This window comes from Nesoenas mayeri, assembly GCF_963082525.1.
Source record: "Nesoenas mayeri genome assembly, chromosome: 6".
Taxonomy (NCBI): domain Eukaryota; kingdom Metazoa; phylum Chordata; class Aves; order Columbiformes; family Columbidae; genus Nesoenas; species Nesoenas mayeri.
In genome coordinates this window covers 29518306-29590394 of record NC_137545.1, presented here as the reverse complement: position 1 = coordinate 29590394, position 72089 = coordinate 29518306, and the positions used below count along the sequence as shown (strand labels likewise).

The following is a 72089-nucleotide window of genomic DNA, read 5'->3' as shown; positions in this document are numbered from 1 at the left end:
GAGGACATCCCAACGTGAACACAGAGGGAACCTGCGTGGGTTAGTCTGGGTGATCAGGAGACCGGGACTGACCAGGCTGCAGTGTAGACATAGCCATGGTGCCCACGTAACTGCCCTCTCAGTTCCCTTACCTGAGTACTAGCACCAATGAAGCATTGCCACATGGCTCTGGCATGACAGTGTGCCATGAAAGCACCTCAGAAATCAATTTATGCAGGCAATAAGCTCCCAATAGGCTTTATTCTAACCAGAACTGTTTAGCGGAGAACCAACTAGAAACAGGGTCTATGTAAATTATTCAGCACTCTGGCAATGTTTAATAAACTGCAAGTTTGATATACCAATTGAGGATATTAACATACAACCACACATGAATAATGATCTGCAGCATGCACGTGCTCACAAAAGCATGAGGCCTCTTCATCTCAAGGGTACGCAGAAGACAAAGTTGTTTGTTTAGGGTGGGCAAGGACTCAAACAAGGACATATCCAGAAGAAAATCACTCATCAAGGAGAAAGTGAGGGCTCTCAGTCCCATGAAGCCTCTTTAAATAGCATTCCTGATCTATGGGGAGGGCCCCAATCACAGTCCTACTGCTCCGAGAAGACCACTAAAAGGGCGTCTTTGGCGTAGGCCCCATTTTATAGCCTGGTTGGATCTGGCAGTGGGCATTATGAGCAACGTCCAGAAGCTTCTCTGTACCTGGGCACCTCCTTGGTTGAAGACCCTGTCTGTTGACTGAGAGTCCCATCCCTCCTGCTTCCCCAGTGAGGGTGTGGGGAGGTGTATGTGAGGAGTCACCGTGCCCTGGGGTTGGGGGGAGATGTGACTGTGAGGTGAGGACAGGCACAGAGGGGCACAGAAGGTGCTAAAGGGCCATCAGCTGCCCTATTGAAAGCTCCCGATCTCATCCCAGGGCAGGAGGGTGGTGATAGGGGGGTAGGGGTGTGCAACTGCCACAAGGTGGGGTGCATCTTTGCCATCCTGAAATATCATCTAGTAAACCTTGTCAGTATAAACATGACCAAAACATCCATGACCTTGGGAGGAAGTTCATGTGGGCACGATCTTCTCCCTGTGACTTTATACTTCATAGAGACCACAGGATCAGGTTTGAAAACTTCGTTTATGTTGCTCAATGTGCAGTTCAAGTGTTCAGCACTTACCAGGAATGCTCTCTGCAAGCAGCTCTGGAGCCTTCACATTGTGACTTTCTAAACTTTCTTCTGTATTTCCCTTAATTTTAATTTGAAGTGCAATTTACATCACAGGCAGCAGTGGGGAGCTGAGAATTCACAGATCCCACAGATTTAATGTTAGTTTTCTTGGGAAAAAGATGGAACAAAAATTGCCTAAAAACTAAATAAGTACTTTCAGATTAATAAATATTAATAGCAAAGCTTTGCACTTACAGAGCAGCTTCCATCTGGAGGTCTTGCCTGGCTTCATAAATATTAACAATCCAGTTCCATCAAAATCTAGCAGAATATTTCCACTGGGAGTCTATGAAAATGGGTCTTGATTTTTACCCCTTCTTCTGGCTCATAGCAATACAGTTCCTCCTTGGATTTTGTCAAGCATTGGAGGACCTGCTCTAAACAGGCCTCTGTCTGTATGTCTGTCCCTGATTTGTGAGCTTAATTAGCCCTGAAGTGATTCTTTTTTTTCAAGAGGTGGTGACTTCCTATGTGTTTGTTTTTCCTCTCCTCTACAAACATGAGGGAGAGCTGGTCAGAAAAGTGTTATAGTCAGAAACAAGTGTATCTGCTTCATCTGGAAGTGTATGCTATTCCTGAGAGCAGGATTCCAAGACCTTCTTTTATTTCCTGAACCCCTCACCTGCAAACTATTTCCCTGTTGCTAGCGGTCCCCTGTGTCACAGAAGAGTTCTTGTCAGAAGCAGCATTAGCATAAACATTAATAAGATCGTCATTAAAAAAGTGCTTAAAATGAGAAGGTAGAAGGTTATGGCATACCTTGAAAAGAATCATCCCTGTGAAAATTTTTTTGACTTAACCTGATGACAGCACTTCTGTGAAGATTTGAAACCCTGCTGCACTGCAATTTGGCTGAATGTGCAACTCTGGGAGAGTCACAGGATCCCAAATAGTTCCAAGGCATCACCAGAGGCAGAGATGCTGCTTCCCTTGACACAAGGTGACATTTGATCTGTGAAGTCAGCAGGAACCCTAAACTGCCACCTTACATAGAAGCCAAATTTGGTCAGTTGAATAAAATTAGTTTTCCCATTAGGGTACTTTTTTTGTTTGCTCATGCAGGTGATTTGCTTGCTTTACTCTCTCTTGCCTTTTTTCTTGCTTCTTCAAATATTAATTCATTGAATAATTTCTCTCAGGATATCCACAGTGCCAAAACAAAGACTAGCAGAAGTCTGTGGAGAGGGAATTTTCTGCAACCTGGTTTGCTGTTGATGAAGGTTTTGATTTGTTTTCATTTCATGGATGCAACCACTGCTCTAGACTGTGACACACTGCTAGACACTTTTCTGGATTTGCAGTTTCCAACGTATCTGGTTTTAAAATATGCTTTCAAAGAGTTTTGACTTTTTTTGTATTAATTTTTAAAAAATTGTTCTTTTCATGCTTGATTTACTTTATAGAAAAATAAGTATTTGAGACTGGATGTTAGTAGGGAAGGTTGTTTTCCCTTCTCACACTTCCTTCATCTCTAAATGAACAAACACATGGTCAAGTAACAAGTTCAGAGGATGACTTGACAGTTATTTTTGAAAACAGGAAAATAATGAAGAAAGGAGTACATTTCTTTAAAAGTGAAACAAATAATGACTTACGCATTCAGACAGGAATCTAAGATTCAACCTTGCTTTGACAAAATACACACAAAACAACATTGTGGAGTAGTCTGATTTATCATGCTTATAAAACAGAAAAATTCAAAAAAAATTTAATTAAGGTCTTTAAAAATCAGTTCTACACCACAAAAGCCAGAATGCTAACACTATCTGCAAGGTATGCAACCCTATAATGCGGATCAGAAGCCAATATCCTTGCTAATAGGGAGAGAGTGGGAGGATCATTTCATTTGCCTTGTCCTCGATGCTTTGTGTTATTGTTTTGACTTGAATAAATGCTTTCACAAGTGAGCTGTAGAAGTAAATTGCCTTAAAATCACATAAAAATGAATTGTAAACAACAGCAGCTTCATAGTTTAAAGGAGAAATGTTAGGTTCAGTTCTTTCCTTCTTGTATCTGAAAGCCCTGAATATCTTGTAAAACAACACACATGCAATATAAACGCTGCAGCATCTTTGTTTGCTTATAGAATTTGCAGATTGGCTCAGTATAAAGTCAATCCAACCTCAGCTAATACTCCAGCTGAGTTTATGAGGGGAATTATGTGATGACTTTCTATGGTACCACCGTGTCTGAGGTTTACCTTTAAAATCTGAGCATTTTACCATCAGTTGTCTATCAAAAGTAATTCTTATATTTTGTGAAGTGGTAGCTAAATCCAAGCCACTCATGATTACCAGAGCAGCACAGAACCTCCAAAGAGTGGTGAAAGAATCTATGTTTATTTAGCCTAGCAAAAAGGATGCTAAAAGGTTTGCTGGCAGTGGTCACTATATGCTCTTATTACAATACTGGTGTCATCATTTTTGAACCTGGGGAAAAGCAACACAAACATACTGGGACATTTATGCTCAGATTTATCCCTGGACTTCCTTTTCCTGCAACTCTGCAAGCTCATTTTAGCCACAACAACCATCTTCTGTCACTAAGTATGCATTTTCAGCCCTTTTGCTGAAGCAGCACCAGCATCAGCCACTGGGACTTGGGATATTCCTTCTTCCTAGTCAGGGTTATGAAGAGCAGGAGTGCTGTGACCTTGATTAATTGTGATAGAAAATGCTCCCCAGCAAGGGAAAGAGCAAAAGAGAGGTTGTCAGGATCAAGCCTTTGCTGGAATGTATTTTACTTCCTGTAACACAATCCCTTGAGAGCAGGTATGTATGGTATCCTCTTTCCCCAGTGTGTTTATGCAGGGCTCACTCAGCCCCATGGACACCAAAACTAAATTCTCCCCTTGCAAGCCTTTGTGGTGAGTCACCCACCTACCTGTGTTTAGATGTGTATTGCAGGCTACCCAAAAGTCTCCCATGTGATAGAGGCAACTTAATCTTTCTGGTCCTGTCCTTTAGGCCGTTGAAAGGTATCTTGTGCTACAATACAGTGTCTGAGGGACATACTTCTCCCAGGGCACTTCTGATTCGTGAGAAGACACTCTTTGTGACAGAAGCTGAAGGCTTAAGCAATCTCTTTTCCCCTGCTGACAACCAGAGCTCTTGTTCTTAATGCTGCTTACAGATATTAATCTCTTGCACAAAACTGTTGTATCTTGCTCCTGTAAAGGAGACTATCTGAGATGCATCTGGGACTGCTGGAGATGAATACATGTTTATCTGAACCTGCCTCTTTCAGGATGCCTTAGCTCAGAGATGGGGGAGGATGCTAGACCTTTTGTTTTCTGCCATGAAGAAAGCTCCAGGATCTGGGAGGGGCTGAGAGACTTTAAACAAGAAATAAGGAAGCTTAAGGGAGTACAAAGAGTTCTCACTTCTTTCTTGAGAATAAGAAAACAGGAATAGAAAGAAGTGGAACTGAGCAAAAAGGAAAAGGGTAAACAAGTATGATGGGCAATGGAGAGAGATCATAAAATAAGACCAAATCTAGGAATGGAGAAAATTAACAAGATATAGTTTTCCAGAGAGAAAGTGCAGGTCTAAATTCTGCAAGCCGTTATCTCTCTGAAGGAAAATATTTAAACAGCAAACAAAAAACAAAGACACTGTGATATCCCACTCAGGATGTCTTCCAGCGGAAGGCTGTATGTGCCTGCATCAGTAAAGGGGCTTCTGTCCTGTGCCAGCAGGGATGTGGTTGTGCAGGAAGCCCAGTGCATCCCTAGAAAGATAGGATGGATGACTGCCCTTCGTTAACCCTGATGCTTTGGCCCTGATGTTGGCCAAGTGCCAGAGCTGCACAGGGAACAAATTGGGATGACAAAATGGCAAGGACATTTTTGGCTGTCTGTCTAGCTGGTCATCCAGGCACTGCTGTCTACTTCCCCTTGCTCTTCCTGGAAATGAGGAGCCAAGCAGTGGCTGCTGAGGATTCCTTCCTGCCCCAGCAATTACAAAGTTCGTATTGGTGGAGTACAAGGGGAGAGGAAGAAGCCGGTGCAAGTCTTAGGGATCCCAGGACATCACCCTGACCCCTGCCTTTCCTTTCCCATGCAGATGATTCCAGCTGCTGTTCTTACTCTTCTTTTAGCTTCAGGCTCCATGTATTTGGGCCTCACCATGATATATGTTAGAGCTTCCAGTTCAAATATTAAGAGAAGAAACAAGCAGTAATACTACTAATAATAGCAATAGTAATAATATTAATAATTTGGAAGATGTTATATGATGCAGAATGATTCAGAGATAAGAGAGCAGGGGATGAAAAAGGGGCAGGAAAATATTCTGATGTGCTTTTAAATACCAAGGCCTAAGATAATCAGGCTTTTTTCCAGGGATTTTTGCTATCTCTCTGCTTTAGTTGCATTGTGTTTTCTTTTCAATGCAAATACAAAACCCAGAGCTCCTGCTGACATGGAGAGATTCTTCAATATAAATGCTAATATGATATAACTCAGCTCCCAGAGACAGGTTCTCATTTTGAACACAGTTTGTGATAGTTTCCACTCTCATCCTCCAAACCACAGAGCTAACTAATGCAAGCTACAGCCTGGAAAGAGAAATGTCCACTTCTAAATGAAAGCTTTAAAATACTCTCTACAAGTACTTAAAAAAGACCACAAGATTTGCATTATTGTCATTATTATTGCCTAATACATATTTGGGAAATCTAATCTAAGATGCCACCCCGCCTTGCAATGTTGAAGTCCATCAAATCAAATTAATTAACCAAGTGGAATTAATTAATTCCTTTGATAATACCCGGATTGTGAGGCGAGCATTTGGGGTTTTTTAAACCTTCAAACTGGCAGCTGGGAGAAATTAGTTCTTTTAAACAAGTATGCAAATGAAAAAATGTTCATGTGGAAAGGAGTATTATTTCTGTCTTGATCTAAGTTTATTTAGGCTTCCTCCTCATATTGCAATTTTTCCCATTATTATCTGTTTCTCTCCCTACAATTCTAGATGTTAGGGTAGAATATAAATCCTATTTCAGGCCAAAATTAAGCCAAGGCAATAAAATGTTTAGAACAGAACCCAGGTATGGAATTAGTAGCAGACTAAGCCCTTTTCTTCTCCATTAACACTGACGGGTATAATATGGTTTCTCACATCGCATAATGATGTGAGCAGCGTTATAAGTATTTGTGTATTTGTGATCATTTCTCAAGCATTTTTCTTTAGGCCAAGGGCCTAAGCCACCATTTTTTTTCTCCCAACATTTTATCATAGGTCATGTTTACTAGAGCAGTGATCATTTGCTCAGTCTCCCCTGAACTCTTTTCAATTGCTTTGTATCTTTTCTGCACTATAGTGCACCGCTATGCATGGTACTTCATCTAAAGCCTTGTCAATGCTCAAAAAACTTTCTGTATTTTACAGTTGATACTCCTGCTCATATGTTTGCTTCTCCCATGATATCATGAACATGGCATGACTTATTCAACTGATGTAACTCTTCAACTGTCTGAAGAACAGCAGCGTATTCCCTATGTTTTGTTTGTGCACTTGATTTTCCCTTTCTCACTCTGGTGTCTTGAGCTTTCTATTTTTGTATTATGTCATCCCAGATTTTTCCCAGCCATCTCTCCAGTATACCAGAATTAGTTTGAATTCTTATCCTCTCTGCTGCCTTTCTAAGTCCCTCCCAGGTTATGCTCTACAGTTTTAATAAACATAGTTTATATTGCATCAGGGAGGTTATTAATGAAAAAGTTACGATATCTGGGCTGTAGGCCTGCAGAATTGCGTGCAAAATATTATTCTGTTTGAAGATGAAATCATTGTATCACTGCTTTGTCTTTCAGTTGACACCCACTGGATATCAGTTTCATCATATCAGCTTCCTTCTCTCAATGTTCTTTTGGTGTCTCACAGAGTCCCCATGTATCCCTTCCATGTATCCACACTAGCATGTTTTTTCACAGCTGAGAACAGAAGACAGGAACAGGAAAATGCCCTGTGATGTTTGACCATTCAGTGTTCCTCAGTGCCTCCCCATCAGTCTGCTAGACCAGATTTCTACTGTTTCTTCACTTTGTTCCTAGGCTGATACAAAGTGCAGAAAGCATCACCTCATTTTTCCACAAGGCCTGGGAAAATACATCTTCCTATTAAAGAATATAAATAACTTCCTAGTATTGTCCCACCAATGATGAACCCAGTCATTTCCTTCTTCCTGGATGTACAGACATGTTTATCCAGCCATGCCAGATTCCTCCTGTCTTGTTATTCATGGATTATATGGACGTGCTACTTGGGGAGGGAAACAAATCAAAACTAAAATCTAGTCCAGATATATCAATAAAACTGAGCAGAATAAATAATAGAAGTCTAGACTATTCAAGGACACCTAATCCAGTAGAATTGTTTTTATATTGTAAGGTGACAGTCACTGTGGTTTTATTGTGCCTATTATATTTGTGTATGAATACTCGTGAATCCTAGCTAACATTTCCAGATCACATTCAGACCACCTACTGCAGCATCTAATACAGATTTAGTCTATATTATTATATCCATTGCAAAAAAAGCCATGACAAATATAGACACAGATGGTGAGATTCACGTCACAGATGGTGGGAAGCACGTCACCTAACTTGCAAAGTCTTCAGGGTTAGCATCCATATCTAAATAGGTAGTCTAGACTCTGTTATGCAGAGTTGACAGAAATAGGAATTTCTCAGTTGCAATTTGTCACAGCATAAGTTACATATTTTAAAAGGATTAGATGAATCATGGCCTGGAAACACTTATTTCTTCCTTTAGCCATAAAAGGAATCAACATGATCTGTATGTCTGTCGATAATGCACATATTTGAACTTGGAAAAGAAGAATCTCAGCAGAAAGCTTGGAGCTGACATATCCCAGGCAATCCACAGACAAAAACAGAAGTTATATCCACATTATTGTCATGTCTTGTCCTACTTTTCTTTGGTGACCTGAAGGGAATAAACATGGCCCCTGGAAGTGCCACCATTCCCTGGGACCTTGCAGCTATACTAAGGTCTCAGCCCCCTCCCTTTGTGCTAAATGTCAGCAGAGAGGTGAGACCTAGCTGGATAATGCAGCTATTCCAACTTTTGAAACTGGATCAAGAGGACAAAACATTAGTTATAAGTTCATATGATTAACTTTTCTCTAAGAAGCAACCTTCTGAGTCGCTAACTTAAGTTGAAGTGATGTGGTAACAGGGAAGTGAAGGTGTTTATCAGGCAAGGATCTTGAAGAGTACATCACTTCGAAATAATGTGTGGCTTTGAAAGCATAATGCAGCATCCTTGGAAGTGCAGGGAAGTAGACGTGACTTACATGGATTTCAGCAGGATCTTTAATACATCAATATGCATAGGCCAGTGGCAAAGAAGAACAGTGGAGGCAGGAAAAAGGACCAGGGGCTTAGTATGCAGAAGGTTCAAAGATGTAACATTTAAGAGTTGCAAGTACACAGAAATCATTGCTGGTAAACAGCATATAAGTATCTAGGAAAAGTAAGGGGTCTGTCACTATTTATCCATGCTCTTCTTAGGCTTCATATTGGATCAGTACAATTAATGACATCTCTTTGAAAAGAACGAATTCGGTTAGCATATACAGGATCAGACTCTCAGTTTGGAGAAGTCAAACCTTAAGTGTAATAGTTGAAGCAATTAAAGTATCAGAAAATTGCAAGGGGTCCTTGCTAGCAGGGGAACAACAAGCTGATAAAAAGACGAATTTCCAAGGTTTCAGAAAGCATACAGCAATACCTTAGAAGAAAATGGACAAACAAGCCCTCAATTAAGCAAAAGCCCTCCATTTTTTTTTTAAAGGAACTGGTGAAACTACGAACAACCAATACGATAACTGTATCCTAGTCAATATTTTTGTGTTACATATATACAGAACAATTAACAGCATCCAACACAGAGCTAGGCTTTAATAAATAACACAGTGATAGATGAATAGATAGAAGATCAGGCTTATGGTCTGAGACAGGGAAAGGCTCCAAAAAGCTCAGAACAATAAACATGTTGAATTTAGGAAGGAAACGGCTAGGTGATTTCACGATCATTTTGCTTACCTTAAGGGAAAGTGCAGCAATCTCGAGTGACACAGCTGTTTTTCTCTGGGTATCCACTTAAATATTGGTCCTTCCTTTTAGGGATCATCTCCAAAAAAAGTATCGGAAGCAAAGATCTGTTTTTTTTAAAGTTTGTCTGCCTCCACAGGAAAAAAAACCAAACAATGAGATGGTCTCTCATTTCCAAGGACATCCTGAAAGCAGACAGCAAGCACTCGGCTTCAACAAATGGAAAATGCATTAGAGAATCCAGAAGAAACATAAAAAGCTTCAGCACTCCTTTTGTTTTGGGACATTTCCTTTGTGCATCTTTATGACTGGATATTTAACATTGTTCCACATCAGCTGGCTGCATATTCTACTGTACTAAAGGGCACTAAGCGGAGCCTTCAGATTTCATAAATGTTGATGACTATTAGAGTAATGCTAAACTACCACAGTGCAAATGTGTACGTATGGACATGACTGATTTGCAGCCAATCAGGTGAGATACAAGTAGTCAGATTACATGTCAGTTTTCAGCACTTAAAAGGGTCGAACTGTATAATACATGCTAAGAGATGCTGGCTGGTCTTCTGTCTTCTGGATTATGATAGCACAAGAACTGGAACTTGGTCCCACAGTGAATGTGATGTGATGTGATGTGATGGACCTACCTAGGTAGAAAAGTAGGTGAAATACTTGGGTGACTGATGTGCATATGCAACTATTATTTTGCTCACATAAAGTATGTAATTACAATCACTTAATCTGCATATTTTATCCTAATTGACTATTGTATATCAGCAAACCTCACAGATGAGATTATGACTTTATGCCTTTTTTACAGACATGATCTTACCACCAAAGTTTTTAGTGATTTGGGGTCTTGTTATTTATTTCTTTTGTCTTAATCTATTTCCACACAGACAGGAATTACAGGAATTTCTAACTGTTTGGTATAGAATTATCTAGATGCAACAGTTTCAAAACCATGAAAAATATTAATCATAGGAAAAGGAGGAATCAGAGACATTTCAAAAGGCAAATAATGATTCAAGCTTTTTGCCAAGACAGTTTTTATTCGTACACTTAGAGAAGCAATGGCATAACTGTATACAAAAAGCTATAAGAGGTTCCTCTACATAAAGGAATAATAAAATGTTTGCCATGACATTGACAAAGCAACCTTTTTCTAGTGAAGGCATCCACTGGTAGCAGTCTGGATTCATCATTGATACTGATGTTTTGGAAGCCTCTTTTCTGCCAAAATGCTCTCAATGAGAGTTCATCTTCATTGGTCTCCATATTTTTCTTCATTGTCTCCCCAAGATATATTCCCTTTTTGGTGAAATGCATATGTACAACTCAGATCTTTGAAGCCTACTGGTAAATCATCACTTGTGCTATTTTACAAAGAGTTTTCCAGGAGGGTGGCATTTGGTTCCAGAGTCTGCAGCCTTGTCCTGGGCACACAGCACTGCTTTGATACAAGCTCCTTCCATAAACTTCAGTAGAATTGCACATCATGTAATTCAAACTGAGTGAATTTAGTAACAGGTGCCCTCAGCTTTGAAAACAGATGCCTCATAAATAGCATCCAGACGTTAGAAAACCTGAAGACTCCTGAGGACTTCACAAAGCGTAAAAGAAAGTAATATTAGTACATGGTTTGGAGAAATCTGGTGCCAAAAGAAGAGCAGATATTAAAAGCAAACATCAAAAAGAAATAACAGCTGTTTTGAATAGTTGCTATAGTGTTAGGTATTGGGGAGCCATAAAACTTTCTCAGCCATTCTTATTGCTATCATTTTCCTGCATTGTCACTAATACCCAAGCTACTGTAGTAATTTAATTTTACTTTATTGCACTACTTTTCCAGCCTTTCTAATGAGATAAATATTTCTGACAATGTTAAAACTTAAGGTGACAGGAAGACAGACCAGAAACAGAGTATGAACTGCATAAGTTAGAAACAAAAAAGAGGAGGGGAAAAAAAGTATATTTTGCATTCCTTGGAGTCAGATCAGAGAAGAAGGACCCCAGTTCTCACTGCTGAGAGGTACTTGAGATAGTGAGGAGCTGGCTCAGCACACGACTATCCATAAAGTTTGGCTCCAAGACAAAACGGGCTTTCTGGTTACATTAAACAAAAGGATGGCTGCCTTTGTGATTCACGTACTTGGACCATGCTCAGGAGGATAACCAGTTTGAACCATATGGGTGACCTTTTACAAGGGACATAGAAAATACTATTTTGTGCAAGGAGGGTATGTCATGAAAAGCTAGTTTTCATAGTTATATGCAGAAGCAATCCAGCTATGGAAGTACAGAGCTTTCCAGGGCTGCTTTCCTTCCTAGAAGAGCTCCTTGCAGTATTGGCACACCATCCCTGCTTCCTAAAACCCTGAATGACAGAGCCAGACAGACTGTCTCATTCAGAGGTAGCTTGGTTTACTTTATTGCACCCTTACTCCAGACAGAATAGCCATAGTCTGTCTCTGCTCCTCCTTTGCCTGTTACTAAAAGAAAGGAGAATTTCTTTCCCACTCCTTTTTCTGGAGCTCTTCCCCACTTCATCTTTGCTCTGCAATATTACCTAATTTCCTATTGTTTACTGCAATACTACATACTACAATACTTCATCAATGATTATTTTTTATCTTGTTACCTTTAACCAAATGATGACTACCTTCTATTTCTCACTTGTATGCACTAAACCATCCTTGACCTCTTTGTTTGCCATAAGTTTTGTCAGCATAACATTTGTTGGTAACACCACATCCTTTTGAGAGTATTTTGGGAAGGTAACAAAAAACAGGTTATTTTTGATAGAGCACATTTGGTCACACCAGGGAAGAAGAGGTTACACCACAAAGGCAAATGTGTCATGACTTCCAGGGGACATCAATCTGTTGAGAAGCTGCAACTGCAGGTGCAAGAGAGCTTGTGGCATTGCGCTGACATCCACAGCAGGAGAGCAGAGAAAGCCTGTAGTGAATGACTCTACAGTGAGAAACTTTGATGACTTGGGCTCACGCTGAGAGTAGTTGTGCTGAAGTCATGGAATAAAGCAGAAAACAACATATCCTCCTACTCAATTGTTCTCTCTGGGTAGTTTTAAAGTATTCTGAACCCCAGGTCAGAATCTCTTTTATATCTAACTGAGGGCTATTGTTTTATATCAGTGGAGAATTTGGTCCTCTCTATTTTGTGCAGGGAAGGGTTATATTGAATTTAACACCTAATATCACTCTCAGTTACATAGTGATAAATCTGAAGTTACTGTACTCTTTTTGAGCTAAAAATGCTGAGCACAAATCCAGTAGGTTTATCCCACATTTACAGTGAGATAACAGAAAATAAGCTGTGCTTCAAGACATTAACACCAGAAGTAACATACAGTAAAATGACTAATCTTGGAAATAAATTATTGGGATTGTACAAATACATGAAATAAAATTCTCCATAGGCAAGGAGAGAAGAGTTAAGACACTCTGCCTGGAACTGCAATATATTATCTTCTCCTGGTAAAGCTGTCCTGGACCCGATATGCCAGCTGCTGTCTCTGATATGTGTCTCCTGCCTTCCCATATGCTTCATCTATATACTTGCATATCACTCTGCAGTCAGCCAGCAGCTTCAAAATGTCACACGGATAGCTCACTTGGTGACACTCCCCACCCTCTGTGCTCATGACTTAATTTGTAGTTCTTGAGTTTACTTATTTACACATAAAGGCAGAACCAAGCAGGGGGTTTACAGTGAATTTCTTGAGCAGTGCTGTAACAGTGAATGCTGGAGTGAGCTAATACAGATGGTTTCATTGGCCTGTGGGTTGTAGGGACAGAAGCAACAACACGATCATGTCATCAGACACTCTGCTCTTTACAGGCCACAGATTTTCATTGACTGATTCACAGATTAATACCTTCAACGTCACTCAGGCCACAGAATGATGTTGAACAAATTACTTCTGTTTGAATCATAAATGTTCTGGCAAGGTGTCTATAAGATTTCAAGAAATAGAAAAATTCATACTTTTTCTCAGTAATTTGTTCCAAATCTTGATTGTTTTTCTCATTTGCATCATTACAAAGTAAATGCACAATTGTTCACTCTCATCAAACTTTACTCCACTAGATTCAAAACTCCTTTTGCTACCCAGTTTTTCCTTCCCTTGGAGACACTTGCAAGCAATAATCAAATGGCCTCTTGATCTTCTTTTGGATAAGCTAAACAGATGTATTACTGCAGCAAGGCCTTGGCTTTGTATGAATCATAAACCCAATATACTTAAAATATCTACCTTCCATGCTTTCAAAATGGAAAATAAAAAGCTCCTCCATTATGCTGATTCTTGTTTTCCAAAATGTTGACAAGACCACAGAAGTTAGCTCAGGCCACCACAGTTTCCAGAAGAGGTGAGGTCAGCCACTGGTTGTTCATGACAGACTTTTTGCAAAGATTTGCAGCTGATGAGATATTTTTAGAAGTGAAAGGACACATTTAGTTTCAAGCAACCAAATAGCCTTCCCAGGGAATTCAGACAGTCTGTGTAAGGATGCAAAAGTCCCTGTACAGTCAATGGAGGAAAATGAAATGACACAAAAAGGCAATTTAGCATGCCTAAGAGAGGTAATCCCTCTTCTGTGCTTCAATTGGTAGCCTCCATTTCTTCATGGGGTGGTCAGATCTTCTCACACTGAGTGGGTTTCCATGTGGACTTCACATCATAGAAATGGTGGGGCACAGGGGAAGTCCAAATACGAACCCAAATGAGTCCTGTATAGCAACCATTCTGGATTCAGAGTGACAAATTCACTATTCAAAGCAGTCACATGATAGTGAAAAAAACAAGGAAAAAGCTAAATCATTCAGTGGCCAGATAGCCTACCCAGAAACCTGGAGCGCTCCCTAAGGGCTTTTCACCCTGGGAGCAAGAAATCGATTATCTCAGTTGTCCACAAATAGCTCTAACAACAGCACTATGCACTGACCCCAGAGGAAGATAATCTCTCGGCAGACAGATTTACCTCGAGAGAGGTAAAAAAAAGTCAAGAGTTATCAATGTCTTTCTGTGGCAAAGACATCAGTTAAGAGCAAAGTGGACATGCAGTGACTTCTTGTTTTGCTTGCATATGTTTTACAAGGAAAGACTATGTTGATATAATTTTTAGTCTGACAGATTTGTCCACATCTATACTTTCAGACTGAAAAATATTTTTACCTAATTTAGATTAAACTAATGTGTCTTTTAAATGGAGAAAAGGCCATCATATCTCAATATTATAGGTGTGTTTCTCTTTCTAGATAATATTTGAAGTACAGGATGCCTTTAAACCTTTTTTTTTTTTTCCCCAGTGATCAAAACCTCAACATTTCCAATCTTTTCTGTCAGTACATTGTAGGTGATCTTCTGTTCCTCTAAGGAATCCAAATAATTTTTAGCTGTCTGCCAGCAAACTGCAATTTTGCGATATCAGCTCACTAGCAGAGTATGGAGAATTGCTAGAAACATTCAGTCTTCCTTCTGCTATTAGGATAAACCTGTGAATAGAATTACTGAATCTCCCCACATACCTTCCAAAACTTGAAAGACACTGACTTGACACTGTTGAAAAGCTGACTATAAACATAAATACTCCTTTTTTGTGTGTGCATGTGTGGAATTAATGTTTAGGTATTGCCCACAGCCATTCAATTTGCCATTGCCTTGACTACTAAGTCAATGCTGACTTTAGTGGATAATGTAAAAGTGTTAACTGATATGATTACAGCAGGGTTAGATTATCCATATACATGCACAGCTAATTTGTTATGAGGTACAGCTAACTGGATGCAGCTGTTAGCACACTCCGTGTCTGTGCTGGGCTGACCACAGGGTAGTTGTGCTGGACCACCCATGGTTTAGGAGGAGTTAGATGGGAAGATTAATAGGTCAGGGCTAGAAGTAAAGAAGCACGTGGTAACACTAGGGAAAAGCAACAGCGTTATTTGGTGGAGACATTTCTGATTTTTTTCATGTGAATTCCATGTTTTGAATACCTTAGAAGGACAAATCATCATCATAACCATTGTGAACAACATGACTTTATACATAGATGATATCTGGGTACTCTATTCAGTAAGATCAGATACCAGCGAGACACTACCATTTTATTTTTCATTTTATTTTTTAGCTGAGATACTCTAAGGTAGATTTTTTTTTTACATGGGAACTGGGCCCAGACTCCCTAGATATCTTTGAGCACTTCTTTTTCTCCTTTGTTTCTGCACCTAAAAAAACCCACAGAACTATTTGCACAGATATCAACTGTGTGATCTCACAGCCCAAAGATTAGTTATTTTAGGGCATTAGGTACCACAAAATCATGAAACTTTGAAGGCACTACAGGGAAAAAAAAAAAAGAAAAAAAAGGTAGCTAGCAGAATTCAATTTCCTAGGGGTTATTCCCAGTTCTAAACTCAGAAGATGATGATCTTATAGCCAACATATTATAAACAGAGGGAAAACTTATTAAGTATTTGCAATTACTCTTCTCTATTTGAAGCTACCTGCTTCATTTGAAAAAATTCCATTCTTTTATTAGAACTTGTATACCTCCATTTCACTATCAAAAAACATATCTAAAGTTGCATCCTAAATATCTACTAACACAGTACTAATATAATATTGTTGAGTAAATTTCTGAATGCATTAAGCTGAGAGCAACCATTCTCACTTATTAACAAGGACTGGAGTGACTAGGGAAAAGTAGATGTTTTCAGAGAAAGCTCAGGATTCAAATTAATGTAAAAAAAAAAAGCAACAGTAAAAGAAACAAAATAAGTCAAAATTTATTTGGCTGTAATTACTGTATCTTTCAAGCAATTAAACCTTTTATGGCATTATGTCTTACATGCAATAACCCCACTTTATTTAAAATTATTTAACCTATAAGTAGGACATTTCAGAGGATGTTTGACAATTGTTTTTTGAAGTTAAAAGAAGAAAACAACAGAAGATGATAGCAGGTGAAATTTCAAATGATGGAATATGAATATAGAGTGTTAATTAACAAGGTGTTTATTCATGCTACGTGGTGCATATAAACAGTTACATTTACTAAATGAGGACTTGATTACTCAATATTCCAAATCATACCAGCACTTTTACATGGTAAAGACAGCGACTCTGGCCATTTGTATTTGCTGAGTGTAAGAGGGATACTCTTTGTGAGGAACATGACATGGCACCAGAATGCAAATAGCAAATCTAAATATTCTTGGAAATGTTGCAACATCTTTTATGTCTGGATCTCAGCAAAGAAGGGTGTTGTCTTTTTCCTCAGAGAGGAAACAAAATTATTGGACATGATGTGGTTCATCACACCTAATTTTAGCCATAGAATGAATTACCTTCTGGAAACCTCTATCTCCGCTTTTGACTCCAAGGGGAATACAGAACACTAGAATAGATTATGTGACCAATATATCAATCACTGAAGTTACATAAAATGACACTAGCCCCTTATCTTTAAAAATCTTCTTCAATAGACTGCTTTATCACAGAGTCTAATTAGGAAATTTAATTTGGATGATGTGCTAAGAGTAAGTGTCCATGTACGAATATTTATGTAAAGCCTTCAGTAATCAGGAAAACCTTTAAGCATGCTTTCAACTTGGAAAGAAACCTAAGAATATGTTTAAAATTAAGAGCCTGCTTTGGGTTTTCTTAAATCAAGGTAGCCATAAGGACATTCTTCAGTGCTCTCCTAATAACAGAATTGAGCTCCCAGAGATGAATCAGCAGTGTAGCACTGGTGCTACACAGAATTTCCCCAGCTCTCATTTCAGTGTTTGAAAATAACTGAAAAGATCTAGTGATCCTAGAATTTTATGAACCTAGATCTTTCCCAAAACTTCCTGATATAAACCAATTACATTCCTGAATTCTCCCTGTCAAATCTAGATCTCATTTCAGCCTGACTTCACAACCCAAAATACATATTAATCTACTTGGTAGAGAAAATATATGTTTAGATTATTAAGATTTTTTTTTCCTGTGGTTATATTTATTGTGCTGACTTATAACTTCCTTGGCAGCTCTTTGATTTAATAAGGAAGAAAACATAGCATTGCACATTTCACAGTATGTATATACAGTAGAGTTTGCTTGCAGCTCATTACAAGAAGAGAGTAATCTCTACGTATTCTCTTTCAGCATTTCACCTTTTCTTTTCAGTGTAATGCCTACCATGTCCAACAGGAAGAAAAGGACAATAAAAAGTAGATCTGCAGGAGTGTTGCAAAATTTGCAGCTAAAATTTTCAACTATGATAATGCATGTCATTTAACTATATTGCAAGAAAATCTGTAACATTGTATCCAGAGTCTGCATTTGGGCTCTGCATTAAAACAAAACAAACTTGTTATAATTTAGTCAGCAAAAGCATTCATTGTGTGTCCCAGTGCCTGATTAGTAGTGAGTGGGTCTGGTGAGCTATTGCAGTTGGGCTTGTTGCCATTCCAGCATGTGCAGTTTGAGAGGTTTTTTTTGCTTTGTTTTGGTTTTTGCAGCTGTATATTCTTCTCCTGCTGAACTTCAAAAATCTTGAAGTGGTGCCAATCAGTTACAGCTGAATTGCCTTTTCTGCAGTAAAAGAAAAAAAAAGAAAAAAAAACCTGATCAGCATGCAATTTATTATTAGAATAGACCCTTCTAAATTTTTACTCCCATCACAGCAGACAACTATATCAATTTTTGTATAAAAAACTACTTAGCATAAGTAAAAGGAACAGCAGATTAGCTGGTTTTAAGACCATATCCTATTTTAGCTGGATTCACTGGGAAGTGGACCTCCAGGATAGCCACATCCAGTGCCTTTACTTGCACTTTGGGAACTCTTTCTCTCTCACTCCCTGTACAAAGCTTGTAAAACAAATTTATTCTCAGTGGCTTAGGTACCTCAGTTAAATGAGAGAACTACAAAACATCCATTAAGCAGGGATGGGTGAATTTCCTTTAAAATTAAAAGGAAAAATGAGGCACCCACTTGTGTCTTGCTGAAAGACAGTGGGGAATCACATGTCTAATGTTTGGTTTTGGCTTTGAAATTCCTCCCTAGGGCTCTGATTTTATAGACACTTTCTCATCTGCTTAATTCCTGTGAATAGTCTTTTGAAAGCAAAGGGTGGAACTGACTGCAGGATGTTAGTAAATCCAGTCACGTGATTGCCTTGGGAAGACATACGTGTTCATATGACAGGGGTCAAAAAACACGTAGGTTTTTTTTCCTTAGGGTACACCAGTGAGAAGATTAGGTAAATTTATTTCTACACTGTAGCTGTACTTTTATACCAGGATTTCAGCCAAGGATCTCCAGATCCTAGGTCTATTAATTTAGGAATTGTTTTGAATAAGACTTAATTAAAAAAAAAAAAAAAAAAAAGTGCCACCCAGGGTAAAAAAAAAAAAACCAAAAAACACCACAAGCATAAAAGTGTTTATTGCTTTGGGAGCTTCCAAATTTCATCTCTGAGGTCCTAAGGGATGCCCAGCATGCAGGATATGGTAACCACTTGCCACTTTGGGAACGATCTCCAAGAGGCTAAGGATTTGCAAACACTACAACTACAGTTCAGAGGAGAACACACCCTGAGGGAGCTTGGGAGGACCCAGATCTCTGCTAACTGCTTGTAAGCCTTTTCTTCTTGCTGCAGTACTGAGTTATTGGTGCGATTCTAATGAACTCCACAAGGATTGCTAACTATGTATTCTAATTATTTATTTAATCAATTAACAAAGGAAGCAACTTGACTGAGTAAGTACAAACATCTTCATGATTGCTCAGACAAGTTGCAGAATAAGAGAAAAAAACTATGCAAGTCTAAGGCTGTTTTAAAAGAAATAGCACTAAAATCACATGACTCATGAGAAAAATGGATTTCAAGCCTCCCTTGGGACAGGAATTTTGTGTAGTTATTTTTAAAGCAATGATAGGAGCAGTGTTAAGCAACAGGGTCTCAGGATCATCAGACACGTCCTCATGGTGCTTTCATTTCATTCACTGTAACTATGCCTTTATCACATGCCAGCTTTGTGCTCATTGTGGGTTGAAACACTAAACCCTGCACTGAAGTATCTCTGTTTTATAATAAATCCAAGGCTATGGAAAGCAGTCTGATAATCAAAGTGAAGACTGCTTCAACATCAATATGATGAGGAGGATATCTAGCACAGTTATTATAAAGTGTGCTTGTAAAAATTACCAGGACAGCATTAATTTGATAGGATAAGTACCTTTGAGTAAATTTAGCCTGCGATCCTGCACAAATTGCCAGTTATGGATTGTCCAGAGGTGCAGACAAAAAAGCAAGAGCTTTCTGCTCATGCACATACAGAAGAAACTATTCTTAATCTGATGCCCTTTTATCCAGAGAGGATAGTACACACAAGCTAAAATGAGAGCAAATGCCTCAGTGTTATGTTTCAAGAAAAATCATCTGCCAGTCCAAGTGTGTCTGTTTGGCTCCATGTCGCTGCAACATGGGAAGCAGACACAGGAATGCATTTAAAGCACACACACTTATCCAACACCTTTGTTGGATGCAACCCAGCTACTGCTTTGGTCAAAGCGGTCACACTGTGATTAGAAAGGTCTCAATTTTGGATGTGTCCTATTTGAGCCTGATCTATCGAGACTAGAAAGGGACGAAAAGAGGCTGAAGCCCTTGCTAAAGTACCAAAGAGTTTATGATCCAGCCTCTCAGAAAGCTCAGGCTGAGACAAGGCCATAGTTCATGTTACACAAAGACAGTCCAGGTGATGGACAAGCAAGCACTGAGAGGATTAAGATCTACACTTAATTGGCAGTGAAAGCATAATTTAACTCTTGGGTAACAAAACACACCAGGCTTTATAGGCATGAGGACTCTTGACTTTCCAGTCATTTTGGAGTTATGCAATGACTCAGAAAAAACAACAACAAAACTTATTGAAATTATGCTATAGATAATACAGTTACAACTATGCAAACAAGAATGAAGGTTTTCAGTCAAACTTAAAGTCTAATGACACCAGATCCCCTAGGAACAATGACTTCCAGTGTTTAATTCTGTTTCCACAGAATCGCAGAATCACAGAATGTTAGGGATTTGAAGGAACCTCAAAAGATCATCTAGTCCAATCCCCCTGCCGGAGCGGGAGGATTGGATTTTGTGTGAGCAAGTCTTCCCTGATGTTTGTTCTAAAGTTGAGCATGATTATTTTATTTATCTTTTAGTCCTTTTGTTATGAGAAACCCATGTACCAAAGCCTGCTCTCAGATTTCTTGAACTCAGCAAGAGTCGATAGCGTGATTCACCCCTTCCATGTCTACCCAGCTTACGTTACCACTGTACCAAACGTGCACTATCAAACTGCATGTCAACATCCTGTTGACTGATTTAGAGTATGAGCAGATGATGTGAATTTCAGTGGTATCAGGTATTAGATTGGAGAGGAGGCAGGATTCAGTGGCTCTAAGGCATCCTGTCTAATCTTTGGACATGATAACATTATAGATAGTCACAAAGAATTTGTAACACTTTGTCCACTTATACCTTGACCTTATCTGTTTTCCCTCCATGGTGTCATTAAATGAACTACATTTCATGGAAAGCCTAGAACAGGGCTTTAGAGAAGATGTTGAGTCTCCTCATATTTCCATTTCACAGAGTGATGGCATATTTTGAGAAGGATTTGTATTGTAGTGACACTGGAGGTTCCCCTGAGAACACCGATACTTTAGACACAAATGGAAAAGAACTTTCCCAAATAAACTAACAGCCTAGGTGGTGATGCCCTAAACACAAACAGGCACACTACATACTTTAACAGCAAACTGTTGTGAAATAGGTCAAAGCAGTCGACACGCTGTGTTCCAGGGACAGGAATATATCCCAAAGGTTCAAGTAGAAGTCAGAGTGGTGATAAAAATGAAGACATATGCCTGAGATACAAAATAAGAAGGAGAGCTGATCTCTTATCTCCAGAGTAAATACTTCGCTTTTGGCCTTATGCGAGGGTCAATAACTTGTTCAGTAGCAATTACTGTTACGACTACAGACAAAATTCCTCCTCTGTGCCCCAAGGTTTTCACAAGCTAGTTGCACTTACCGTCACTGGCAGCAAAGGCACCACATAAAACATGAGTTATACTAGCATCATAGTCCATCCCGGGTAATAAATCTACTTTGACCCCTTTTGCATGGTCACAAAGGTTTTGTTCTCAATGACATTCTCCAGAGATGAGTTGGCCCACTAGGGGGATGGGTAGTCTTTGGCCCGTAATCCCCGCTCTCTTAGCACAAAAATAAATGGGAAACAGGAAGGAAACAAGAGGACTGAAGTCAGGGGGCAGACCCTCTTGCGCAAGGTAACAAACAAATAGGGTATTATCCCTTTCAGAGATAGAGAGGAAGATTATTGGTAGAAAATAGTTTTTCACAGAGCCAAATATGTTCCTGAAGCATCTTTCTTACGAAGTATCCCTCCTTCAGGATTTTGCCTAGCTTCTGCTGCACCATAGCTATATCTCTCCTTGACATGCAGAAAGTATCCAAAGTTTGGGATCCATTCCATCCACACATAGCTCACCTAGCTTACCATCCTGGCATGTTTAAGATACCCTGAAGTGTGTAACCAGTAGAGGAGAGAAGAAAGCCAACACCATCTCTCATGCAAGCTGACCAGGTGACAATAGCACATGGCCTGGTAAGACACATCTCTGGCTCATGCAAATGTGTCCATCAGTACCATAGGGTGGACAATGAAGGGTATTACTGAGAGCTTTCCATTCAGCATCTTTCAATCTTGTCACTGTTTTTACAGGCTGAGATTAAGGATTTTGCATTATGTTTTGTCATGAAAATCCAGAGAAGACAGGTATTTCTAGTCTGATGTCCTATTGTTGTCAGGCCTAACTTCCTGAAGAGACATTTCTTCCTTTGGCTTGTTTATTTTCCTTCGAGTGCAGCCTTAACCCTCCCTTCCTGTTGGGAACAACAGTTGTAGCACACAGCATTAGCTTGCCAGGCCTGAGTGTGAAATATCATTTATCCTGGAGCAAGATGGTATCAAAGAGATCATGTGGGCCTGACTATGAATTCATCACATAGCCGTGCTTCAGAGGAGGAGCACTATCAGAGGTAATAGAGGTCCCTGTTCTGAGCTGACATTCTTGGACCTGAAAGGACTGCCATATCTGAAAGCACTACTGAGACAAAAAGGTATTTTTGGTTTCCTTGCTCAGAAAAACACTCTTGAGTTTTCAAAGACTGGAGATAAAAAGTATACATCAGGGCAGGAAACCAGTACTTTTTCTGTATAACCTACAGAACCTATTAACCATAGGAACATGGTGGCCCCAGAAGATTAAGTAATTGGCTGTTGAAGGCCACATGGCTGACACACACACTTCCCAGCATACCTGCATGATCTCACAGATACGGTGGATCCTGCACGAACCCTACAGCCCTCAGGTAAAAAATTCTTTCAGCTACCCTTATGTTATCTTCACCCTTTCACCTTTTTGAGGGTCTTTTTTTACCAGAAACAACCATTGTATTTAAAGTTTAGGAGAGAGTTCAGGCAATCTGGATATTAGCAACTAATTTTCCCCACCACCACCCCACTCCTATTTTTCCTCTGGATTCCTTTGGTGCCTCCTGTCCCCTCGGGGCAGTCAGCTGAGGGTCGGGGCAGGCAGTGAGCACTGTGCTGCTCTTTGTTTTGCAACCTGGTCTCAGACTCCTCTGGAAGCGTGCTGAGCTGCATGGAGCTGTCATCCTCACTTGCCTTTTCAACCTAACATATTTCCCATTAATGAGTGGGAAAGGTCAAGGAGGGTCTCTATAATGACTTGCTTGAGGACATGAAACAGCCCTGGGAAATGTGTCCCAGGCTTTCTTATTTCCTGGCAATCCCAGTCTTTTCAATAAGCAAAGAAAGTCCTAAGAAAATTGAAGATATCAAGGTGCTAAAGGGGATTTCCCCATGCGGGCTTGGTTCTCCTGGAATCCTCTTCTGTGAGCTTGGGTATAGCTCTCCCAGTGATTTTGGTGGTAGGACAGTAGCCTTAATAAGAACAAAGAAGTCAGATGCAGGGAGTGTTGCATAGATGCAAGGAGGTTAAGCATTAGGAGATCACCAGGATCAGTTTAGAGCAGCCCACTTGGAGGTGTGTATACCATTTTGAGTAGTCTGCCACAAAACTCCTGTGAAGTATCTAGACCACTGGCACTAACATAATGAAGGCATCAGTACCTTCCATCCTTCAATTCAGCTATAATGGCTGAGGGGTCTTTTCTCGACAGCAGTTCTGAAATTCTCAGGGATGAGGATGATGAAAAATTTAAATGTAATAACTTTTCATGACAATAATTCTCATACCCCAGGGCAGAAAGCCCAAATTTTAACCATACACACTGTGCTTCAAATATAGAAGAACAGATAGATACTATGCCTATTAGTATTTTCATAAAGAAGTTATCTGGTGTGAATCAATGTTACACTATACAGTTGAAGCCAGTGGAGCAACGTCAGGAGTTTTTGCTATTATTTTTCCCTCTTTGTTTTGTGCCTTGCTTTGCTCTGTCTATCACTAAATGTTCCAGGGCTCTCTATCATGAGCCAAGAGCATGGAAAAAGCTGACCGATGCTGTTTACAAGCTGTTACTTGTCATTGGCATATAAAGAAGTCACTGTTTTTTTTGTACTATAGCTGTTAAATAAATAGTGTGAACCAAGTTCACAGCATTGATTTCTTATAGGAGGCCACTGAGATAATTTCACAGAAATATCCTGCAACAGTTTCGCAAAACAGGATGAGTCTCAGCCTGAATTTCATGACTTTGTTTTTTTCCACTTCCATTCCAATGGTTACTGTGTTTTTGCTGTCACAGGCAGGCAGTTAATTCATCGTGAGTCACAAAGACCAGGGAGATGAAAACTTTGTCCACTATTCTTAGTGTTGAAGATGTACGTGTTATAAACTACTTGGATTTTGGTGTGACCTAGAAGTCCTAGCCCATGTAAACCACAGGCTGATTGTGTATACACACAACAACTACATACTGCTGATTGCAGTATAGCACGCAGATAGCCAAAGAGAGAGCTTTAAATGGTAGCACTATAAATGCTATAACAGCTGGTAGCCTAGTCCAGGCTGAAGAACTTGCCGCAAAGTATGAGTAAATTAACCCACGCAGACGCAGAAGTATCTTATTTATAAACAACATCTGCCTGCAGATTAAAATAAAAATACCAAGACTGGAAGGAAATCAGTTGTATCATCTTAGTTCTACAAATGACAAACTGGGGCAGAGATTAAGTGCTTTGCCCAAGGTGCCATGAGAAGCCTATGCCAGAGTGAGGACTGGAGTCACCTGTGCCTCAGCCTGCGCCGCAGCCACAGATTCCTCCTTGTTCTGAGCACAGTGTAGGTTCATGCCACACGCTGACGTAACTGCTCTGACCCAGTAAAAGTCATTCTCAGTTTTCACCTATTAAAATAACAGGATCAGTTAGACTGTGAGTGTAAGGATGCTGCTGGGCAATGAAAATCGAAAGCTGTACTTTTAATCTCACCCATTGTTGATAGGCGTTTTGGGAAGGGATTCAGCAGCAAGTTTTTTACTTAAATAATATCAACAGTGGGTGAGTAGGGGTTTGGGAACAAATCTAATAGGTGTGTCTAGATTTGGCTAAGAATGAAAAGAGCGTTTTCTTTCCCCTGGTTGCTGGTTAGTAAAAGCAAAGGGGTGGAATACATCCAACTTGCAAAACTCGAATACAGTTACTGCTATCTGCAAATGGGTGCCCCTCCCCGCTCATGTGAGCTACACAGGCAAAAGAGAATGACACATGTGCTGTTTCCTTTTCCAGTTGTAAAAGGGTCAGGAGCCAGGCAAGGAGAGCCCGAACAAGAGAAGCATTTTCCTGGGCTCTTCCAGCTGTTCTGTTCAATCCCGCCGTCGGTTCTGAGCAGGCAAGAGAGACTGTCAACACAAATAAGGCATTTTTCAAAGGCGTAAATTATGAGTAACCAAAACAATACGACAACTCAACCACGTGAGTACCCGTATCCCCCTCCTCCTTACAATAAGAGTGGATTTACCATTCTGCTGCTTAAGGAAAAGATTGTCTAATGCATTTCATGTGGAAAAAAAAAAAAAAAAGGAAAAAAAAAAAGAAAAAAAGAACGCCTGAGACTAACCCTGAAGAAAATAAGTTGTGATGAAACTGTTTTCCTTTTTTATTCTTTGTGTTCGTGTGCACGAGTGTGTGTGAAGAGCCGAGACGAGCTCTGCAAACGCCAGCTCCTAAACAGGACCTAGCAAAGTTAGTAATGTTTCCGCTTAAACCATAGCTTAGAAAAGTTTCGTTTGAATGTTTTCCCTCCCCCCCCCCTTTCAGGAATGAAAATATAGAGCATTTTGAAACTGTACTGACACTTTTCTAAGATATTAATGGTCCTGCCCAACTTGTGTTTAGAGTCTCAAGCTGTCTGTGTGTAATATGAGACTCAAGCCACAAACTGACGGTCTATATTTAAAGCCACAACGCGTTACAGCTCCTGGAAACTTAGAACTGTGGTCTTAAGGACAAGTAAATTAGTTTCTTAGCAAGTGAGAGTACAGGATGGTAAGTCTTCTGCTGGCATAACTCTGCATATTTCAGTAAATCTGAAAAGAGAGAATTTGGCCCAAACAGTCAAGTGAGCAAGAGGTTTAGCTGCTGCTTGGTAGCACTCATTTTAGGACAGTACTAAAAACGAAGTGGAGGGGAAGGAGGTGGATTCTAATTTGATAAGCTGTGAAGAGTCAATGGGAAAACTCTTGAGATTTTGGCACTGCGATAGCAACTCCATATCTCTTTTATGGTTTTAGTACAATCTTTCCTGCTTTAAGTTAAGACAGTAGTTTTGTATTATTTTTAATAAACTTCAGATAACAGAATTGTTTATCATACTGTGGTATCAGTAATGAATACAGCCAGCATTGCTGGGAGCTGCCTGTGAGTCAGGCTTTCATCCAGTGATTGCTGTAAGAGTATTTGGTCTGTAAGGATGTTGACACTGACAATGTTTCTCAAGCTCTGAATGAGGCAGGCTGATCCAGCATGACACAGTGAGCAGCATTTCTGGAATCCTACACAGCAATTTCTATTTACCTTTGTGTCCTTTTTCAAGTTCTAACTAACAAGAAAGATTAGATGCTAGCTTTATAGTACATTTTATTCTATTTTATTCAGGAGTTTTGATGTTTATAGCTTGTTTTCTTTTGTTTCTATTACAGCTTATTTTCTATGATTGATATGGAAGAAACATGTAGGCTAATTCAAGATTCTGAGTGTTTGGGTTTGGAAAAGCTTGAGTAAATTACTGCCATTGGTCTTCTTCAAGTGTGTGCAGGGGGGTGGTCGTGACTCACTGATGTGCATTTTGCTCATTGTGCAATATCTACAAGGGTACAGACCTGATCTTGTACCTTTAGTGACAGGCTTGGTCAGGTGACAAGTCCAGGACCAGCTCTACAGTCCTGAACACATTATGAATCACTTCTCTGACAGACCCAGGCTGTCAAAAGATCCCACAGAAGCCCCAGGGTGGATCTGGATGAGGAATTAGTACTCCATAGGGCCTTTTGTCTGTTCATAATGGAAACAGGCTGATGCATCAGGTTCTCCTGTTTTTTTCCAAAATCTAGACGTGAGTTCTCAGCTTGCATCATTTTAAGATCATCTGATTGCCAGTGAAAATAAATGGCTTGCAATCCAGCTAGAAGAAGTATTATGACTGAAAAATAGTGACTATCTATTGTTTATTTGCCCTTATAATTTCCCTTACTTATTCAAACAGGATGTTACTGGATTTTGTTTCAGTCTGCCTCTCTTTGTTTTTTGTTTGTGTTTGGTTTTTTTAATGACATGGATCAAATTTACAGAACAAAATTAAATTAGAGGGACGTTTGATAGTACTATAATCCTGTATAATGCAAGTATGGTGCATTTTTTAAATAATGATTGAGGTTTTCAGGGTAGGTCTTATTTCTTTGTAAAATTCCAGGAATTTTTGCAAGAAACAAGATATTGAAAGATCATTGTATTGAAAGGCACTGCACAGCATGGACAGTGGATGTTTGCCAGAGAGGCAGAGTAATTGGGAAAACAAATTTGCTTCATAACTATAGTGAAAATCTCTGAAATGGGTGTGAAAATGCATAAAGAATCAGCAAAAACCTTTGACTATACTGAACTTATTAATTCTTTGCTAAGTACCTGCAGGTGAAACCACAGAGCAGCTGCCTGCTGATGTAAAGTGAACAACCTTAAGTAATCTAATTACTCATGTTCTTTGCTTATCTCCTTGTATTCACTTGCAGCTGATAACGAATTTTTATTCATTTCATAAATACAGTATTATCCTGGCAATCCAGGTAGGAGCAGACTACCATTTCAGATTCAAAATATTCAGTTCTGTGAACCCTACAAATGTATTCTGCCTCTATATGGGGATGCCACACAGTCTAACCTCGAGCACTTCCCATGCCTGGCTCAGATATCCCATTGCTCTGAGGGGGTTCTCTCTGTACTCAATGGCAGACGAGCCAGTAATTCAGCCTGCTGATGTTAGGTGGTGTGTGTATATTTACTCCATCATAGTTAATGGCCATTTGTCTGTAGCTGGATCAAAATGGAATACCTAAATATAGAAGTCTGCTACCAAATCCAAAAATGGAGTTGGGCTTCAATTTTGTTGGCTGGGATTCAATACAATGTTGTGTTGTGAATGTATCTCCAGTTTCTTTTTTTTTTCTTCTTTCTCTTGTGACATAAATGTGATCTAGCCTGATAGCAGGAATGTAAACTTCCCAATTTTTAAATGTGTCTTTTTCAAATGTGCTATTACCAGAAGGTGATGCATTTTCTTCCTCCCACCTCTGCTCAAATGTACAGGCAGTAGCTGCCTCACTTATTACAAAATCTAAGGAATTCCACAGTTTTGGCAACCTCTGTTCAGACTGCAGCTTTTGCCCTCTTGCTTTTAGGCTGAAATGACCCAGTTCCAAGGTAATGTACAGGTCAAATGAGGTGAAGGACTTACACAAACATCACTGGGTCAAAGAGTCAATCTGAGGAAGCAGTGATCTATCTTTGGGGGTCAGAGGTGTTCATTCCCTTGGAGAAGGTGTTCTGCACCTTACAGGATTTAATCTGTACTTAGCATGCTGGGAATGTTTTATTGGGGACCTCTTATACTCCAAATGCCAGAATTAGTGGTTAAGGACAGCAGCTTGTGGAGGCTTCTCTTCTTCATAATCTACTAGCAGATAACATCTTCCTTCTGAGTGGGTAGGGAAGCAATGCAGTCTCCGCTATGTAGAAGAACTGGCCCAAAAGGAAATCAGGAGGCAAGAATGGACCTCAGGCCATGGCTCAGCTACAGAGAGGGGAAGAGGGTCAAGAACAGTGTGAAGCCCAGCAAGCCTTATGAGCTGCATGCTTTCCTTCTGCATGGCCGGCTGTAGTTCAGCAATAGCCCAGGTGCAAGCCCTGCCCTGCTTAGGAGGAGCAGACTCTGGTGCTAACTCTGTCCTGTGAGCAGGAGACCTTAGGTCCATCATGCTCAGCATCTCCACCTGCAACAGCTTGAGCTTCTGGCAAAAAGAGTCAAGTATGCGTGGGCTATCTCCTCCAGAGAGGCTGAGAGCTTGGCAAAAGCGGCACCTGATAAAGGCAAAGTGAGTTATAGCTGTGCACAGTGAGTCTGGTTCTGAGAACAGTCTTGACCTGTCTTTAACTCATTCTGAGATATATTTTGGGGCTACAAACTGTTCCTTTAAATGTTCCTGTAGCAATACCGCTACTTTTCACACAAGGCCTGTGAAAAGCTGCAAGTGATCCCCATAGACTTTTAACCACGTTGTTCACTGCCTTGGCAACAGATTTGATTTCATTGCCATTAATCAACAGAAGCACTTGTCTGTGGCGGTGACTAATAAACAAAAATAGAGACTATCGATTATGAAAATTTTGGTCTTAACTGGTAAACCTGTGAGCATTTATAAACAAGGAAACCTATAGATTATAACCTCTCATTTTTAGCACAGAAGTCTCAAAATATATCCCACAAGCATTTATGTAAATTGTATGTCTCTGCTTGTATATTTGTCTCCCACCACTGTGCATGTGAGTTGGAAAATTTGCTCTCCCTGACATCCTCATTGCCTGAGATGTTGATATGAATGTCTGCAAACTGAAAGGCTCAGAATGCACCTGAAATTTTGATAATTAAGAGCAGAAATTTTGGCAAACTGCTGTGCTGGAGGGAATAGGAGGGATGTCCACCCACATAGGAGTCTGCTTTTTGAAAGTACACAGTTCTCAGCATTTCTGGGCACTGCTTTTCACACACACACACACACAAAAGACAATTATTTACTCAGTAGAGGTTAAAGATTTAAAGATTCAGGTCATGGCTGACTACATACTTAAGCATATTATAATAGTATTACAGAATTGTGCAGTGTCTGCATCCCATTGCTGATACTGCTGCACCTTTCTTTCTAGGCTGTTGTAGAACATACTCCATACCCATGACTGTTCAAATGACTGAGTCCAATCAGCAAAGCCTTTTGTGAAACAGGCTTTTAGGACTGCATTCTGTAATGAAAGTCTGTTTGTGTGTCTGCTCTGTGGTGTGCCTGTCTCTATTGTTGGGGAGGGATTAGTATTCCTATAGCATAGAGAAATTTAAGCCAACAGAGGAATGTGATCGTGCTAGGTGCTGTACAAAAGGGTGGTAGAGAGGACAGATTACAGGTAGGAGAGAAATGACTGCTTTCCAGAGGCACTGCTGGAGAGGCAGCTTTTGGCTATGGGAAAGAATTTATAGCAACCAGGAGGCAGGAATTAGTATTGATTCCAGTAGATCCACTGGGGCAACATCTCTTTGTTTCACACCCTCTAATTTTGTAATACATACTTAGGAAAAAACATAGATGTCGGTTGCAATTGGCCGATTTGTTTGCCATAGAAAGATCAGAAACCTTTTAGACATGGTGTTTGACACTAGGAAGATCTTTATTTACTTTTTTTCTTTTTGCTTTACATCCAAGTTCTGATAGGAAATGTAGGAAAAACTGGGGGACACTCAGGTGCTGCAGTGACAAGAATACATGAACACCCTAGTTGGGCAAGCAGACAGACTGTGTTTTACTTATTTTTTAAATACTTAAGTTCTTAATTCAAATGAATTTGGCAGTGTTTCCCCAGTAATGAGTTGATGAAAAATTCACCAGCTGCTAAACACTCTGAAAAACTACGTGGTGAATAAAGAAAAGTGGCACTTGGAGAAATCAAGTTTGGTTTGCCAACAATTTATGAATACAAATGGAGAAAAGGACTGTCTTCTCTGAATAATTTATTTGTAACCCATAACTCAACTGCATCAAGTAATGATACTGCAACATTATAATAATAGGCATGCAACTCATAATTTGTAGCCAAAGTAAGACCTGTACTCCATTTCTCCAAGAGTCAGCATGATCTAATTGACACCAGATTCCTATCTCTCCAATGTTAGCATGGAAATCAAATGCATTGGTGCTCCCTTATTGCAGATGTACCTTGCACGTGAAGTTTCACCAATAAAACATCTGGCTAAGTTATGTTCCTATTAGTTAATCTGCTCATCTGCAAAGTAGGCCGGTTTCTCATATCTTCTTCTCTTCTGACATACATTTCACCACACGGTTCTTCCTGATAAAGCAGAAAACTTCACTTAAAATCTCAATGGGTTAAACTTATTCTGCTGCATTGAAGTTTTAAAGTGATTTTTTTCCCTTCCCTCTCCCTCTCTCTTTCATCTCAGAAAAAGAATTCGGTTATTTCATGAGGGTCTACCTCTTTCTTGCTCAGATAAGCCCTGAAATGGAGTTAAGCTTTTTATCAGTAAGCTGCAGGGGGGCTTTCGAACACACCCTGAGACAGCTCCATGTTATCGTGAGTGATAAATGCCTGTTTTACTGGGGACTGCATGTATAAAGTGTCTACTTTCATGAGACAGTCCACATTGTGAAAAGCATGTGTGACAAGGGCACAGCAATGTAGAATCAGACATCGAGTTTTTACATATGCATAGGTGTTTAGATTTGCTAACAGAGACTATTTTAGTAACATCAAACCTAGAAAATGGATTTGAATTCTTTATATATGTACATATATACACGAGGTATATGTATATATAATATATTGTATATATGTATACACAGGCATACATATACATACACACACAGCCTTTTTCACAATCTATGTGGCTTTTCACTAATCAGACTTCTGGGTATGGAGAGTTTTAATTCCCTGACAATATCTCTGTTCAGAGACGATTACCCATAAGCTCATGTTTCCCTTTTTATATGATAGATGCCTCTAAAAGTAGCAGAAAAAATTACTAGATTTTTGAAGGCTTCATGGAGACATAAACTCAGTGACAAGAAAGAAAGTGAGAGGAAGATATGAGCTATATATAAGGAGTTGGGAAATATATAACAATGTCCTTTGTATATGATATAGTAAAACATCAGTGAAGCAGCCTTATGCAAACTATCCCTTGCAGATGCCAGATTCAGATGTGTCTCTGCTGACTGTATATACAGTAAGAGCCTGGCAGCTCATGATTGTATAGACACTGAATCACTCCATGTTTTGAATTCAGACATCACAGTATTTGCCTGAATCCATCTTGGAGATTACTATAGGGCGCAGTCCACATGAGCAAAGATCCAGACAAAAGCAATCACAATTACTTCAGAAATAAGGAATGAGTAGGTGTTCCAAATGGATCATCCTATTTAAAAGGGGAATCCAGATTAGGAAAGGCCAAGTGTGCACTCATAACGCAGTGAAGCGTACAAATTCATACCTCAAGCGTGATTTGGTCAGGGATAGGTTTCTCTCATAACTCATCTGTGCTGGGAGAATTTGGTAGTTTCAGGACAGTTTTCCAGAAACACTGAACATTTTAGCATATTCCTGATGAAATAAAAGTTATTTTTTAGAGTAACTACCCTCCTTTGGAGATAGAATACTTATTCAGGAATCAGTTCAATCATATTATGTAATTCTTGTCCACCTCAAACAGTTATGAGAAAATTAATTTATACTGGAATAACTTTCACAGAATTGTTACTCCAGGTTCTTTGTACACAGGAAAAATAAACTTGTTTTCTCTGAAAAAGCAAGATGCTTCTCATCACCTAATTAGATATTTCAAAAATTTCTGTCACTCAACAGGGATGGAAAAGCAGCTCCTGACGACCAACTTTAGCTAAACCAAATAATCCTTAGGTAAAATAAATAGCCCCAAAATCACTTAAACATAGGTGATTAAAGAGTTACATGTATTAATGAGCAGAGTGTACATTTTAAAAAATTGTGAAGTATGTTTAAAATTACACTCTGTATTTTTGTATTTTATTTATATTTTCTGGGATCTATATGGGTATGTTCAAGTCTGTTTTCAAGGTTTTCTTAGCATGTATTAGGGCAAGAAATTTACCAATTTATTATGAAATTACATTTTCAGTAGAGTCTTTTATTTTTGGGGGTCTTAATAACCAGCACTCATGAGCTAGCAGAGGTTGTTCTCAGTATTGATGGTTCACTCGAATGTTATGACCACAGTCTGTCCTACACAATACAGGGAGCAGAAAATTAAATTCTTGATGTATCCATGATGCAAGGATACCCTGAGAGAGTGGACTAGTCTTGATCATTACCTCTCTCTCACACCTGACCTCTCCAGTTGCCTAGTTCAGATATCCTCTGCACCTCCTAATCCTCCCCGCCTGTCCCTGTCTCAGCCCACAAGTAAGTGCTCATTCGGCAATATGGGAGAGACACACAGGTCCCAGTTGTTAAATGACATTTCCTCCCTTCTTTCAAGGACCTTCCACAGTCTTGGCAGTAGGAAGGAAGAAAAGCACAGGCAAGGAAGACATAAATCTTCCCTTGTCACCTTCTGGGTTAAGGCCTTGTTTCCTTTGGGAGTCACCCCCTCTTCCATCTCCCTCCCTCTTCTCCATTAGTTTCTGTTTACTGCCTCATCTTCGCAGCTCACTATGAAACAGCACATTTCCCCACTCCAGATCTTTCCTGTCATCACACAGGAATTTTTATTCACAACTTGGGACACACTTTTTACATCCTGGATCCCATGACTGGGAGAGTTTACTATTGTCTGTCTCTCTTGAATTTCCATAATTGGGTCAGTGGACTCTGATTTTTGGAGCCTGATGCATACAAATCCAGTTTTTTCTCATGGAACTCACCAGGATTATTTTTATTTTGAAGAAGTCTGTACTACCAGTTATTAATGGCAATTAACCCTCGGTAGAAAATAGGGATATACACAGGATTAGGCTGCATCTCTGCAGAAAACCCTGCAGAGCAGACCAGGAAACAAAACTGCCATTGAGAGCCATTCTTCCGCTCTAGCTTCCCCTTTGCTTTGGGAAAAAAGGAAGTCATGGTTGTCTCACTCTTTTTCAAAAACACTCAATGTGCTCTGCACACCCAGCTGCTTTTCCTATTACTCTTTCTATCCCTGCTCCAGTCATGAAGAAGGTGAATGGTTTCAGCTAACATCAGTGTGGCCAAGAAGAATAGCACCAGGAGAATGGTGCTTTATAGCTCCTTCTTGTGCAGGCTGTGTCTGCCTAATGGAAAGGGACCTATGCTAAATAAAAATCACCAAATAATTTTTTGGCACTTCGGTGTTCATGATAAGGGGCACTGACCACATGCATCTTCCCAACTTACCTCATCAAGTTGCTTATTCTGGGCAGAGATCTAGGCCTCCTGAAGCATAAAGATAACATGCAAAAAACAACCTTAGGTATGACATCAGTTGACAAAGCATATCAAGTTGGAAGGATTTTAGGGTTTTCTCCTTGAAAATATTTTTTTGCTAAACATATTCATTTGTATTCTCTGAGATAGTCTATAGACTGTGGAGATCAAAGCAAACTGGAAATCCAGCAGAGTTTTCAAGTACATTAAAGGTAGCGTGTTTTGAAGCCACACGCCTGAACATTTAAGCACCATGGAAGAAATGAAGTAGCAGGTGTAAACATGTAAATAATGTAAACATGATCGTTCTAATCTTCATACTTTCAACTTGTCAAAGACACAATGTTTGGCAAAGACTAAAAATAGGGGATGCTGCATGCACACACATACACACAAGAGAGAGCACAAAACCCAAGGACACCAGACAGTTTGGATTTTCTCTTTCAGCCACATTTGGGATCTTGTAGGTCATTTACAACAATAAGGATGTGAATTTACCAGACTTAAATGGAACCTAGAAAATCTGGGCCTGGAGTGAGTGCTTTTTGGGAGATTTAAATACAGAAATTTAGTTCTCTGCTGGACATTTTTTTACCAAGGTAAGGAGTATAAAATGCCATCCACTACAGACTAGTGACATTTTGTAAATGTCTGTGTATTTTGAACAGAGATAACAAGTCTTTAATGTTCCTTACTTAGCAATTGAGACATTGTGAAAATTTTTTCAGGTGTTTTCAGAGAGTGTAAGACGAAATAAGACTATTTTTCTTTATCTTACCCTTAAAGCAATGAGAACATAAAAACAAGAGGTGTTCACCAGATCTACCCCCTTTCCAACTAACTTGGTGCATGCTTTCTGATCAGCTCTAGCTGCAAACACACAGCTTCCTCACCTGAGGTCCTGGCATGTAAACAAATAGCTGACCATTTCTGTCTACTTCACATTTCTGCTGAGCTTCTCAGGAAATGCCTTACTTGCTGCAAGTTATCATTGTGATGCCAAAGTCAGTGGTGTTGAGATACTTGTACCCTGGAATTTGAGATTGCCTGTATTGATTTCATTGGACTTTGGATCAGAATTTACTGATTTCAGATCTTCACTTTTTAATACTACTCTCCTTCAAATGCCTTGATTTAGCTCACAGCAGCCTTGTCTACTATCACCACAGATTTTAATGAAGGCAAAGTTATTTATCAGTGGGAACTGGAGCTCTGGTAGCAACCTCCATCGAAAGCAAAGGGTAGTGGGGAGCAAATAAACTGATCCTGTATGCTATCAAAGAAGAAAACTTCCTGCTGATTCAAATTCTTGCACATTAAAAAAAGCTGTCAATGGCTCCTGAGCTCATTCTCATTTTGGATTAATGATCCATAAGGGATCATTTTACCACTCCTTTTACCTCCCACTTTTGGCAGGCAGGAATGCAACTGGGGAGATAAATGCTTTTGCATCTCTCTGAACTTTGTTTTGCTCCTCAGTAAAAGATTTCCACTTCTGGAATCCATTAAAATCTGCGTATCTCAGACAAAGACTCTTCTTCCCCCTCCCATGTTCTGTGTGAGATGCTTAATTGCTGCGTCCTGGGGACATAACCAGTTGTGAGCTGGAAACAGAACATGAGCCAAGCCCTTCTCCTCTGGGTTACCTCCACTGATTTCCTTTGCTTGCAATGAATAAAACCTTTCATTTCAACAGCATCTGACTTATGTCAGAAGGTTCATGATTCAATTTAGAAACAATGGGATGGCAGAGATGGATGAAACTGTTTTAAAAGTGTCATTGCTAAATGAATAAGGATTAGCTTTAAACACAGGGGGAGAAAGCATGAGGAGGTACGGCTGCATGGCATTTTTTTAAGATAAAATGTAGCCTGGACTCTTCTCCCCTACTCGTCTTCATGACTTACATTTCCTTTAAGGAAAAGGTCATGCCTTCTCTCCAACGCTGCTACAAGCCTTCCACAGGCAGGAAGCATATCCTGTGTCCTGTTTTCTCCAGAGGCCAGTAGCAAAGCAGATGGGAGTACAACTCCCACATCACTGCTTCCAATGTGCTGTTTTTAAGTGACCTGAGTCCCAAACTGCTGCCTGAATCTCCCTCACTTTCAAGTGTGGTGCAGCCCAGCCCCAGGACCTTGCAGAGGCTGGCAGCTGCTGGAGGGGGAAATGCAAGCTACTCCCTTTAGAGGTCTGGATGCCTATTTTTGTCAGATATAAAATTGCAGCAGTCATTGGGGGGTGGGAGGGAGAACATATGTCTTGTAATTAAAGATTGTGTTTGTGATTCATTCTGGAAGAGAGGCATGTATTTTCCTCATAGAATGAGGAAAATAAGCTTGGGAACTGGAACATCTAGCACATGCTATTTTCCACCACAGTGATTTCCTTCACAGCTCACACCTGAGAAGAGGCTCTCAAGCCCTAAAGGTTCAAGCACCCCAGGTTGTGCACTGCTGCCTGCAGCACACAGCAGGGTTCGGGACTTGTGGGTGGCTGAGGGAAGTCTGTCAAGGAGATACTGATAAATGTGAGTGTCCAGCTTAGCAATTGATTTTGTTTGCCACTATTCAGCACTTTAAAGTAACAACTTGCTGTCTATGGTCATGAGCATCTATATCCCCTCCGTGGAACATAATCCTGGGTGAGGGGAGATGCAGCAAGAAATGCAAATTCAGTCCCTTGCCAAGTGCAAAGCCATGACACACTAGCTGTGGCCACAGGCTGTATCATCTCTCCGTATTCCCAGGACACATATGTCTGTTTTTCCCATTCCCCACCCTTGGTGGCATATATCCAATCCATCTTCTAGCTAATGGGATTTGGTACTAGCTTTTCCCATCCTTTGTTTCACTTCCATTGCACAATGAAGAGATGTTGTAGCGTTACCAGAGCAGCCTGTGTTTTTTCCTTGACCATCACCATCTGGCTGTTAGGTTACGCGAGTATGAAGAAAAAGAGATTTTCTTTCCCAGGGACACTGTCACCTCTTCTCATCTGCTACAGTATCCGTGACAAGTGATTGCCAATGTACCTTTGATTCTGATGGTGCTGGGTGTTCTCGTCTATCCAGGACTTTAATGCTTTTTCAGCTGTGCCCATGAAGTGCTGTAGTGAGCATGGAGTTGATGGTCCATCATCCCCGTTAGAGCCAGTAGCAGATGCCTAATGGAGAGTTAAAGCACAGGTCAACCATCTAGGGATCTGAGGCATGGGAAATTCTTGAACCAGTCAGTATTTCAGCTTTTAAAGGGTTGCCTTGGGGTATGAAAGCTTTTGCATTTACCAGAGTTTCTCATACGAAATACTTTAACCTCCTGCTCACATCCAGACTTACCGCTTGGCAGGACTAAGCCTTACCTCCCCCTCTTCCCTCTTCTTGAATGAGCTCTTTTAACTTGTAGCTGAAAGAATTCAGCTTTGGGAGCTCAGCATTACTGAAAGGCACAGCTTACTGAAGGGTACGACTCATGTCAGGGAGCAAGACACTCCTCTGCCTTGCTCCCCCAGGTAACCACAGCGCCTCCAGCAGCCATGCAGAAATGCATGTGGCTGTGACCTTATCTTTTTGTCCCCTTTCACAGCACTTGTTGCATCAGGAGCTGGCCCCAGCAACAACAAAGGCTGTTGCCTGACTATCCACGCAACGCAGCACAGCACAAGGCTGCTGTCATGCCTGACCCCTGTCTGGGAATGCAAACGGGATTGGGAAAGTCTTTGCCACTCCCTCTTTCCTCTTCATTCAGCTGAGCTCCTGTTTTCAGACAAAAATGTTCAGTGGGAGGCTTCAAGGAGTATGAGCTGTTTGTATCCCTTCTTTATAAAGCATGTGCGTATCCTAGGGAACACTGCTTGCTGGCCATCTCCTAAAGGGAGTCCCAAGAGCAAAGAAGCCAGAAAGACAAGCCTTAGAGTTTTTGCCTGCGTCTTTAACTCTGGTGGGGCAGCAGGGGCACAGAGAAATGCTTCAATATCTCATGAAAATAGCTTAGTGAATACAGAAACACAGGCATTCAGGTCTTGTAGAAGAAGGAATTGAATTTGACAGAGAGGCCCTGTAAAGTGTGGGCTGTTTTATCCACTTCTTTCACTTTTCTATTCCATCTAGGCAGGCGGAACCAAAAAATGCAAAAAGGATGTGGGCTTCGCTCCTCTCTGACTGGTAACAGATACATACTTGTGTCCAAGCCTTGCCCTGACATGAAATACAGCACAGCTCCCCCTGAAATAAACTGCAGTTCACACATATCTCAGGGTGGAACTTGGCTCTTAAACAAAATTTAATGGGAGTCTGCTCTGGCTGAACTCTACTTATGACTTCATATTTTCCAGGGCTGTGCTAGTGTTGCTGGTTAGTTCTTTTTTTATTTTTTTTCTTCATTCTCCTCATACTTATAGGTGTTTCAGTGGGATAACTTGACCTCATAATACTGTTCCAAAGCAGACTTCTCTGGAGGCAATGGTAAATAGTTTGGGTATGTTAAGAAAGGGCTTTGGGAAATTTGCAGGCTCTCTCATGACTACTTGAGAAAGCAGATTTTTACAGCCTGTTAGACAGGATCAACTAGCAAATTAAATTGGGAATCTGGAAAACAGAGAGGATGGACAGAGGCTATGTATGATGACCTTGACGATGAATTCTTCATTTTATCATTTTTCTAATATGCCTAAAACAGATTTTTTAAAAGCTTCCACCATGGTCCAGCTGAGCAGTTGGAATGTGTGGGAGATCTCTTACCAGCTGGTGCCCTGCTTTGATGCCAGTGTAAACGGGATCGCAGTGACTGCTGCTGCTGTGCTGCAGAATGTGATTGCCTCTGATTCAGCTATGGAAGAGCAGCATCCACCCAGGCAGAGTGGGAGGTACAGAGTAACAATTCTGCCCTAGGGTCCCTATTTTGACCACTGAGAGAGGGCCCTTACTTCTTAATGCATTCCAATAAATTCTTACACAGTGAATACCAAGCCGAACATTTTCCATGGCCTTCTAGAGCTATTGTATTTCAAAGGAGTCATTTGGCTGTGAAAATCTGAAGTTTTCTGCTCTGTTCAGGCCAACCTAGCAAGGAAATCTCCAGCTTTATCCAGCTGCTTTTCTCCTTATGCTTCTCTTTTGGGGAACCTGCTTATTCTGAGTGCAGATTTTTAATGCACTTCACCCACTCAAAAATGCATTCCTGCTTTTTGCCCTCACTGTCTGCACCTAACAAGCCCCTTCCTGTTAACAGATCGACTGACAGTCAGACCACATGGTGACTCAGATCAATTTGCCAATAAGTAAGTAGCCCCCACCTCATTCCTTTTGGTGGGCTGGTGTTCTGCTGGATCAGCTTGAAAGGAAAAAGGTTAGGAACCAGAATACCCTTTTCTGCTGGAATGTAGCAGCCAGTTCAAATCACAATGATTCACTCTCAGCTTTCCTGCATTTATATTTAATACATTTAGGAAAGGAGCAGCCCAGCAGCAGTAAGTCAAAAATATGTTTATCAGAGAAGCACCATAGCAAGCATTTGTTGCTATTGAAAAGTACTAGACCATATTTCTTTGCTTAATAGCACACATTAATCCTCCATTGAAATTGCAAGGCTGTCCATGCTGAATCTGGCTTAAAGGTTTAAAATATAGTCCAAACTATAAAAATGTAGAATTCTGACCAAAAAATGAACTGAAAAAAAATCTCAGCAATGTCTCTTTGTTTTGTTCTTTTCTTTTACAACCACTAAGGACATGGTCTACAAGCTTTGAAATGGTTGCAAAAAATGGTATTTTTAAAATTGGTTACCAAAATATTAATATTATCCAAGTATCCACTGGTATTTCTGGTTTCAGTCCAGTTGCTTAATGAAATGAGTCTTATGTGTTCCCGCTGTATATCTGTCTCCTTAATCATCTGTTCATCCATCTGTCACTTCCCATCAAGAACTTTTGGATTCACTGACCACTTTCAAACAGATTCGGAAGAGAAGCAGAAGTCTCAGAAATTATTATCATTCTCCAAGTTGTATGAAAGTCAACATTTGTTTACAGAGAGTCATTCAAGTGAGCAGTAACACAAAAAGTACTCCTTATTAGAAGACTGAACTAAATGGATTTATTTTCTAGTCAGGAATGCAATAGTATCAAATTTTGGTGTGGTACAGTTGCTTGCATAAACAGAACTGCAATTTAACAGACAAAATCAGAGTTTAAGACACTATTTAAGCACCTGTGGAAGAGATCTAGCCCTTCTGACCAGTGCATGTTGAAAGCTCTGCAAAAAGGGCTCTGAGTACCCCATAGAAATGCTAAACCCTCAGCACAGTCTTTGGAAAGGGATGGTTGAGTAATGCTAACAGTAATGGCTGAGATTTATTTTCCCTTATTATAGATCCCAGAAAGCTAGGCTTCTAATCTAAACTTATCTTCTAAGTTCGATGCTTCGTTGATGGGAAGAGAAATTCCCACTCCATCCCCAAGTATTCATCACACCTCCATTGGAGCTGAATGGGTCTCCTTGCAAGAAGGCGTGTCAGGAATAGAATAGAATAGAATAGAATAGAATAGAATAGAATAGAATAGAATAGAATAGAATAGAATAGAATAGAATAGAATAGAATAGTTCCAGTTGGAAGGGACCTACAATGTTCAGCTAGTCCAACTGCCAGCCTGTGTCCTCTCTGCAGCACCTGTGGAGACAGTTTCGATCACATAGACTCCTTTCCAATAGTCAAAAATCTCACCAGACTGGTTATTAGCTCTCCATTTACTTGATACTTACCCTTCAGGTTTCGTTAGGAGAGAGGAACACTTATAATGAGTTGTTAATGAATCTCACAACAATATAAGTCCCACACTGAAAAACATTCTGTATATGGCTTCAATTAAGGTTTTTTTTCATGCTCAGCTCTGTTAATGTATTCAATATGCTATTTGTTAAATAATGCCAGACATCTGTCCAGAAATAATAGACAAGCAAGACTTCTTTCGTTTTCTTTTTTTTTCCTCTTTTAAACAATTATTGCACAATCTGTTTAGAATTTTGAAAATAAATGGTAGATGTTAAAGAAGTTTTGCTAGAATTGTTCCACACAATTCAGACAGCTTGGACTTATACATACACCTTTTTTCAGATAATAAAATGAGCTTTGTTTTTTTAAATGAAGCAGATATGCAAAAGAAATCTGAATATTTGTTGCAGAATCCTTGGAAAATGAGAATTATTATTGCTCTGAGCTACTATTTGCCTTGCTAGTTTCCAAGGTGTTTCGGTATGTTATATTTTCTTTTTTAATATGCTCAATATTTAAAGCAGTTGGAACATTGTTTCCATTACAGATATCTCCATTAATAATATTAACCTTATCAGTGCTCCAGGAAAGATCTCTGTGTCTCTAAAGAGCATATGCTAAACATCCTGACATTTCCACTTGCAATGCTTAGTAGACAGTTCCTTAGGCAAGCACTGGTGTATGAGCTGGATGTAGCTGAATACAATTCATATCAAATAAGCTAAGGGATGGAGAACAGAGAGCTCATGTTCCCAAGAATTGTCACCTGTCATACTGCTTTGCTACAAAATGTTGGTGATAGGAATGAGACAGAAAGGAAGAAACCTGCCCATGTTGGGAAAATGATTATGCTTTTCTAAGGATAGTAGCCTGGCACTACATTCTTTGAATTGTCAGGATAACATCTTTGTGCATAACTGCAGGCTTTTGACAAGTTCCAGGTGATTTCTAGATGATATCACCTCTAATTTGATCATATCAATTGTGATTTAGGTACAAAGTCAAGCTTTTTAATCTCAAACCAAGAAACAGACATTTATCAACCTTAATAGAATAATGGCCATGTTTCTCCCCTTGCATGTCAGTGTTCATTATACAAGTTTTCTGCCAGCAACAGAACCAGTGAAATACTCTTGCTTTTGGATTTATGCCTCTGACTCCTAAATCCCACCTCAGCATACACTGGCTCCCTCCCCCAGCAGCTCCCCATGGGACAGGGAAGCACCTTCCTGCAGCTCCTCTGGATCTACTGCATGATGACTGGAAAGCACATGGTGACCAGAGAACTGGCTGCTGCTGAACAGAGCTTAAAAAAACCAGAGTCCTCATTGCCCTTCCCTCACTGCTGGGCTACTCTAGTCCAGCTTTTCTCTCCAGCCTATAGTTTTCATGAAAATTGAGCCAAAGTGCTTATCTTTGTCTGTTCTTCCTTTAAAAACAGCTGGAGTTGAATAATGGAGTCAAAACTTCTAAAGGTTACAAGGACAGCCAGGCACACAGCAGGAACAGAGAGAATCAGTGCAAAAATTCTGCCAAATCTATTTGATGGAAATATTTCAAATACTAACAAATAGTTCAGGCTGTCTTAGTTGAGGGGACTAATTTTAACTAGTGTTTGTCTTGAATACTGCAACACCCATAAAAAGGGTATGTTTTAAATGGAAACTAAAACCTAATCTTAAGAAGTTATTAAGGTCGTAAAATCAAGCATAACAACATTAAGGAACACAGAGATCAACTTATCTTCTGATGACACAGTCAAAAAGCCTGAAAGTCAGGACTGAGACTGGTAGACCTGTTAGGTACAAATTAAAAGCACGTCTTGGTAAATAATTACAAGCAGTTTAGCAGTTAAATTGTCTTACTGCATCACATAACCATTTATGCAATTATCATGCCCTCCAAGACCTCTTGGCCTCTGACTTTACACTCAAAGGCTCTGGCTCAATTTTTTATGCTTATGTTTCTAACATACAAGGTTCAGGTCAGCAAGCTGTGCTTCTTTCACACACTTTCTGAAGAATTACAAGTGTCTGTTACAAGCTGTCATAGGGGCTTTCACTATATCCATAACCAACTCCTTTGATTACCTATGATCATTTGCAACATTTGCAATGCTTAATCAATTAAGCAAGCCAGTCACTCCTTTCCATTCAGCTTTGATCTCACTGAATGAGCAAATGGCTGTTTTGTTCCCTTTTTGATTCAGTAAAAATAACTAGAGCTTGAAATTGTTGACTTTGGAGGAAAGTCAGGCAGAAATTATTTGGAAGATTCACTGGATATTTAGTGTTTCTTTCAAAACCTTCCTGAACAAAACGTCCTTGAAAACAGAATTCTATTCTGTTGAAGAGGGAGGAGGTGGGAGTAGGAGGGACACATGGACTGTACCTTGTGGATTGACTCATACCCTAATTGTCACTCCTTTAATGAAGCAATACCACTTTGATTTATCTTCCCCAGCAAGATGCTGTACATTGGGAGAGTGAGCTGAGTTTGATGATTGTGGAGGAAAAATGTAGATGGTGGCCTGGTTACATTAGCATATTTCCATGGAAAAGTGAGGAACTTTTTGCAAAGATACAAATATAAACATGAGGCAAACAAAACAGGGCACAACTTGCAACTTGCCACATGCAGCATTTTTTGAAAGAGATTAGACCTTCTTCCAGGTCCAAATACCTCATACACCCTTTGTGTGATAAGAAAGCAGCTTTTGCTCTTCAGACAACAAGCAACTTTTCCTCAGGAGCACAGCAAAAACTGGCCACATACATGAGCAGCAAGACCACCACTGGGTGGATGTTGGTGGCTTCCCACATCCCATCTCTAAAGACAAGATTTTGACAGCATTCTTCTGTGAGCTTCATTGCCAGCTTGCCAAGGAGCTCCATCTTATCATTAAGGGATGTCAAAGGATTATTTTTTGGCAAAGTGACTGTCAGTGTATCTTTCCATCTCAGATGGAAAGTGCAAGACTCAAGTGCAATTCAAAAGAGAAAAAGGGACAGTTTGAGGGAAGCCATTACTTTCTCAAACATTGGAAAACATATTTTCTCTTATTTACTTTATAACATTATATAATGGTAAAAAATATTTTGCTGACACTGCATACCAGAACCAAATGGAAATTGCTAAAATAATGTGGCAAACCTAATCTAATTAAACTAATTTGATAATGCCATTTTATCCTCACTGTATTACAAAGTGTGAAAATTCTTGAAGAAACCTTTATTTTAATTGAACAAGACTGGATTTTGTCTTCTCAGAATTAATGACATATTAATTGCTAGCTATGATAGCAAGAGGACTGGGCCCAATGCATTTAAATTTTGTACATGTTTTTAATCTGCATGATTTACCTTACATTTGGAGCACAGTCTATTTACTTACCCAAAAGATCATGTGGTTGTTGTTGTATGTCACCATTATTATCCTTATAACAATTTAGTATATAAATGGAAGCCAAATTATTCTGTCTCTTGTCCAGATTGACAGATGAGAAACTGTTCCTTAATTTTGAAAGAACAGCCTTGATGTGTTTCATTATCCAATGGGAGTTGGTGATGGCTTTTTCAGCAGAATGTGTCAAATTGATGGGTTCAAGCTGATGACCCTTCGGGATAAGAGATGCCAGCTCTGGCAGGGCACTGCACACTTACTGGCAAATATTAAAATAGGTAATGACATGGGTTTTTTTTAATCCAGAAAGACCTCAGTGTGATGCATCTGATATCATAACACAGACCAGAGAACAGCTTTAGCAATTAACATATTTTTAACATGAAGTTTTCAGAAGTTGGTTCAGCTCATTTGTACACGTACAGCTGCACTGAACCAGTTCTAACTATAGCTTGTAAATTAAATCAGTATGCTAAGGTTAATAGATTAATGATTTTCTCATGAATGCGATGTGTTGGCGAGGCACAAACATTAAACCAAAGGGCAAGGAGGACATACCACAGTTGCATAAACAATGGAGATGTTAAGTCTTCGCTGGTTCTTCCACAGTAAATGTGTGGTAAGGAAAGTCTTGCATCAGTGATGACAACAGGGACCCACTAAGACTGGCTATTACAGTTGAGAGGAATGGTGACTGCAGAAATGCGTACAAAGAACAAAAAGAGCCCCTGGGAAAGGAACAGTTATAATAAATGCATTTCAATATGCCTAATATTAACAAATTTAAAATTGCAAAAATTATAATAAAGGTTTTTAACAATTACAAAAGCTTCCTGGTGGACTCTGTGTTCCTCAATACTTTCAGAAGTTTATAATGTTTTACTGAACGAAATGAAATACTTTACTATCATCTTCAGTGCAAGCAATTAAATCAGTGATGAGTGTTTCTGAAACTCCACCTAAATTGTTTACATAAAAAGGCAGCCTTCCTTTAAAATTACAGGTTTTTAAAAATAGGTGAAAATATGTATGATATGTTGTGTTGGGTCAATTGATACAACACAAAAAAATAGATAATAATTTATTGAACTGAGTAAACTACATTTCATTAGTCTCCAGTTATACTTATAAAACTCTTTCAAATGTATGAATGTGTGAAAGAACAATCAATAAAGAGGCAATATCCTTCTCTGAAATACATTCATATCTGGCCTGAATCATAAACTGGATGTTACTCATTTTTATCATCTTCCTTGTTTACTGAAAATCCACATGTAGACAGTATTAATATTTAAGACAAAATCATTAAACATTTAATGGTTGAATTCTAAAGACACATTTCAGCCTACAGACTGCTTGCTGCAACAACACAGTTAATATTTGGGGTGGTTCTGCAAAGCACGTCCACGAATATACAGAGGTAAGACTGGGTTGTTCCACAAAGTCCCACTAGCAGTAGTGTTTTTCATAAGCTGATTAAAGATGAAATCTTACAGTGTGTTTCCTAGTCTGCATGCCTAGAAAGCCTTAAGAAGAAAACGACTGCCCTAAGGAGCTCAGCTCATCATTCACAGGGATTGAATGAATTTCAAGCACTTCTTATGCAATGAACAGCACATCAAGAGAGAAAATGGGTTGCCCAAGAAAGTGCTTAGAGACCTACTTGAGTGTAATTTAGCAGACAAAGCTTCGTCTGAGATTGTACCACAAGCAGGTAGCAGTGGAACATCATGATAAGGGATGGCTTAGGTTGCTTGGGAATCAAAAGCACAAGCTTGTGGGTAGGTAAATCCTGAAAGGCAGAAGCAGTTCTGCCTGACTGGTGTTGAGTGGCTTTGAAAATTGTGTTGCAAAAGCTGCTTATCATACACAGATATCTATTTACTTACTCAGCTTGACTTAACCACTCCTGAAGAGCAGTATCACCCACAGCTGCAAGGAAATTGTGACAACATGAGCTGTAATCTCAGGCTTTGCTTTCTATATTCAACACTGCTTAGCAGTTAAGTACGTGTCCAGTTTAGGTGGAGCTTTATCTTGGTAGATGAGAGAGACACTAAGAAGTTCAGGCTAAAGTCTATCAGTCTATGCCCCTTGTGGGCAGCAGAGATTTGGTAGTTTGCACCAGTAGTTTAGATCTATCCTAAATGATGATTCCCATGCATTCATATCAATGTGCCAACTGGGGATCCCTCTTCAGGTACAGCTTTCCTTTCATGCCTTTTCCATGTGTAAATCCATTACAAGCAAACATGTCATAAGCAAACTGCAAAGCCACTAAGGGTGCAAGTACTGGATTTTTTTCTGGAAGCTTCTTTGGCAGAAAAAAAAAAAAAAGCCTGAAAAATTAGAAAGCTTGAATCTCTATGCAAATTTATCCCATGTGTCACTGACAGTAGCCACAGGAGCACCTTAAGGTGCTGTTTTCTGCAAGTAGCAGGATCTAAAATCTGTTCTTTCGGTGCTAGATGGGAGGAAGTATTTTGGGAATGAATATGCCCCTTCCCATCATCATGTAAGTTGAATAGCTTGTCAGTTTGTCTGTCTTAGCATGATGACGCTTTTAAAGTAGCTCACTGATAAGTCTTGCATCTTTATCAGGATTCTCAGAATACTTTGGTTTTTCCTTAAAGACCTGCTTCCTGGTGTCTCAAAATCATGCCAAAACCTCAGTTTTCATCTACACTGTGCATTTTCTCTTTGGTATTGTAGAGAAGGGCTGGAAAGTAAGACTTGAATAAATCTGATGCATGAAAAAAGGGCAAATAGAAAAGTTTTAAATTATTTTAAAGCCAGTGTCATGCTTTTTGCATAGTAAGTGACTTATGGCTTTTAGTGGTTCAGATTTGTAAAGAACAAAAGAAACTATTACAACTACCAGGAGAAGTGCATAGCAAAACAAGGAGAGTGCTGAATCTCAGACATACATTTTCACTGCTGCACCTGCCTCCTTCAAACAAATACTCCTCAATCAAAACAGAATGGGATCAGTTTAAACTAGAAAAAAAAAAAAAAAAAAAAAAAGTCAAGATTTACTGGAAAATCACACATGGAGGAAGGAGGTGGTTTAAAAATTTACTGACATATTTAGCAGGAAATACTCACCATTGGCTACATTAACATATAAGCTAGTACTGGCTTTTCACCTTTGAAGTGCAAAGCCAGAGATCTGCTTCCAGTAGTTAAGTCAGCAATATTACTGGGGCTTTCAGAGGCTGCTGCCTTCTCAGCATGCTTTGATTGATGAGAATGAGACAGGTAGCAATTGTCATTCTATTGCAAAATTCCTTATCTGTGAGTTTATGGGCAGAACTTGATTTTGATGAATTTCAGGTCATGGCACAAAGGCATTCATTCTGGCTTTTAGAAACACGCTTTCCAAAATCAGGCAATTTGATTTGTATGTTCTATTCTTGATTTAGCCAATTCATTCTGATGGCCAGAGATTTTATTAAAAACAACTTTTCCCACAATCTTTTGATTTCTGTTTGTCTTGGTAACCAATGGCAATAAATAACAACACTGTCTAAACACTTTCAGGACTAGGTTGCAACTATGGACGAGGGCCAGTATAACAGCGAGAGGAAGTTTTGCAAGGAGAATTTAGCAGCAGATAACACAAAAGATGTCCTTGAAACAAAGGAAAATAACCAAAACAGGTGCAAAGGCAGTTACTGAAACACAGACTTTGGAGTGCTCTGCACATGAAGAGCAGAATAAAGAAGGTGCAAGTAAGCCAAAGCCTTTAGCCATGGCTCAGCTAAACATTCCTCCAGTATGTTGGATATCTTTTCTGCCTCAGAAAGTGAAGATTCAGTCCTACAGTAATGCATTTCTAACAGACAGTGAGTAGAGTAACCTGAAGTTAAAGACAACATGTTGAGATTCCTGGCCAAGCATGGGTTTGCATCTGGACAGTGGCTGTTGTCTTGCCCCTCTATGGGAAGATGACATCATTTCATAAGCATGTGCCTTGTATTTTCCTCAGTCGTGTTTCATGAAGGGTGATACAGCTTGAATCTTGAATGACATTGAAACCTTCCCCCCACTGCCTAGCAATATTGTGATATTGCCATGAATCACACACCTATTTTTGGACAAAATGAAATTTCAAGGACTGTGAGAGAGGCACTGAGGGTCCCCCTCTGCCCTCCATCATCCCTGATCCTAAACTGATCAGGTGACCCTGGAAACTTCTGGCCGTTGGTAGTAGCTGCAATGCCCTGACACTCCGGATGATGCTGCAAAAGCCAACAAGTGCCATCTAGGAGGACAGCAAGCACTTCCCCTGATCAAAAGTCAATACATGAAGAAGTCAGACTTGTGGTTGCAGTAAAATGGGGAACTGAGTGGAGCCACATCATGGTGTTAGCTGGTTGCTGAATGGTACAGCATTCTTAGCTTAACAGATCCATGCCAACTACAAGATAGCTCAAGATGAGTCCAAGATTATTCTGACAACTTAGAAAGTACAGTATGGAAATGAAAACTTCTGCAAACCGATGATACTGTAATCCATTATCAAAAAGCACTTTGGTGGCAAGTACTAGAGATAAGGTACCTGCTTGTTATCTGAATCTGAGAGGCACCTGGGAATGACAGGGAAGAGCAGAGAGTTACTCGCATACCTTTTTATAATTAAAGGAATAATGATTTGATCTGGAATTAATGTTTGGAAGCAAGCTGTGTGGCTAGGGAAGCACTTTAGAATTCACACCTTCAAGTATTTGATTGCTATAGAGGAGCCTGCTTTATTGGCATACAGCATATATTTGGTGTATAAAGAAATACAGAACAGTTTGACCTTGAAGCAATTAATCTCTTCTGAGGCACACGGGTTTTGAATGGACGTAGACGTAATTAGAGTTTTTAAATCACACAAGGCGAGCTCAAACTTTCCAGCAGTGTATACGTGGCAGAAAACGTGGGAAGGATCTCTGGGGGAAAGGACTCCTACTTTCCAGAAAGTTTGGAAAGAAAAGGATCCTTTGAATCTCAGCTCTCCCCAGTTTGTTGCAATTTGATATAAGAGACTGGACATAAGTAGGGAGAATACTGCTGATATTGTCTTATCCTTGCATCATCTATCACAGGTTTAGTAAAAGAAGAGTCAGGTATCACCCCTAGTCCCACCGTTGACTATATAGGATTTGAAATTAGCATTTTTACCTTTTCCAGATAACATTTCTGTCCACTGTATTTACCAAACAGAAATTAAAAAAGACCTCTCATAAAACTATTTGCCTTGTCAGAAACCAAAGTTGTTTAGAATTGTTTAAATAGTACAATAATAAACGAAGAAAGGAGTATCATCCTGTCATAAACCTAGCATGGAGAAACTGCGGGAGTTCATCACCTTCTCAGACATTCACATAATTCAGGACTAAGTGGGCTGATACCAATGGCATGAAATAAGGAGCAGAAAACAAGATCAGAATTGTATCATGATGAACTACAGAGAAGCTAGTGAAGAAATACTTGTCTATATGAATTTCCTTTCACTGAAGGTCTATAATAACATAAAAAAGAGAGAAAAATCCTCATGTTTTCAGGACCTTTTTTTTCCTCCCCCCTTTAAATATTTTGGCTATTCATTACTTGTTTTGGATACTTTTAGTAACTGCTATAATTAAGATCAAAATGTAATTCAAATTCTAACTGCTTTTTCAGCAGCTTACTTTTCAGAATAATTTCTTCTTAAAAGGACATGGTCGGGTACTTCTTTTTTTGGATGTAAATTGCAAAGTTACCTTTTTTATAAATTATAATCCAGTAAAGAACGTAATTTGATTTATCAGCACTGAATTCAGACTTGCTCTAAATGAGTACTGTGTTTTATATCACACACTTAAAAGGCTTGCCTTGATTCCAAACGCAGGTTTAAAAGAAAATAAATGCTAAGATCAAAACCAGGATATTGCAGAAAAACAAATACTAATTGAAATCAATACAGCCAGATTAATTCGCATCAAATCTAGATCCAGACCATCCTCTGAAGGGCCATAAATGGAAAAATAAATAGGCACCAACATTTTTTCCCCAAAACTACCTTTCTGAGAGTAATCACAGTATCTGAATGCTTTTAATTTAGTCATTCACTGGAGGATGTAACAGGTATGTGCTCATAATAAACAGTAGGTGTTTCCCTGAGGGCCATGATAGTTTGCATAATGTGCTAGCTATTTATTTTCCAGTGTTATGGTGACAGAAAACTGTAACAGTACAGTTAATTCAAATTTCATAAATGTCTTTTATTAATGAGGTCTCTTTTAAGTTCTGAGTTTCAGAGGTTAAAAAATACAACACCACCAGTACAGTCACTGCTGTTACGTATGATCCAATTCCTTTTTCCTTAATTACTTTTTGTATGTTCTAATCTATTTATAGATGGAGACATTGAGAGCCCCACAGCTGAAGCAGATGTGGCTGTTATTGGAGGTAAGTAGCAGACTGTACTAAGCAGCATCATTAGAATTAAAACAGCAGGTTGGTTCATTTCTGCATTTTGCAAAACCCCTACTTTGCTGACAAGACAACAAGAGCGGCACAATTAGAGTTAATTAGGCCAGTGGGAAATCTGCTCCCAGAGGGGCTATTGGCAAGATAATGAGATGATGAGCATAAACCATGTAGTGAGCAGTACCACCCCCATCCAGTCCTCATTTTAGGACAAAATGCTTAAGAGTCCAGCAGTGAAGTCAGCCTCTGATATTCTTCATTATTCACTGGGCCAAGATTGTCAGTTGATACAAAACTAGTACAGCATCTTTGATTTGAGCCATGCTGGTTCATACCAGCTGACCCTTTATTTTTACAGAATATGCCACGGTGCATTTCCTGGTGTTCCATTAAAGCTCTGTCATGCATTTAAACTAAACACAGTTGTCAGAATAAATAATCAAAGCTATGTTCATGGAGAGAACCTGTCTTTTTATTTTTATTTTTATTGTGTTTGTTCATTTCCATGCTAACACACTAATTTCAGGCATTCACTAGGGGATATACCAATCATTAGTGCAAATTGGTGAGGTTCTGCTATATTTCCCTCAGGTCCCATCTCCCGTAACTTTAATTTCAGCTTTCTGTGAACAAGTAGCGGGTAAATTGATTTGCACTTAGTCCCTTAGGCTTATTAATATTGTGCTACCTCCAAAGCCTATTAAAGCCTCTTGTGTCAAGGGATACTAGTGAGGTCCTAAAAACTGATGAACCCCTCACCGCAACTATGATATTATAGTAAACCTAAAGTTCTCTGTATAAGCAATTTCATTTCTGCTAGCAGTAACTTCACTTTCCAGAACTAGGCACCATCAAATCTGCAGGAAAACATGGCATGCATATTTTGTAAGACAGAGTTATCATTTTTATTTATTCTGCTAATGTCCATTCCCCTGTTTTCATGCCAATAGGATATCCCCACTCAGTTTACTGATGCTGATAAAGATTTGGAGATATTCACTCCTGTCACATGCTTTGAACAGGGAGAACAGAAGAGAGATACTGTCTTCATACCCCTATGGTCTCTGCAGAATAGTAGGCATTTCCGGAGAGCATTTCCAAATGTAGGAATTCAGTTCTAGAAGAGGAATCAATGCTCCACCCTCACCATCCACTGATGGTGCAGGAAGCCCAAGAGGAGCAATGCAGATGGAGCATCCTGAACTGTAGATGCCTACAATGAGTCAGATGAATTTCTGCCTGCTGCATCCTCACAGCAGCTCCATACTCCACATATGGGATTTTCCTAGGAATGTCCGATTCTAGTGCCTTTTATTGAGTATTTCTTTAATGTGTGGTTTACTGCTGGAGTCATTTAAATATACAATCAGCTCCATATCATGTACAGAGTGACAGCTAAAGAGTTTATAAGCACATCCCAGCTGTATCAAAAAAAGCATTAAAAAATAATATTGCACAAGTTGAATAAGCTTCAAAATACTTCATTTATTTTTCTGGATCCTTACATGAACAATTTTTTCTGGAAGGAGGGAGATAGAGCTTGTATTTTTTTTTTTAACAATGACTGGTCAGAGGTCCCTCTATTTTATGGACTTCTACTTTTCACAGTAGAAGGGGAAAAAAAGGGAAGGGTTCTGAGAAGCAAGGACACATGGTGTTCTGTACACAATCACCCCATAAATTTTAATTTACTTTCCTTCTCCAGGAGTACTTCCATTCACAAGTTAGTCCTATGCACATTTGAGTTAGCTTTTTAATTTTTCTCCAGTCAACACATTGCTAGTACATTAGCCTTAGTCTGGGAGACAGGAAAGACCTGCCCAGAATCCCTTTTTCCTCCCAGGTGTCATTTCCGTATTCATTACAATCAGACTTCCTTAATTAGAGCACAGCACGAAATAGCAGCTTGCAAGTACAGAGCAGTAGTGCAGGCACATGGCTTCTGCTCTTTGTTGATTGTCTCCTAAGAACTACTCAGTGCCTCGTGCTCCCAAAATCAACTACACTCATGGCGACAGGGTTGGATTGTCTGCAGACTCCCCTGGCTATATGATACCAGAAGGATGAAAGAAACTTATTAGGCTTCCTTTATGTTCTCTTATTTCTCCTCATTTTGTAATGAACTTTTAGCTCGAATGACTTCAACCAAATCAAGCCAAGATAGTAAGACTTTGACCTGCATTCCTGCAGTACCTATATTGCATCTTGGTTTTTGAAGCATCAGACTCTGTTCTGACCCTGGTTGCTGCAGCAGGCAAACATCTTATGAGACATGGACTTTTCCCTGTCAAGTAATTCAAGTTGTGATGCCTGGTTGTGAGATACTGCTGGTATTTTATTACTGACAACACATTCAACTGATGTCTTTCCTCTAGGTGTGATTGCTGCAGTGGTATTTGTCCTCATTTGCCTGCTGGTGGTGATGATCCGGTACATGTACAGGCATAAGGGCACCTACCACACCAATGAGGCAAAAGGAACTGAGTTTGCTGAAAGTGCAGATGCCGCTTTGAAAAATGACCCTGCTCTCCAGGAAGCAGTGGATGAGAGCAAAAAGGAATATTTCATCTGAGAGTCAAGGATTTCCACGGAGACTTCCCCAAGGGAATCAAACAGAAATGCTATATCAACAGAAGTGATAAGAAATGGATAATATGAGGGTACAGGCAAACATCCTAATTGAAAAGTACATCTTTACTTTTTTTGTCACTGGGTTGTTCGTTTCACTCTGCTGGTGAAGAACTAAATGCCAGATACTTGCCTGTCAATTTTATTAGCAACACAGCTGGTCACAGTTGAAATCAATATCAGATAAGAAGAAACAAAATCTCAGTATGAGTGATACACCAAAACCAGATAAAGATAGCAAATGTCAAACCTTGACATTTGACGAAAACAGCAGATGCCAATGGAAAACATCCTCTTAGAGTTAATGATGCATCTTATGCTGATATGATACAGAACTACCTGAAATTGAATTTCAAATGGTCACAGAATAAACATGAAACTAGATAAAGTTGATGTAGCTGGAACAAAAACAGCTTTGTAACCCAAATATGCTCCCTTCCCCTTAAATGTGCAATTTTGCTGGCACAGGGGTTGGTTTTGTTTGTTTGGTGATTTAAATTGGGACTTTTTTTAAGGTTTTTTAAATTTCAAATTATATATATAAAATTTAAAGGCAGTTCAAATAAATAAAACTGTTGGAAAACAAGAAAAAAACATAAGAATGAAGGATTTATTTCTAACTTACTCTGCATGGCAGCTTGAGAATTGCAAAAAGTTGGAATGTATTATGTAGTATAGAGTAGTCAGTAGACTTACAAATATGATTCCAGTTAGTTCATAGGTTCCCTGCATGCATGCATAAATAGATAGATATTAAAAGATAAAGTATCTTGGTTTGAGCAGGCCATCTGAAACAGTGGAACTCAGCTAGGTTTTTTCATGTCAGATGTTTTTGCCTGAGTATTTATTTATTTATTTTGTATTGGAAAATTCTCCTCAATGCCCACCAGCAGTATTTGGGATTTTTTCAGGGACAGTAATTCAGTTCTGGTGTGGATGCCACTAAATCTTTTACAAACTCAACCATAAGACTACCACTTCAAAGAAGCTTTTTCATCTGCATCTCACTGGCTTGTATTGATGTCTCCCTCTGCATGGCCATTGTATATCCTTTGTATTGTGCTAGATAAGAGAACCACACCAACCATCAATGCTTTATTATAAATAAATAAATAGATTAGTCATGGTGTATCAGAGGAAAATATCTTATTCCTCACCTAAGAATCACCAGTGATGAGTTTCTTTACCCCAGTAAGTTGACTTCCTAATTGAAGCCCACAATTACCTCTGGAAATAGGATAATTGTTCTATGCACCTGCTCATCCCCAGCTGTGATGGTGCCCTGGATTACTGAAAATAGAAGGGGAGAAATATACGATAACAAGACACTGATAATCTCTGCTCAACTCAGTATGTTTTTTCCTGCGTTTTGATCTATATATGTGTGTACCTATATATAAAGTCATCTACAGCTATGCTTTCAAGACATTGCTGCTGATCACTTGTGTTCACTTCTTGGCACCAAAGCGTGGAAAACTCCTGGACTCCAGTATTCATTATTGACACTGGCCACAAAAATGCTTGAAGACAGACCAGAACAAGAAAAGACTCTGAGGACCCAAGTGGAGGAATGGCTTTTTTTTGTCTTTTCAGGTACAATCTCAGTCTTTTCTTGATACATGAAGATGGTCTCTGAATTGTTCTCAGAATCTAAATAGCTTTAATTTTGAATCTTAAATCCCTGCATGTTTTCATTTTAAATAAGTATCAAAATCATGCCAAATTTACAAAATGCTTAAGATGTTTTTCATAACATACCATTGCACAACTACATTGTATCCTATGGCTAGTGCAGTATAAATTGCACAAAACTCAGCACTGGTTTTTATACAGCTGACTGTTTCCTTCTAAGATACATTGTTATTTTAATCTTTTTACTGCTTTTGAAAAAGGAATCTCATCTTATTTTTCTAGGACAAATGTTGGAGAAGTTCACTGATCTTAGCTGTAAGACTGAGTTTGTAAAACTGAAGACCCCTGACCCTCCAGTTCAATCAAAATGTAAATAATTCCTCTCAGGAGAGGGTAAATGCGGTGACTTGAGCTCTACTGCATCTCCCACACAAGGTGTGGGAACATCAAAATACTTTCCTCCAGTGCTAGCAGGACCTATAGAGGACTACAAGCCTTTTGTCCCCTTCATATGACTTTAGAGAAAGGTATGAGGCACATGGGGAATAAGTTCCTATCTCCCTCCCCAGTCAAGAAATTTGGTTTTATGCAACTTGAGTTTGTGGATTATAATTAGACAACTGTGTCATACTTGATACACAGAAGGACCTCAATTAGTGTCTCTTTTGGGGGACAGGGTGTGTGTGAGATTTTTTTTCAGTTATGAGGTGGACTGAGAAAGACTAACTGTCCATGTTGGAACTACAGAGGCCAAATTTTCTGGTGGTACAACATGAATTTGGTGAAGTTCCACCAGCTCTTACCAGTTGAGTCAATATCAGACTTTGTGTCATTGCTTCCCCTAAATCTGAACTGAATGGAGCTCCTGGTCTTTGACTATATCCCTTCTTAGTAGCCGAATCAGATCTCTTTATCCCATTTTCCCTGTTAATCTAGGCTGACAGTCCAAGCATACAGCAACAGCTTATCTATCGGTAATGAGCCACTTTGAATATTTGCAGAGCAGTGACTCTGGCAAAAGCAACAGTTTCAGTGAGTTTATTTTTTCATAGTATCCTTTTGGGTTCCAGGGCTTTGTGTATTTAGAAATGACTCAAGCACACTGAGCAGTAAGAAGAGATGGTTTGTGGAGATCTGTTTATTTGCTTTTTTCAGGACAAATTTTGCTTTGTAAGTAAGAAAGCTCATGACATCTAATGACTGGCAGACTCTAATGGCCTGATTCTGCTATTTTTTTACACAAACAATAACATTACTGTCTTGAGTCATTCAATTTAGTTGTAGAAAGAGTATGTTACAAACTTCGTATAACTTTTAGGAGTAATTAGCAAAATGTCTTTCTGCAAGCAGCGTGCTGTGCTAAACCAGACATTATGTACAATGCTGAGATGTTTCAGTTGGTCGCCATAGTTTTTCATCACTGATGATTAAATTATTTTTACAATTTGCTTCCTGAATAGGAGAACTAAGGAAACAGTTTCTTTTCCCCCCCAGACTTCTATCCCAGGGCCCTCCACAGCTCTGGGCTGTTGTCCTGCATCTCGCTGGTGTCCCATCTCCCCAGCCATGACTGCCATTCTTGCTTGTAGTCCCCCAGGCTCCCATCTGGATTCCTACTGCCTTCCCTGTGGCAAAGGATTGGCCATTTACTGATGTATTTCTTTCTTTATTTTTATCATGAAGGTATGCTGTTCCTCTCTGCCAGCCAAGAACCAATTTTCACAAAGATTCCAGCTTTAGACTTCCAATCCTGTGTCAAATTTGATAACACCTGACCTGCAACTAATTTATAAAATGATCACATATGCCATGTTTTCACAGAAAACAAGTCTAAACATAGTAATGCAATCTCTCTAGTTAGTTAGATTTAGTGCTATCTCTAGTGTTCACTAAACAGGTGAGCAAACTGACAATTCCTTAAGCAACTCAGTTTCATCCTGATGACTTAATGCCCTGTGAAACCTCGTTGAATCCCACTTTGCACAGAAAGCCACATGCCCATGTTTAGAAACATAAGTCCTTTTCAATGGTGTATGGGAAAGCTGTGTATCAAAATTATCAATATTTGCTGGAGTTGGAAGAGAGAGGATAAATATTATCTTGTAGCAACAGAAGACAGTTTGTAAGGATATACAGAAATAACAAGAATTAAAGATTATGTTGATGGGCTTTAAGAGTGGGTCTACGGAGCTTTTAAATTCTCTCCCTTAAAAAAAAACATGTTTGCAAAAGGAAACTAATCTTCTTTTAAGCCATTTCTTCCTGTTAAGCTTTGAAAACAGCTGTCTCATATTCAATATTCTACCATTCTTCCTTAACATCTGGAACTCAATTTCTTCTAATTTTTGGAGGATGCATATACAGTCCTTCCCTGCACAAAAATGACTGCCTGCCAGTGCCAGCCTCTGTAGCAACTCAGCAGAATAAGTCTGTCCAAAGGGTCTATCTGACCACCCACTACCAGATCTGGTACACATTTTTTACTTTTATTCTGGGGCTTGGCCTCTATCATTCCGGGTTTTTTTGAGGTCCAATGTGCCATTGCACATCAATGCAGTCCAGAAGAGTATTTAAACAGCCACTAGTCAAGATAACAAGATATGTACATATGTATTTTTAGAACAGGACCAAATCAGTTTGGAGAGCTATTAAAAATAGTAACAGAGGATCCCTCAGAACGTCAACATCAATTTTTCTCTTAAATCAAATCTAGGGATCATTGGGAGAACACCAGGACAGGAAAATAAGAAAGACTGTTCCCTTTCAGTGAGGAATGCAGACAAGGTGCTGAAACATTTATTACTGAAGGATAAGTAGGATGGCACCACTAGCTACAGCCTGCAAGGATTCCTCACAGAATACAGGAAACACTGAGATAAGATCTAAATAAGCAAAAAGATACAGAGGGGGAGAAGGTAATTAGATGCTAATAGAGATGGAGAGCAGTTATTCATCAAATAAAATAGATATTGCCATTTGGAGAAATCAAAGTGTGTTTGCTGAAGGTAACTGCTGACAACAATTTTCTTTGAATTATATGAGGTGTTTGAACTCCTTGAGTGTGCCAGTCCAATCAAAAAATGCAGGGAATACACACCAAGACAGTATTCAGTATTAAGAGCTGTTATTGCATTTTAGAAAATCTCTCAATTCTTCACATAAGAATGCTTTATGTGTTTAGAAAATTAAGAAGCTTCGCAGCAGCAGTTCATATGAGACAGAAGACTAAAGAACCCCTGAATAAGCAATGAACACATGTCTGATATCTGGAAATTCAGGGAGTTAGCAAAAGAAGCTAACAGTATCAAAGAAAAACATATATGGTGAGTAAAAAATTCAACCATATTACAAAGAATGAAATGTTTGTATTAGCAGAGGTCCTCCTCTATTTCAAGAAAGTAATATTGCTGGTGACTCAGAATAAAGAATCCTTATTCTACATGACTGCTCTCTGTGTGATGGGATAAAATCCCACTGAATTCAGCAGGACAAGACTGTCGTTGACTGTATTTATTCTTTCTGCAAAAAATTGTATTCACACCCCTGTCAGAAAGAAACACACTAAATTAAAGTAGAAGTCTTTATAAGGCTTGATTTTTCAGCATAACCTTGTGTCTTCACATAATTTTTCTGTTCTTTCAAACTGTATGTATGTTGAATTGTATCTGATATATTGTATTAAAGTCTATTTGAATTGCAGCATTGCTATGAGAACACAGAGCACTCAAAGCTCACTGATGATTGTATGTTAAAGTTGACTATAATGTTTGTATTTACCAAAGCTATTAATACACTGCTGGTGTAAATCTACTATATTTTTAATTGGTTAAAAAAAAAAAAAAAATCTAAAATGAGAAGAAACAAATAACTTTGTAATTAAAGTTGTCATTTTCAGCATTTAAAAAAACTGTTCTCAAATTTTTACTTTCTTTTAAAATACCATGAACTCTGAGAATTTCCAATTATGGTGTTTTCATAAGGATATAGATCAAAAGGAATAGTAAGCTAAAAATTTTCATAATAGAGAAGGCAAACCCTAAAAGATATACTGCTGGGTTTTGCATTAAAAAGGTGAGAAGCTTTTCATATATATAAGGAGAAGTCAAACTTCAAATAAGAAGTCAAACAATAATTTTCTCTGAAGGAACATTACCCTGTGGGTGCCAATGGACCTGTACAATTATGTAATGCATGGTATTCTCAAAAATTCTAGGCAGTCTTATAAACATCTAATGGGTATTTACCAAAGGATGGCCTGGCTTCCACCCAACTGCTAACAAATGTGAATGCTTCTGCTTTGTTCTTCATGCTTTCCCCACAATTTCTCTCTTATCTTAATATATCCCTAGTTAAAGAGTAGAGGCTATGCCAAGTATACTATAAATTGTAATCTTGCCTCTGACACTTCTTTTTTCAAAGATCATTGCTGTCAGTGGTGAAAACAAACAAACAAATAAAGTAGGTCTTTCAGTGATATGTTATTGCATCAAACTGATGCCTCAAAATGGTGAAAACCCAGAGAGTACCAGAAGGACAGTGGATCATCTAAATTTTAATATCCATAATTGGAGAAGTAGCGTTAAGAACAGCTATTCCAGTGGGCCTTTCATGTGCCATAGGACTTTAATGCATAAGACTGTTAGGAGGCCAGCAATAACCAAATGGTTTGCTAGCAATGTTCTTGCTGGGATGACAAGCAGACTGCTGAAGATGGGGCTCTGGATACTCCACTATTAGCCAGTACATTGTGGAAAGTTGACCTGGACTTCATACCACGTTTGACAATGGAATTCAGTGTTATTGGAGGTACTTCAGCAGCCCAAAGCTGTGATGGCATGACCAGTGGTGCTGCATGGCATGTAATTCCATGGAAACTGGCCATAGGCTGTTTGCCAAGAAATCAGGAATGTCTGGTGGAACCAAATTCATCCTTTATGGATGACCTGTAGTTGACAAGCTTACATTAGAAACAAAGAGGAAAAAAGTAAAAAATACCAAAAAAAGGAAATACATGAAAATAAGACTTACACCAATATGTACCATCACATAGCAACATCTTACACATATGTGTGATTTGCTTCACACCTCTTGTATCATTGATGATAGACCTAAAGCCTCACTATAGAATATTTTGTCCACACTGAGAAAGACAACAGTCTTGACCTTGCAGTGATGAAGATTTCTATTAACATTTTTGTTATCATTCTACTATTATTAATATTTCTATTTCAGCTAAAAAAAAAAAGTACCAGGAAGACCTGAGCAGTCATTCAGTTTCTACTATCTTGGAAAGAAAGTATTTAATCTCCAAGACATGTTGCTAGCAGATTCACTTGAAAGCCCTTCTCAATGTGACATATGGATATGCTGATAAAATGCAACTCACCACCACATTCTTGGTTACTGGGAACAATCATCTTTATTCATTCTAACACATAATAGAGTGATCAATAGCATTTTAATAAAGCCCACTGTAAGTCATATTAAACTCAAATAAGCTTTTATATTGTATTTCAATTAAATTACACTTTTGGCATTCTTCACTGTCGATTTCTGCTTTCCTCTCCATTCATAAATTTATGTTTCATGAATGCATGTGTGACCCCCAGGGCTCTCCATACCTTTTCTAATATTCCTGTAATGGTATGCATAAATACAACCTCGTGCTCAGAAATTCTTCTACAGAGATGAAATATCTCCAGTCCCTTCTGTTTAGCAGCAGCACAACTTACCCACCAGAAGCGGAAGAATCAGAGAGATTATTACATCTCTCAGTTTTCTGGTAAAGGGGTAAAGACCATTGTTCCATGAAGGAAGCTCAAGACTCTCTTAGTCTTTCTTCTTGCATGACATGAATGATGCTTCTGACACCAGAACGTAAGAAAGCAAAATGAAAAATGAAAGGCACAGCACAGAATCAGGAGCAAGCTGATTCCCCTGAACAGCAGGGAGCTGAACACTTGCCAAGAGTTAAACTACAAGAATTAGTCATAGGCACTTCTGCCCAGCACCCAAAGAATTATTTTTCTTAGTCTTTGCATTCAATGCCTTTCCCCTTCTTCCCCCCAAAAAATAAGCTGGCAGCTGTGTCTGAGTTTAACCAGATCTCTCATCTCTGCAGCTACACTGACTGCAATGAAAAATGAATTACAGGCCCAAGAAGAAGAGCAGATAGTTCAGGGTCAGATTACTTTAAACCTTATCTGATTTACCAAGCCAACTCACTCACTATCCCACTTGAAGGTATAAGTTACATAGATTTTGAAAGCCTGCCCATTTTTGGTTTTTTTTGTCCCAGCCCGCCAGTCCAGTTTTTGTCCTCTCCTGCTGCAGGATCAGGAAATTTCTTATTAGGTTCTGGCTGACTTTTTCATAGATCCAGTCTTCAGGGGAGGGAGAGGATTGTTGTTGGTTTGATTGTGGTTTTGTTTTTTTCTGTACAAAAAACCTTATAATTTTATAAAACAGTCATCAAACCCCCATTTCAGTAAGAAGTTTATGGCATAGTCATGAATGAAGGTCACATTCCCAAAGAAGGTCAGCCTCCCTGCACAAAGCAAGGGAACACTGAGGATTTGAAAGAAAGCATTACCAGAATATTGTTCTGACATAGACCAAAATATATTTTCTATAAACCAGTTTCTTGGCTAAGGTTGAATTGGTTTGGAAAAAAAAGTCACCTCTTAACTCCTCATATTTGTCTCCTTTCTGCAACGAGGAGTAAATAAATAATCAGTATGATTAAAAAGCATTTTTAATCAAACAGATGAATAAGAATAACAAAAGCTCACAAAAACTATCTTCCAACAGTTCTGTGCTGTATAGTAAAATTTGTCAACATTGCACAAAGGCAAACTAATATTTTTGTTTCATCTTCTCTCTGCAGTAACATTCGTGGAATGTATTTGTGTCATTTTATCTAATAATCATTTTTGTTGTACAGCACCTTCCCAGGTCTTGCCCTCTCTATGTGCATTGGGTTAAGGTGGAGCTGGGAAAATATATATAATCATTCACTGCCTGGCTCTGAGTCCAGACAGGAGTTCACACCTTGCAAGGCCTCTGTTTTGTTTTATTGGTATTATTATGGAAAATTAAGCCCCTGAGAAAATGCTATGCAATTTCTTAAAATTGTGTATTTAACACATGTATCTCTGTAGTTGCTATCCAGAGTATCTGCAAGAACATATCCCTCTTTTTTGTTTGGTGACCATCTTCTAACATTTCGCCTTTTCCACCTCGTTGCTGTGAGTGCAAGTTTAAAACTGTATTTCTTCGGGCTTCTCTCTCAGCCAATATTCTTTAAAAAAAAGCCTGAGAAAATTACAGTATCATCTATCAGTACAAGTCTACACAAGAACATGGCTGGTCACATAACATTCTGTTGCTAGTAGTAGGTTTGTGGGATATTCATTTCATTTTAGTTGACATCTTCAAAGCTGACTTTGGTTTCCTAACTGAAGCTGATTCTGAAGAAAAACAGAAAACTCTTTGGATTCTGCAAGTAAATAAAAAATCTCCTGTGTTTCAGGTAAAGCTCAATGACTCCTAACAACGAGTTTGATGTCTTCCACAAAGGTGAAGACTTCTGCAGTTACATGCTGGTACCTTAGAAGCCATTGGTCATAAAGAGAACTGAAACTGTGAATGTTACAGTTAAAAGCAGAAGATTCTCCAGATTTAGCTAAGCAACTAAAAGCTTCCAGCTGAGACTGGTGCCTCCCTCACATCCTTAGTTGGTCAGGAACACTCAGACACAAGAGGTGTAGTGGTATAAGCATGCAACGGGAGAACTTCTAAAAAATACAAGACACTTCCTGCACATTTCGGTCCACTACATCATGATATATACTCAGCAAGTATCCCTTTTCAATAAAGACAAATTTTAGTTCTCTCTGCCCCAACAACAAATTCGCACAAATATTTCATCCCATCACAGCTAGAAAATAATTTTTAGGAGGCTCCCTTCAGCTGTACCATATCTTATAGACAATGTAAGGGCACCACAAGCCTTCTGTGAGTTAAAGAGCAGAAAAATTACGTCCTCAAAAGAGCAGTTACATTAGTTAAGCAAAGACCATCAGAATACAAATGATGCATTTCCTGAAAATTATAAATAAAAGAGCAAACATTTGAAATATCAATTTGCAGCAAATTAATGATGAAATAGTTAAGTGTTGGATTATTTTTCTGGTGGTTTCTGGGGTAACCAGGAGCCAGCAAATACAAATTCACTATTAATTAAAAACAGCTGACATGCATTTTCAGTACTTCAGAGCTCAGGAGGTAAGGCCCTCTGCCAACTTTCTAAAGGTATCAGCTGGTAAACACTTGAGGCCATAAGAACTATTGACTTCTAAGCAAATCAGGGTTGTTTTGATTTCTCATGTCCTTCCAGTTAAGGAAGTAAAATAAAACAATTCTCACGAAGGTACATAGCCTTCTGCTCCAGAAGGGCATACAGAGCTGCTGAGATGCAGAACATTTACATGCCTATTTAGTTGTTATGTCTGTGGCTGCTGTGGCTGTGAAACTACTCTAATCCAAATAGTATTTCTACCTAGAGGCAACACCTGTATGTAGCAGAGTGGAAATAAAAAGATCCCCGTACCTTGGGAGATATCCAGTCTCTGCCTGTATGTTTCTGCCTGTGTTTTCTTGAGGCTGATGAGTGAAATAACAATACATCGCACAGGTTTACTCTGAACTAAGTACCCCAGCTGCACAATGCTTCTCTGGAAATACCTTGCAAACTACAGGATTTCATATTCCAGCTAACAGGATAAGATAGCAATAGAAATTGTACTTCTTAAGGTCTTTTGCTAAGCCTGTGTATAGAATGTTATGCTTTGCACCACTGTACCTTTTAACACCAGCAAAAATCTTTGAATTATTTGTATCCCCAGGTGTGTATGTCCTAATTTGGGATGGATCTTTTCATAGACATACAAGCAAATGCCTCACTTAGCTTCATAAATGGAAGAAGCATCTAGAATTGCTCTGGGTACCCCAGACTTGCACAGCTTTTTGTGGCTGTGGCTTTGTTTCGGAGCAGCTGCTTCATCCCACTGTTACCACAAGGAGCTCTGCTATCTCAAGTCTCTGTGCACAGATCTGCATTCCACATCAATAATCTTCGCACCTACATCTGCCCCCAGCTTGTGAGGGCCATCAGCTACAGACAAAATGCTTTCCAGAGGGCCTTATCACTTCCGATTGAACCAGAAAAATGCACTTTGCAATAACTTTAACAACTCTGAAAGAGGCTGCAGAGGCTGAACACAGCCTATAACTTGCAACAGCAGCTGGATCAGATGGTGTAAACCCAGAGCAACCTGTGAGCCAGAAATGCTGTGTTGGTGAGTGAACACAGAAAGACATGGACCTGGGAAGACAGATGACCTCTACCATGATATGCTGGGAACCTTGGAAAGTGAACTCATGTTGCCTAGCACCTGCTCTGCGTAAATCCAGCTATATACTTGTGATACAATAGCATCCTGGCTGCAAAGACAGGCTGAATTAACCCAGAGCTTGTCTGTGGTTGTTCAAACTCAGTTACAACATAATCTGAGAGAAATCTCTTCTGACAGCTGAGTCAGATAGGAGTGGGAATTGATGGTAGTTACTCACTTTGAAGATCAAGCTATGGATCACACAAATATTTTATCACCATGTAGCACAGAAAAGCTGTCCTTGAAATTCTCTGCACCTGCACACTGACAGGCGAAGTCCAGGCAAGACATCCCTGTAAAAGGCTGTTGTCTTCTTGTTTGGATCCAGAATCTCAGCTTAGCCCACAGGCAGCTGGTACCAATTAACACGGATCCATTGACTTCAATGTAGCTACTTTGACCTAAAAAAAAAAAAAAAAAGCAATGCAAATTGCTCTAGGATTTGATACATGAACATACTGGAATTGAAATCTGGACAAAGAATAGTTATGAAAAGGCTTGAATCCAAGACTTAAGACCAAGTATATTTTCCGTTAGGTTTCCAGCAGCAATTCTTGTAAATTGGAGAATTAAAATTACCTCAAATGCAGAAAACAAACAGCATATTTAAAAGCAGAGGGATGTGATCCTTTCTAAATTATACTGGCAGAGTCTTAAATTTGCAGAACTGATGGATTTTATCTCCTCAGCACAGTTAATCTAGCAATGTGCTACTGTAATTATAAGCCAAGGCAAACTTGCATACACTCTAAGGAGAATATTCATTTAACATGAAAAATTAAAAAAAAAACAAAAACAAAAAACAAATAAATAAAATAAATACACTATTACACATTAATGAATTTATTAAACAAATTTCTCAGGATTTGGGGAGGGGGACTGAAATGGTGGGCAAGTATTATCTTCTTCAAACATCTGGGAGCAGAGCACAGCTGGCTCTCTATTGGAGTTCGGCACTCAGCGTGCTACAAGGCATACTTGAGTACATGAAAGAGGTTCTTAAAATGCTGAATCATTTGGGCAATTAACACTCAAAGCAATTTTCACACAAGCCCTTGATATACGAAATTTGAGTTTTCCATAAGTGACAGGCAGGCTTCTGCATGCAGATAGCTCCAGCTTTTCTGTAGCACTTCAAGGTTTATGAAGGGGAAAATTCTTTCAAATGTGGAAAGTGCTTTAAACAAGTTTTTGTGCTCATTTGAAAAAGAAGACTTACTGACAATGTTTTACTACTATGGGCCTGTCCAAAGTTACTTAACTCAAGGGGGAAAGTTTGATCACAAGCATGTAATTTCTTAGAGGACTGAAAAGTAAATTTTTACTTGATTTTCACCTTTTGCACAAGATCTTCCTTTGGGTGTAAGCTGGAGATTCTCTCTTAAGAAGGCACAGAGTTTTGCTCACATTTTCTGTGGACAGTAGCAGCTTAAGGTAATGGCAATAAATTGAAAGATATGAGAAAAAAAATATGAATTTTTTAAGTATAATTATTTGGATCAAAATTCCTGGAAAGTCATTTATTTTTTAAAAAGTCTATATTAAATCCCAACAAAATTGAAGTCGCCTATTAATGTTAAAAGGCCACATACAATACAGTTCACTGACTCAGAATTCCCAGAGATCTGAGAACTGACTACTGGATCTGTAATGCTTAGAATAGGTAATCCTGTTCACATGGCAGGCAGGTAAGGAGGGTGAAATTTGGAGCTGGTCACGGCAAGATTAAGAAAAAAAAATATAATTTGTTCTATCATCACTCATAACCCAAGCACTTTGCACAGTAAAGATATCATCCTTAAATTTTAAATGTAAAACAAGAACAACAACTTTATTCTCCCACCCCTGCAGTCTGTGAACTGTAAGTGAAGGTTCAATGTTCACAAAATTAGTTTAACTCATTTTTGAATATTTAGGTTATTTTTCACATTATTTTAAATTAAATACAGGACTGAGTAAAATAGAAAACAGAAGAACACTGTTGCTGCTCCTTTGGTTCCATGGGGAGTGATTTCAGGTATTCTTTGAAATAGAATAATGTAATTTAATAGCAGTACAAGGAAGGTTATTTAGAAGACAAAGTTACTTACAGTATACATTGCCTACCACTCTACTTTTATACTGTCAGCTGGTTTTGATAAAGCCACTCAATTTCCACAGAGATAACTGGGAACAGAATCCACATGAAGACATCTAGTTTGATTAGAGTTTTTAAGTCAGAGTTGAACCCTGTCTTCAGAAGCAGCCTTCCTATTAGTAACTGCTTCATAGTAAGAAATAAACAGTCAGATCCTTTTGACCTAACAGAAAATTGAACAGAGATGCCTTCAAGAGGCAGCCCTATGCATTTGAGGTACCTCAGAAAGTCTATATTTACTGCCTAGTAAGGTCAATAGTAAAGATTTTATTTATGCTTTACTGCTAAGACTGACAACAGCACTTCACCATTAAGTGCCTCAAACTCATTTCAACCTAAACCTGTATTCTGCTAAAGTTATTTTAAGTTCTAATGACCACAAGTTTTTTATCAATGACTCTGAACTCACAGCATACCTTGTGTCTTGACACTGGCTCATTCTCTGCACACCTGGATTTCATTCCCTAAAATACTGCTATTACACAAGAATTGTGAATCCTGCCAGTCACCTAGGGTTTACAATATAACACAGCAACTAGGTGTAGTTATTTTTCTGTGCTGGCTTCCACTAAGAGGGTAATCCTCTCGTATTTAGTAAATAGCCACAGCTGGGGAGAAGCTTGTATAAGAAAGTTTTTTAGTCAGGCCTCTGATTTGGCTAGAGGGGTGCAAAGTAGAGTGGGTTTTGCATGGGTTTCAGAACATATTTGTAGACAAAGATGAAGTATGGAATAAAGTTTAAAAGAGGAAAAAACGCAGTGTGAAAATGCAGTGATGTTTAGTGAAAAGCACTTAAAAATAGCTCTTCCTGGAGAACAGGATAGTCTGAATTAGAAAAGCAGGCCCATATTTCTATATAAAGCTATATGGCTATTCTATGTGACACTGATTTTCTGAAAGAGCAGGATACTTGGAGGGGGTGCAACTTCTTATACGCTCCTTCTCTCTCCCTGCATACTTCAGGAGTATGGAGTGGGCTTCTCAGTCAGATCTCAGCACTGCATGATTTCCATTGAGACACAAGCTACACCCAGCACAACTCACATGCTCTGGTCTATTGTAGGGACAAGCAAGTACACCACTGGGCAACACCTCTCTACCCTGATGTCCTGTTGCCACCCTGCTATCAACCTCTTGACTACACCCAGCACTTACTTGCTGCTAGAGCAGCTCCTTCCTACTGCTGAGTACTAAGTTTGATTCCCTGTGTAGCTGGATTTTCTTTCCATTTATTTTGTCCCTAATTGATCCAGGGCAACAAAATCTCTCTTGTGTTTCTCATATTGATGTACCAGCAAAGTACAGAAGCAGTTAGAGGCTGACTGTGGTGTTGTAGGGAATGTGTGTACCTCTATAAGAAGGTGGGTATAACATAAAAGAGCTTTTTTGGGTCAGAAAAAGGTTCCATGTAACCTAGTACCTCATCTCCATTTCTTTACCAATTGCAGATACCTAAGGGAAGAATACAAGAACAAAGGCATCTTATGGTGCAATTTCTCTAGAATATACTCCAAACATTCATGATCTAGGGATTTCCTATGTCAGAGGAAGGTCATTGTGCTCTTGAATGGTAAGGATTTTTCTTCCATCAACTTATAAGGTAATGTTTTGAATTCTCACATTTTTTGTGTCTCAGATATGGTGAAGCAAGAAGCTACATAGCTCAACAGCACATTTGATAAAGCAGTACTTCTTTTTCTTTGTTCTGAACTTGTCACTGATGGTTTCTCAGGAGAGCCCTGGTAGTTTCTTCAGCACAACAGATGAACAACAGTTATTTCCATTAACTTATCTGATGGTCCTCGTGCCACTTGGAAGTCCTGTCCACATTCTGAGTGGCTATTTAAGACAGCTACAGTAACATGACCTGTCATGTACAAGGGAAACTGCAGCAGCACTTTGAAATATTGTGAGAGGAAGTACCTAGAAAGTTGTATTCTTTAGATATTTTTCTTATTGTTCTCAACTTCTGTTAAATCGCTCTTTTAAAGCTTGGTGCCTGTTCTCTGTTTAATACAGTCAGCAAGACACTGCATTTGTGGCAGAAGCTTTATTCAAGAAGATAACACTCTGCAATCCATGACTTCTATGCAACAGTCAGCATTTTAATCTTCCTGTTATTATAGACTAGTATGTGGTTTTCAGGACTGTCTTCCTGTGTAGCCTTGATATTAATTTTAAAAAAAAAAAAAGTTTCACTTCCACTTAGTGAAAAATTGTTCTGTTGTCCAGCTAATGAAGTTAACTCGTTGGACTGAACTATAATAATATGCAAGGCAAAGTCCTGATGGGTATATAACAGGCTTGAGCCCAAAGTTTGTTTTATCTTGGATGTACTTGCTTAAGGAATCCAGATAAACTGGTGGCTGGAATCCCTGCTAACAAAGTAGCTGCAGACCGCAGATGGGATAAATTCTAGTCATGGAGGTGGCATATTTCACACTAACTGACAGCATGGGAACATTACCAGAATGCTTCACCTGCATATCACTCTCTAGTTTCCTTTCACGATCATAACGCTATTCTTTACTAAGGCTAAACAGGAATTCTCCTGTCTTTTCATGAAATAGTTCTGCATTTGAACCAGAGAATTAGAAGCCTGAGCTGTAGAGTTCCTCGTCAACTTTCCTATGGGAGCTGGAGGTAAACATAGAATTGTTCCTCATCAGAGGGGGTGACATGATGAATAAAAGTCAATAAGGGCAGTTACAGATTTTGCTTTAAAAGTCTGGTCCATCCAAACAAATTGTACTTTACCTAAGTGAAATGCAACATTACTGATCAAAAGATAAGTGAGGAACGGAATCCTGGTAACCAGTGAGCCATATTTATAGTTCATAATAAAGAAACAACTCAACATAGTTTGCAAGGGTGGTATAATGGGTGAACAAATTCATTCCTTGGATGCACCAGCATGCAAGCACTGCAATGATTTTTAGCTCCCCATCTGGCACTGCTCACCTGATGCTGGCACATTTCTTGCATACTGGAATGGCATGTCCAGTTCTGGTGTTGACATTTCAAAGAGGATGTCGAAAAACTACAGGGTGTTCAGGGAGAAGACACAAACATAGCTCAAGGGATGGAGAAAAATATTTACGGGGAGCAAATTTGTTCTTATCTCAAAGAAGATGTGAGACAGCCATGATTAGTGAGTGCATTAGTAACCTTTCTGGGGAGAAAATAGCATATACAAAACGGTCCTTTAATCTTGCAGAAAAAGGCATAACAGACAATTTATGGAAATTGAAATTGAGCAAATTCACATTAAATATTTTTTAATTAGTGTGATTAACCATTGAAATAGACTGAATCAGAGCGTAACAGGTTCTTGTTCTCTGTGACTGTGTCTGTGCTAATACTTAAAAGAAGCCAAGCCTCTCATCAGCAAAGCCAGATTTTTTTTTGCTAGACGTAGTCTAAATGGATCACACATTTTATGGCTTCAGATCCAGACTAGCTGTGTTTTCTCAAGTAATATGTAAGCCAAAATACAGTACAAGCTTTTGGACTCCATCCAAGAGTAACGGTGTGAGACTCACTGGCCAGGCACTTAGACTATTTCATCCAAGGGTCACGTTTTAGTCAGCAGATCTACAAATCTACACAACCTTGTTTGCAAAATGTCTAGAATACCCATCCTTGCCCAAAGCAATCTTGCTTGCAAAAATCATTTGCCTGCGTGGAGGGAAAGTATTGCAAGAGGTAATAAAACCAGCATTACAACTGTGCCTCATGCATGGATGAAGCCGGTAGATATTGCCTTCTGTAAACAGCAGCGCAGGAGCCCTATCAACTGCTCAGGTGCTGTTTAACCTGCAGGCATTGTTGTCTGCGCTGCTTAACACAAAAATGTGTTACAGTGTTATCGCTCACTCCAGCAGATATAGCGCTGCTAATTATCCCATCATGTAGTCACTTTGCAGTGATATAAATAGCCCAGTTAGTGTCATTTTACATTATCCAGCAGAGAACCTCCAAAGCCCATGTAGGGCATAGAAATTGCTTCAAAAGAAAAGCAGGTCACTAAAAGATGGATGCTGTAATTTCTCCCCAAAATATTTCAGATGCTGCTGTTTGATGAATCAAGTCAGTAGAGAAGGAAAATGAGAATGATGAAAGTGGTTAATTAGTGAATAGTCGTGTTGCTGAGAATTCACCAAAACAGATAGGTAAAGGTTGATACATTTAATATTTGCCTCAGTCTCTCCAAGATAGTACACTTCACAGTTCAACCCTGCAAATTAACTCCATAACTTGCATCCCTTTTTCCTCCCTGCAAATGCTCATGTTTCTTTGTTGCCAACAGAATGGCTTCTTCTAGAGCTCTGCCTTAAGGACCTCTTATGCTTACCCTTGAGGTCCACCACACAGCCGAGAAATTCTGCTATACCTGAGCTGGACTCCTTGCCTGAGTAAGAGGTTCAAGATTATGTCACATTATATATGAGAGGTAACACCTAATGAATGTGACCCCCAAATTTCCAGCTGAGATTTCCAGAACATAAATAAGAGGGAACGGTGAAACACAGGCTGGTTTGGACCATTTGTGCAGATGTGTATGTCTGGAACAGCTAGGAATTCTGGAAAAATGTCCCAGATCCTCAAACTCTTCCTAGTTAATATTTCCAGGGAGAAAATACATGTAGATGGGAAAAAAAAAAAATATTCAAAGAAGTATTCATATTATTCTAAGCATTTGTGAGAAAATATTAGAAAAAAAATGGGAAGTGCAGACATAGCTGTTGGAGAGGGAATTGACAGAGAAGGTTATTACAACCAAGCTGAGCAATAGAAAATTTAGACAGTCTAAATGAAAATTTGCTGACAGTGAGATATTTTGCTAAGTAGTAGAATCATTGACAGGAATCAGTGCGGGCCTTATTTCACAGCTAAAGAATGAAGAGAATAATCCTGGTTAGGTATTTGGAAAAGGAGGTGACACAGGGGTCTGAATTTTTTTCTCCTTTTTTTCCAAGGTCTGTAATCATCATTGGCACTGTAGTCCTTCCAGCTGCATCTTACTTAAGCTGTCTCTTTGATATGTGAGCAAAATCCATTTACCAGGAACCACACGGATTTTTACCATAGCCGGCTTGGTTCTAAAAACAGCATTTTTCTTCCCTGGGGCTGAAGGCTGGAAGTTCTTCCAGTGGTCAATTTTCATACATCAGCATAGGTAGCACAGGTTACCAAATGAGGTCTATGAGCTTCCAAGGATTCTACAAGACATTTTCTGCTTGTTTTCAGGTAGTTAATTTTGCTGCAAGACACGTAAAGAATAAATATGTTTGCAGTGTTATTTTCCTAGTTGAGTAGCTGTATGGGTTGCCACAGGGACAGTAGTTGATTGGTGTTAATAATAATAGCTGGAGAGGAGACAGTCCAGCTCAGAGTGCATCAAAAGGTATTTCCTCTCCCTCAGGATGTGGCCCACACTCTGGAAATCTGAGACCTTCTGTCCAGC

The 72089-nt window shown here is 39.2% G+C and overlaps 1 protein-coding gene across 1 annotated transcript; it reads left to right on the top strand.

Annotated features, from left to right (window-relative positions):
* The first annotated feature begins 25186 nt into the window (after window positions 1-25186).
* GYPC (glycophorin C (Gerbich blood group)) lies at window positions 25187-53471 on the top strand. Its single transcript, XM_080346434.1, has 3 exons — window positions 25187-25364; window positions 50699-50749; window positions 53146-53471. The coding sequence occupies exons 1-3, from the start codon at window positions 25331-25333 to the stop codon at window positions 53340-53342; spliced, it is 282 nt and encodes a 93-aa protein (XP_080202560.1). The 5' UTR covers window positions 25187-25330; the 3' UTR covers window positions 53343-53471.
* Window positions 53472-72089: the final 18618 nt, after the last annotated feature.

What these genes read in the sequence shown, in the direction of transcription:
- GYPC (XM_080346434.1), top strand. Translation starts at nt 25,331, where the DNA reads ATGAGTAACCAAAACAATACGACAACTCAACCAC. An exon ending in CAATACGACAACTCAACCAC is followed by an intron (nt 25,365 to 50,698) that starts GTGAGTACCCGT and finishes ATCTATTTATAG; the next exon opens with ATGGAGACATTGAGAGCCCC. An exon ending in AGATGTGGCTGTTATTGGAG is followed by an intron (nt 50,750 to 53,145) that starts GTAAGTAGCAGA and finishes TCTTTCCTCTAG; the next exon opens with GTGTGATTGCTGCAGTGGTA.